Source organism: Pecten maximus, chromosome 4 (genome assembly GCF_902652985.1).
Source record: "Pecten maximus chromosome 4, xPecMax1.1, whole genome shotgun sequence".
Lineage (NCBI taxonomy): Eukaryota > Metazoa > Mollusca > Bivalvia > Pectinida > Pectinidae > Pecten > Pecten maximus.
Window position 1 is genome coordinate 30,128,996 of NC_047018.1, and position 72,089 is coordinate 30,201,084.

Genomic DNA, 72,089 nt, shown 5'->3' on the forward strand with positions numbered 1-72,089 from the left:
GACAAACATTTTTGTACAAGATTAGCAATAACAATTTATTTAAAACAACAAATAACGTCAAATCACTAAGAAGTTTAACGAGTGCAGGGATGTCTATCGTTGAAAGTTCATGTTCGTTGGCGTCTATCACATTTCCAGGCAGAATTCTTTGAGAATATTCCCTGCATATTTTGTAGCCTTTTCAGTGGATAAAGTCAATATGCGTCAAACCATAGTTCCGGCGCTATGGTCAAACAGTACCCCGGTTTTAAACCAATGAAAATGCAAGAACAACTCATGCTGTAAATAAACACCTATATTTAACCTTCGTTTAGAATGTCTACACGGAGCAAAAGAAGGCTGTAAATTATCCCCTGGTTAGGTCAAACCATTGCAGATTTATCTGCTTGGCGTTCGTGAATACACGGCAAGGGTGATCGATTCCGTTATAAGTATAGCATGAATAGATGGGATAGGCATTCCATCGTATCCAGGATACGACGAAGGTCAAACTACAAACATATGAACATAGTCATAACATATTTTTGATTAACATGTTTCATTCCGTTACATATGCAGCCTTTTATCATTCAATGCAAATTTAGTATGGCAAAGCCGGGTGACCGTTCAAAACGTCGACCGTTTAGGAATTGTAAAATATTTTATTATTATCATTATTTTTTTTTACAACGTTGCTTAGACCACTGGTTGGTTGCAAGATGTAAAAATTGAACATTGCAGTGAGGTATATGTTGGACAATGAATTTTGTTTCGTTTTAGATATCAACTTTTGCTATCAAAGGAAAATTTTGTTGAAAGATTTTTTTTTTAAATAATAATTGTAGCTGTGTAAGGAAGATTTAGAATTTGTCGTTATTGAGTTGTTGTTGTTTGTTTGTTTCCTTTTTTTATTTCCCTAAACTTTTACCTGTCTTATCATCCGGAACAATAATATGATATTGCATTATCTTGTGCGGTGTAAAGACTCGTTGATAAGACTTTCGTCATCACCAGACTGGTTCACAATTTGAAAACGTGATATTACCTGATTTGAATTAGATTGACAAGGCGGGTGTCGCCGACGAGGCAGAATACAATTAGGATTCCGAATTTTAAGATTTCCATGAAAATCTGATTGGTATATATTCTGCCCTCGTTTCTTGAGTTGTAATTGCCTCATTAAGCCTATCACACCTCACTAGTCGTTTATTTGTACCATTGACCTTTTATCCATTAGCGGGTTTACATTTGGCATTGAAAGCCCAAGGCCGGCTTTAGTTAATAGGATCATTTTTAATATTTAAAATCTTAAAACCATTCCAAAACAAACAATAGGGTCGGACATATGACGGGTTGTCGGTCACTGCTCACAATACTACTGCAATATGGACGGACAAACAGATGCCGCTAACTGTAACCTTAACAAAAGTGAAAGTTCTGTAAAACTGAAAGAAGCTATGGACACGCTACGGGGACACATGGTTCGTTTTTATATATTTTTCAAATGTCTCATTATATGTAGAAATTATTGGCCATTTCAAGAGCTCGCCCAATCACTTTATTCTTGAGAATTATTCGTCGGCGTTGACTTCATCCTTGTATTGTCCGTGCGGTTCGGATAATCGTTGTAAGTTTAAGTATACTAGTTACGTTAGATTCATTGCTCCAGGTAGTGCTCTCTTTGTCTATTGCTGCCGTCAACATGGTCAAATAAGACTTTATCAGAGTTTTTTTTCTGTGCACGTATTAGTCTTAGCTAGTGTTGATTTATATTTACGGATTCAATGGTTTTGTTGAAAACATTTTAATAATATTCATAAATATCATTCATTCTACATCCATGTTAAACTATGATAGGTAATATTTGGTAAAGTGGTTCCCTGTCAGATACAAAATTGTAATGCTATTTCCCCATTGATATCATATTCTTCTATTGATCGCTTCTGATGGATGTCATTAAAGAGTGAATTATTTTGTTTGGTATACCTATTGATGAAGATATACGACACACAGAGTCTAGCTTCCGATCATTTTTATTGTGTCATTAGTAGCATCATATGCTTTTTTTAGGGATGATGAGATTTTGATGTGTTGTCATTGATACTATATATAGCTTCATATCGATCTGATAAAATATTCTATCGTTAATACATTCTCATATTGATTCAGATTAATCAGGTATACCTAAATCTATTTTTATCAAACCGCAGTGGCTCATAACATATTGTTTCGTTTTTGTTTTCTATAAAGATATTACGATTCTATTTTAGGCCGGCATGATGGATCAAAATGTATGGCTTCTCATGCAGTTCGAAAAGGTCAATAATACCATCAACGAAATCAAACTAGAAAGACAAAATCCAGAAACAAGTAGATCATCGATGAAAGATATATCTTGTAGTAAACCTCAACAAAGGTTTAATTGCAGAAAGCAATTCATTTCAGGACAGGTACTGCCCAGCACAGACTCAAACATAGAATCAAAAATACCAACCAAGACAGCGTTGGATCATACTGCACAATTATATACTATTGTTGAGTGAGGAAGACAGACTGGATTCTAAACAGGGATCTACAAAGCAAATAGGCGGACAATACGATACAGCGGTAAAAACATGACGCTACCAACCATAACAGTAGATGTAATTCGAGATACACCAGTACTAGTCTCAGACTAACGGTATTGATATTGGTGAGTTATCGTCGAGGTATGACTAGTGTGTGTATCTACAAGCTTTGTGGCAACGACAGTGTCGCTGATGAATTGGTGACTCTCTAGGCAGCAAAAGTCTGATCTCGTCTTCAATAGACAACCTAAAATAAGTGAAGAAAGTTTCAAATAGAAATAAAAAAAGAATCAACAATCTGTGATACAGACGGACATTTTTGAATGATTCTTTCTCCTTCTAAATGCGAAAGTCCTTTTATCGACATCCGATTCGACATGGAGGGGTTTGGGGTCAGCTATCAGCTAACATGGGTTTTCATCGGTTGTCTTCTCATGAAGAGCCCTTGTGCCACTTTCCGGCCAACAGGAATGACTAATGCATTATATCATTTGTTTCAAATTGTAAAGAAGAAAACGTTTGAAGTACATATTAATACTATTATGGAACAACTTGATCCTGACATAAATGTAATTTGTCATATTGCAACTAGTATCAGAGAACTGACAAAGGCACTATGTTTTGACGGTCCATCTGATACGCCATCGCTGTTGGTGTGGTATCCATGTTTGTGATTTAACCTCACAGTTACCTCAAAGTTGAGTTATTACATCGTTCATTGGACCTCCTGGTCCATTTGTTATAATATCGTTCATTGGCCCTTCTGGTCCTTTGTTAGCATGTTCTTCATTGGACCCTCTGGTCAATTTGTTATCATGTTCTTCATTGTACCCTCTGGTCAATTTGTTATCATGTTCTTCATTGTACCCTCTGGTCAATTTGTTATCATGTTCTTCATTGTACCCTCTGGTCAATTTGTTATCATGTTCTTCATTGTACCCTCTGGTCAATTTGTTATCATGTCTCCATTGCACCCTCTGGTCAATTTGTTAGCATGTGTTGCGTTTGACCTTGTCTGTTCATTTGTATAAAATGTTATATTAAAGTAAAATATTAAAATTGATAAAGTAAAAAGGCCGGAATGTTGTTAATTATCATGTAAAATCGCATCAGTTACTAGTTAGTTCTGTAATAATGATAATGATGTTACAATACAACACTTAGTATGATAAAAATGAATCGCTTAGTGATGTTAAAATAATATCACTTATTTGTTAATATTTTCATTTCAGGTGTGTATTTTCTATTTGGCCTTACCAACAAAGTTGGCATTTAAACTTCGGTAAACGTTAGAATGTCCCGTATGAATACATTGTTGACAGTGAGTGAGGTCGAAATGGTCAGGTCCGGCCCCGATTCGGCACACATACGTTATTTTTTTTTAATTTTTACATTTTGTGAAATTATATTTTATAAACTATGCAAAGCAAGACAATATGTGAATTGAAGATTTGTTTTTTTTTAATTTCTCACGGAAATGGAATAAAAAGATGATGTAATAATGGAACTATATTCTATATTGTTCATGTAGTTGACAATCTTTCCTGCCAAATTGGAACAGCTGTTTTGCCATTCAATCAAATGTCGCGCTGTTCTGTCAGTGCGTATAGCGTCCAATGAATGACTATTATTACTATTTTGAAGTTGCGTAATCAAACAACTAGCAAAATGTAAATATAACATATATGTATATATATATTTGTTGTTTACTGGTGTCTAAACTGAACATTTTACAGGCAGTGGGTCAGGTAATCTATTGTTAAATACATACATGGCTTCGTAGTTAATGATACGGCAATAATACCGTATACCACTAATTGTTTGATGAAATTGAATAATATGCCGATGATCAAATACACCACTGAGACGTTAATTATAATGTTATAATACACCACTGAGACGTGAATTATAATGTTATAATACACATTGATACGTGAATTATAATGTTATAATACACCACTGAGACGTAAATTATAATGTTATAATACACCATTGAGACGTAAATTATAATGTTATAATACAGCACTGAGACGTTAATTATAATGTTATAATACACCACTGAGACGTTAATTATAATGTTATAATACAGCACTGAGACGTTAATTATAATGTTATAATACACCACTGATACGTTAATTATAATGTTATAATACACCACTGATACGTTAATTATAATGTTATAATACACTACTGATACGTTAATTATAATGATATAATACACCACTGATACGTTAATTATAATGTTATAATACACCACTGAGACGTTAATTATAATGTTATAATACACCACTGATACGTTAATTATAATGTTATAATACACCACTGAGACGTTAATTATAATGTTATAATACACCACTGAGACATTAATTATAATGTTATAATACACCACTGAGACGTTAATTATAATGGTATAATAAACCGCTGAGACGTAAATTATAATGTTATAATACACCACTGAGACGTAAATTATAATGTTATAATACGACACTGAGACGTTAATTATAATGTTATAACACACAACTGAGACGTTTATTATAATGTTATAATACACCACTGAGACGTAAATTATAATGTTATAATACACCACTGAGACGTTAATTATAATGTTATAATACACCACTGAGACGTTAATTATAATGTTATAATACACCACTGAGACGTTAATGATAATGTTATAATACACCACTGAGACGTTAATTATAATGTTATAATACACCACTGAGACGTAAATTATAATGTTATAATACACCACTGAGATGTTAATTATAATGTTATAATACAACACTGAGATGTTAATTATAATGTTATAATACACCACTGAGATGTTAATTATAATGTTATAATACACCACTGATACTGAATTATAATGTTATAATACACCACTGATACTGAATTATAATGTTATAATACACCACTGAGATGTTAATTATAATGTTATAACACACAACTGAGACGTAAATTATAATGTTATAATACACCACTGAGACGTTAATTATAATGTTATAATACACCACTGAGACGTAAATTATAATGTTATAATACACCACTGAGACGTTAATTATAATGTTATAATACACCACTGAGACGTTAATTATAATGTTATAATACACCACTGAGACGTAAATTATAATGTTATAATACACCATTGAGACGTTAATTATAATGTTATAATACAGCACTGAGACGTTAATTATAATGTTATAATACATCACTGAGACGTTAATTATAATGTTATAATACACCACTGAGACGTTAATTATAATGTTATAATACAGCACTGAGACGTTAATTATAATGTTATAATACACCACTGAGAGGTTAATTATAATGTTATAATACACCACTGATACGTTAATTATAATGTTATAATACACCACTGAGACGTTAATTATAATGTTATAATACACCACTGAGAGGTTAATTATAATGTTATAATAAACCGCTGAATCTTACATGGGCCTGTTCCAGAGACAAGGGCTATCTCAACTCAAGTGTAAGAGTTTAGCTTGCCAAGACGGACGATTCTATTAATCCCCTCCTTAGCAACCGCGGGATCACACTGTCAAGTATACGAGAAAACAAAGCTTTAAAGACCCTATGTGTTCAGTTGTTAATGCTGAATACTACAACGAAATACAGGGGTCATACGTTGCTAGTATTATGAGAAACTCGAAGTGGAATGTGCACCTGTTGTTTATATGCTCCCTAATACGGCTCAGGAACCATAGGTTATACACTCGGGTCACTAGGTCTATATTACTTAATATATGTGTGTTTTATTCAGCTACTTGCCTTGAACTTTCTCAAAGTAAACACTGGCCACTCATGATTTTATAGATGATCAAACTTGTTCGTAACTTTTAAATGAACTTCCAACCTCTGTTTTGTCTAAAAGAAATTAATAGCAGTGATATCTAGGCCTGCTATAGACTATTACCTGTATATCTAATGAAGGATAATATGGTAATAATTATCAATTACTAAATGAATGAAAATAAATAAATACATAAATGAATACATAAAAAATAGATAAAAGAAGTTATATGGCTGATATTTAATCATGCTCTATTTATATAAATTGATTAACTTCAAAGTGCAGAAAGGGTATTTAAAACACATTATCAATAATTATTACTATAATTATAATAAATGTTAAAATGATTTTGTGGCATGTTAATCATAGCTGATAGGTAGCACACAGCAGGTAAGTTATTGGTTTGTTTTCTGAGATGACCCCGACAATGAAAATTTTTTATTCTCATAAACATATAAAGTGTAGAGAATTATATACAAAACTGTACAGGACATATGATGTAATACATGGATACATTTGTTAAGCAAGAGCTTATATTAAACAGTATTGATTCGTATTTGCTTAATTAATTTCACAAGTGATTTCAATTTATCATCTACTACAAAATTAATAAGAGGCGTATTAAACTTGAATGTACTGGGTCTTACATAATAGTATAAAGGTTACATAAAGGTTAATAATTTCGAATATTGGATTTAAAAAACCTGACTGCGTGACCACTATAAATGCATTTCAAGCTTCAACATTATAAGATTACTAATGGCTCAATGTTGTACACGTATGGTCCTAAGCTACACTGACATATCATAGAGCGAAACAGCTGTATGGGGCAGATAAATTTTTTTGGCCCCAATGTATTTAACTCTTAACGTGTGTTTTGTACAAGACGTATAATGTGGTGAGTAAGAAGGGAGAAGAAAACTCCTTAACGAGGTTTCAATGGGTACAGTTGTTTTATACATCTTACCGGTAAGCAAAACTCACAGTTTGCGGTGTTGTTAAGAAGTGTAATGTCGTTGTAGGTACCAAGGAAAACAAATTTCAGAACGAGATAAGGAACAAATATAAAGATGTAATACTGCAAGGCTACCATTACACATTTCTTACATACAGCGAGTAATGACAAATATATTCATTCCTTGTCTTCTTTAATTCTATGTGGATATGACTTCAACTTAAACAAATGGACTGTTACAATAACAACAAATCCGTTACGATAAATACGATGCCTACAGTTTCAACATCACGTGTTAAAAGACGAGTGAGGGGAACACAGTTAGGGTCAGTATTAACACGTATATAAGGATAACTGACCTTGGCGTCGGCCATTATTTTAAGAATGCTTCAATGATTAAAAGAAACATACAAATACATTGTCCCTGTGACCCTGACACTATAGGCGGATAGAACCCGTCATACGTGTGACATGCTGACATGCTTACAAATGGGTGTTCAAAAGATTACCTGCATCTAAGCAATTGAATACTCGGATTTCCATTATATTATCATCGATATCATAGGGTTTACGTCGGCTTTTGGTAGTTGTTCTTCTAGGAACATCCTCGATAGTAAAAGAATAAGATTTACTTACGCTCTCTACACCCATTGAATATGTCATGGCAAAATCGAAGGCTCCGACACTGCCAAGATGTGGATAAAACAAGACGACTAGTATAATCATCTGATGTACATCAAATGAATCTCGAGATTGCCACCAATATGACTTTGAACTTTGTTGTTTTTCCTCTTCAATCTTCATAAAAAACTAAATTTGTTAGCGTCACACGCAGGATTTGAATGGCATGCGCTTGAAATCCCTCTGTGAAATAAAGGTCTCAAATTGTTATCCTTTTTTTTTGCCAAAACTGGAGCAATATTTCATATTGTTCAATTGATACCTCCATATATTATAAAAAAGGTAATTTATGCTTAGCTAAAGATATTAAATATGTAAGCTTTAAAAGTTAGTTATTAGTTTTGTTGCTATGGTAACAGGTTGACTTCTATAGGCTGTAACAATAATATCACTTGCATCGTTCCCCCTTTGAAACTTTGAAATTGACACACCGGAAACTCGCAATGACCAGGAGTAAATATACTGATGATTCATTTGTATATACATGTAGTTATCCTGGTTACAAAGTAAACAAGATTGAAAGTTGTTTATCCTGATTACAACTTAAACAAGGTCGAACGTTAAACCTTGAATAATTGTATGCGAAAAAATGTATCAGGGACATTATCCGTCTGTCAAACCTATAAAGCAATCCGCTTATAGTTTTATCTGGGTCACGGATATTTAAACCGGTAGATTGATATGTATACCTTTAATTATTTAGCATCCGATTATTGCTCATTTAACAGAAATTTGATCATACAGAGTTGAAGACTAACATATAGTTGAAGTTAAAGTCTCTTATTTACACAGACATGTAGGACGTCTTACGTGTAGCAATATCCGCTTTAGGATATGGGTTCTTGTTTACACAGACATGTAGGACGTCTTACGTGTAGCAATATCCGCTTTAGGATATGGGTAAGTTAACTTAATACTGACGACACATCAGTAATGCACATATAATTACAGTCCTGCACAAACTAGAACACAAATGTAAATAATTATCATATGAACTTATATGAACTAATTTATCGCAATTTACACTTATTTATAAATTACTGATGAGTCAATGGTGTACACGTATGGTCCTTAGCTTACACTGACATATCATAGAACGAAACAGCTGTATGGTGCATATTAATTCATTCTGAATCCAATGTGTCTAACACTGAACCTGTGTTTTGTACAAGTCGTATAATGTGGTAAGAAGGGAGAAGAAAACTCCTTAACGAGGTTTCAATGGATGTAAAAGTTTTATACATCTTCCCCGTTAGTAAAACCCAGTTTGTTTTGTTTTTAAAAAGTTTAACGTCGTCACAGGACGGGTACCAAGGAAAACAAATTTCAGAAAGAGATTTGCAACAGGCACAAAAGCAAAGTCGTTATATTACAGTGCTGTCATTACTCGTGTCTTAGAGCATGTACTGAGTAATGACAGATGTATCACTTCCACGTCCCCTGTTAATGTTAGGTGACTTAAAACAAAAGGACTGTTACAATAACACAAACAGATAAGTCAGTATGACGTGTTAAAAGACATGTGAGGGGACACAATGTTGGTCAGTATTAACACGTATATAAGGATAACTGATCTTCGACATCAGCTATTATTATACCTCACTTTTGTTAGAATTCTTTTCATTGGACGAAAACATATCACCTGACATTTTATAAATCGAATATCCCCCGACAAATGCCGTCGCCGGGGTATAACCCGTCGAATAACCATGTAACCATGGCAGCAGAGTATTATACCCCGGTGTAATAACCCCTCCGCCCCATGAATAACCCTTCGTCATCGAACGCGCCTGCATCGGAAGTCGGGCAGTGGAACTCTTTTGCGTTTGTTGTCGTCTGGTTCCAAAAATACAAACAACAACACAGGCTTTTGAAATGGCAGTGTCATCACGATTTGGCCGATCAACAGAAGTAGAAATAACAGCGATATTGGACAGAAAGGATGCTTTAAACACCAAAAAGGCCACAAAATATGCTCTTCAAGCTTTACAAGCATATTGTATCGAAACAAAATCAATAAAATACAATTTATTAAATTCAATTTATTGTGTTTTTTTGGTATAATAAAACTATTATGACCCTCTGTGTCGGGATACGCCCTCGGGAAAATAACCCTTCCCAGGGACATAATTCTGGATATATCCCTCCACAGAGGGCCATAATTGTATATTATTTCATGATCAATAATTAAATAAAACACCCAATGTACATATGACCCTGACATTATAAGCGGATAGGAGCCATTAATACGAGTGGCATGCAGACATGCTCTGTATGACAATACAAATAGGTGTTGGAAATCACCTAGATATCTGCAGCTTAATTATTGATAACTTCATTTGGATATCCATAGTATCGTCGATTTTTGGCCTCGATACTCCATTTACTTAACTCTCTACACCCCTGTGATATGTCCTGTTCCGACACCGCCAAGGTGTGGATAAAACAAAACGACTAGTATGATCATCTAATATACACTAAACGAATCTCGATAAACCATATTCTGGCTTTGAATCAATCCTAATCTATTAGCGCCACACGTTTCTTGTTATAATAAGTGGAGAATACAGGTATCCTTAATAGTTAAGACTGTTTACTTTGAGATCAAAAAGTCGCTAGTTCGAAGCCCGGCACGGAGTTGGTACTTTTGGTCCCGAATATGACGCGACAGGTGGCGTAACTGGTCAAGATGAAGTATGTGATTTGTCAATGTAGCAGTAAATGGAAAAAAAAGTTTGTAACAATAATATCACTTGCATCGTTTCCCCATTGAAACTTTGAAATTGACATACCGGAAACTCGCAATGATCAGGAGTAAATATACTGATGATTTATTTGCATATACATGTATTTATCCTGGTTACAAAGTAAACAAGATTGAAAGTTAGTTATCCTGATTACAACTTAAACAAGGTCGAACGTTAAACCTTGAATAATTGTATGCGACAAAAAATGTACCAGGTATAACATCCGTCTTTCAAACCTATAACGCAATCCGCTTATAGTTTTATCTGGGTCAAGGATATATATATACCGGTAAATTGATATGTATACCTTTAATTAAGGTAAGCTTTATATATAGCAGTAATTTAGCATCCGATTATTGCTCATTTAACAGAAATTTGATCATACAGGGTTGAAGACTAACATATAGTTGTAGTTAAAGTCTCTTGTTTACACAGACATGTAGGACGTCTTACGTGTAGCAATATCCGCTTTAGGATATGGGTTCTTGTTTACACAGAAATGTAGGACGTCTTACGTGTAGCAATATCCGCTTTAGGATATGGGTTCTTGTTTACACAGACATGTAGGACGTCTTACGTGTAGCAATATCCGCTTTAGGATATGGGTAAGTTAACTTAATACTGACGACACATCAGTTATGTACATATAATTACAGTCCTGCACAAACTAGAACATAAATGTAAATAATTATCATATGAACTTATATGAACAAATTATCGCAATCTACACCTATTTATAAATTACTGGTGGGTCAATGTATGGTCCTTAGCTACACTGACATATCATAGAACGAAACAGCTGTGTGGTGCAGATTAATTTATTTTGGATCCAATGTATCTAACTCTGAGAGTGTGTTTTGTACAAGTCGTATAATGTGGTAAGTAAGAAGTGAGAAGAAAAACACCTTAACGAAGTTTAAATGCATGCAGTAGTTTTATACATCTTCCCCGTTAGTAAAACTCACAGTTTGTTGTGTTTTTTAGAAGTTTAACGTCGTCACAGGACGGGTACCAAGGGAAACAAATTTCAGAAAGAGATTTGCAACAGGCACAAAAGCAAAGTCGTTATATTACAGTGCTGTCATTACTCGTGTCTTACAACATGCACTGAGTAATGACAGATGTATCACTCCCTCGTCCCCCGTTAATGTTAGGTGATATGACTTTAAACAGAAGGACTGTTACAATAACACAAACAGATAAGTCAATATGACGTGTTAAAAGACATGAGGGGACATAATGTGGGTCAGTATTAACACGTATATAAGGATAACTAACCTTCGACCTCAGCCATTATTTCATGACTCTTAAACCAAACACGCAATATACATATGACCCTGACATTATAAGCGGATAGGAGCCGTTAATGCGGGTGACATGCAGGCATGTTTTGTATGACAATACAAATAGGTGTTGGAAATCACCTAGATATCTGCAGCTTAATTATTGATAACTTCATACGGATTTCCATGATATCATCGTCGATTTTTGGCCTCGATACTCAATGTACCATATTCTGGCTTTGAACCAATCTTAATCTATTGGCGTCACACGCAGGATTTGAATGACACGCGCTTGAAATCCCTCCACAAGATAAAGGTCTCACATCTATCATTTTTGGACCAAACTGGAGCAATGTTTAATGTATCAAACCATTAAATATGTCAGCTTTAAAAGGTTAGTTTTCAGTTTTGTTACTATGGTAACAGATTAGTATATGTAGGCTTTGAAATCGACACACCTGAAACTCAAAATAACCGAGAATAAACAAGTTATTCTTATTATAACTGTATAAATGGAGACACTAGGTATCCTTAATAGTTTAGACTGTTTACTTTGAGATCGTAATGTCGCTAGTTCGAAACTCAACACGGACAGGGTATTTTTCATTACTCCTTCCTATACAGATTTGGTGTTGTTGACCACTCCAAGTGAAATCTATAGGGGATTGAGAGGATCCCTGGGAGCTATAGAACATGGGATGTGGTGAAATCTATAGGGGATTGAGAGGATTCCTGGGAGCTATAGAACATGGGATGTGGTGAAATCTATAGGGGATTGAGAGGATTCCTGGGAGCTATAGAACATGGGATGTGGTGAAATCTATAGGGGATTGAGAGGATTCCTGGGAGCTATAGAACATGGGATGTGGTTGTGTTTGGGGCGAAGACATTGTGAAGGACGGAGTAGTGTAAAATGTAAGAGTATGAGGTCACCTTACTAGCTTTGACTAGCGCATCTTGGATGTGACTAGCCGGAATTTCTCTTTAGTCTTTATCTCAAAAACGATTTCTGATTACAAATACTTATTGCTTTAAAATCTCAATCGGAAGTACTGTCCGCTTTATATTTGACACATGTTTCTTCACTAAGTTTCAGGGTTTTGTTTCAATATAGCAATTTAAACTCATGCGGTAAGATAAATATAGAGATCTGTGATTTTACTTTCAAAAAATGTCAGTTTAAAATACACGAAAATATGAATGTGACTGATGTAAAAGATTTAACATTTAACTAAATCGGACATATGCAAGATTGTTGTTTATTGTAGTAAGTGTTAATCTTACCTACAACTTCAGTCAATATCTGAAGATAACGTCAGAGGTAACCCGCTGATTATAGAAGCCACACAATGGTCCTTTGGCGGTCCCATTGACGACAATGTTCACTGGTATTATAACTACTTCTGTTCCAATGATAGAAAAAATAATAACATATCAACAAAAGTCACAATGTTGTGAACATATCTATTTGAATGAAAAACACTATAGGTCTCCTATATTCGGTATAGTGTCCGGAGAAGGGGCATTGCTAATACTCTAACCGCAACCAGTATAAAGTATCAGGAGTTGTTCCCCTTTGTCCTAATATTTTGGAGCGGACAAAGTATTGGATTCATGATATGGATTCGATAATGGAGAATAAATGAAAGATGCATACAAAATGTGTATTGAAAAAGACAGATAATTGTATGTGTCTTGAGATTTCCACCGATGAGTTTTATGTTAGTGTAATAAAGTTTTGGGTCTCCGCATGTATCTAATTATAATGAAATGAGTATGAAAAAAAGTATTGCGTTTATTCACAAAAGTATTGCGTTTATTCGCAAACGTATTGCGTTTATTCGCAAAAGTATTGCGTTTATTCGCAAAAGTATTGCGTTTAAACGCAATAATTTTTTTTTTTTTTACATATAACATTTGGCACCAATGGGCTTCCGTAGCTAAACGAAAATTCGCTGTTTTTCATCTTTTAAGATACACACTAGCTAGGGAAGGTACAAATCCTATGACCGAATCCAACAGGAAATGACAATACCAACAATCATTACAATACTGATGACGTCATATGTCCCTACAGGGTTAGCGTTCAAGTGGAAAAAGTCTTCAATGTTTTGTATCTCTGACATAATAGGACTAAGACCACAATTAAGTACTTCCGGGTTCAGGCCCCACGAATGAAGTCCCCTCAAAAATGTATGTATTTCAGGAAAACAAATCAATTGCCTCTTTGAACTTGATTTCTGTTGATGAATTTAATGTGGATTTATAGTAGAGATGTCAATCTAGGTTTTGTGATGTAAAATAATAATATTGATCATTTATTATGTGCTCCAGGACACTGTGTGATGAGTCCTGATTTGACCTCTACCCCTGACCCGGATGTATATAATCCAAGTTGGTGACACATTTTGACAGCTATCTCCAGAAAATGCCCAACATGCTGGGTTGAAACTTTTATATTTTGCTTCTCAGATGTTGGTCTTGGCCAGGTGAGATGGAAAGTTGCATATGAGATTTTGGGAATTTATTATGAATTTTAATGTTACAATGAAACATATAGCGAAGCTAATTGTGGTCTCAGTCCATTGCACAGTGATAAATGCTATATGTGAGAGTTAGCTCCCTTCATGTGTATCACTTCCTTCTTTATCTGTTGAGGGATGCAGACATTAAATATGAGGGTAATTATAGAGAATATATCGTGCTAAGCTAATAGACAGTGATTTAATGACTATTTGAACCTAATCGGTGAAGGTCTTCCTTTGTGTCAACTTCTACAATCCATGTGTAAAGTATAGCGTATAACAGTTAACATTAGTTAATGCGTCAATTGATAGAAAATATTGGCATAATTCATTTTATGTTCTCAGATTTTGCCGGCCACAAGACACAGCAACAATTAATGTAAATAAGACGTGCGTAAATAGCTTGTGCATAACTGCATATTCAAATTGATGTTTGAATTTTTAATTGAAAAGGGAAATTGAGTAAAATAGTTTCGATTCCTAACTTTGATTTATTCAAATTTAATACCAAAGATAATCTAAATCATATCAATTAGATACATGGTTATTGGGTCGGTTCTAACAGTGGCATTCTTGAACTCAAAACATTGTTTTCAAATTGAGATTATTGTTTAAGGATGTTGGATGTATTGTGACAGATATGCCTGTACAAAGACAGATATGTGTCAATGGTGCATTAAAACATGGATTTAGTACAAGGTACACCTTCATTGATGCAAGAGACATAAAACAAGTAATCTCGATGGGGAGTTGGGAGAATACAAAAGAGAATATAGATGAGGGGTTCGTCAACCCTAACATGTGATTTGATATTTGGATACTGCATTCACCAAACCAATCATGTAACCATTTTGATAACTTTAGACACTAGTACCGTGAAACCTGACTACAGCCCATTGACTTTAACGACATACTGTATAATCCGACCTTATCCATCGGAACGGTGACATGTTCAAATGCGATTGCCGACATTGACTTTACCGACACACTGCCATATCTGACGCGATGACTCTGTTCAATAAGTGTCGGTAAAGTCAGGTTTCACTTCGCAAAATCCCGGCGTAGTTAATTTGGTACTTTTATATTTCATTCGTCAGCCCTATCTGGTATTTTGATCATATTGGATATTAATTACAGGTATCAACTGAAGTATTGAATGACGCTCCATAAAAACCCAAGGATCGCTTTAAAGTTACATTTCACTGGCATTGTATGTCACAGGCACATTGAAAATGCAGTTTTATATTGGTGTGAGGATTCTGCCGTATCTATGATAAAGTTAATATCTTGAGGTGAGAGTAACGTATGTCTGTTGAACAGCCCTTACTAGTGATTTAAAGAACATGTAATATGTGTATACAAATATAATACTAAGTATAACATGATGTACCGACTTCTGAATAGCGAGCAGCTCTCCTTCTCACTGGTATCGTTCATAATACAATTTAAAGCACCCCACGAAAAGGGTCAATCAAGGAAAGTGACCCAGTGGACTCGCACACCACTCTGTCACTTTCTCCTGTAGGGGACCTGACTATGATCAACTTAATCCCATTAATTTATCACACAGACTCGGGTATCATATCTATAAATGTTGTTATTACAGATTTCAATACGCTATAAAATTTACTTAAGGCTTATATGATATTTGTACAGTTTGAAATATGATGATATATATTACGATACATGTTTTCTAAGTATTGGACCGGTTCAGAAAATACACACGTCCGATATCCAGATCATACGAAATTTATCAGATTTTTGAGGTTAATGTATGGAGCGCCGTAGCTGAAATGGATGACTAAAGTAATATATTAAGTGATATTTTCGTTTTATTATATTTTACCATTGAAATATAGAAAATTATTCATTCTATAAAAGTTATATTTTTCACCAATGACAAATATCACTTTCTCTGGTCTGATTATTGTTCATTAGTGAAAAATATCACTTTTTTTCTGATTTGACCAATCAGAATAATGCCTGCAAACGACAATGGTATGTTTTGCTAGAAAAATCTAATAAACAGAATATCTAACAATATCTTTAGTAATACCAAATATATTTCACTCGTGTGGCTAATATTTTGATATTTTTCACGAGTGCTCTCACGCGTGAAGAGTGAAAAGTACCAAAATGTTAGACCCACTCGTGTAATATATATTTGGTATAACTGAAGACCCTGTTAGATATCCTCTAGTTTCTATCTATTTATAGATAATTACAGGTATTGTAAATTGTTATTCGCTTATGTGTCTTTCGTTCACTGATTAATTTGTAAAGGTCAGACAAAAGATAAAAACTCTTCAGTACTTGTATGTACCGGAAACTACAGACCTTATATCAATATAGCACACGCTGTGGGGGACCACCTGGACACACCTAATCACTGCTGTTGGCTACTCAAACTCTAATCATCAAATTTGTTTATCGATAAAATTTCGTTAGATCTCCTATATATAGATACATTACAATTTCCTTACAGATTTAAAAACTTGTTTAGATTTGTTTGGGGCTTATTTATGCAACACTTGTAACTCTCTTTAAATGATAACAGGTGTTATGACGTTTGTCAGAAATCTATATCCATTTATAACTGTCGGTCGTACTAAATTTCAATAGACTATCTGATATATAGAGAATTTAAATGTGACCTTTTGTATGCAATATTATGAATTGCAATTCCCAGCATTTGTCAAAATTTATTTCGAATTTCACACACGTATTAAGTCTCTTATTCAAGTCTGATTCACCGGTTCTGTGAACTGTATATTTGAAATGGTCTATTACCAATGATGTTGACTCATCATAGCATTATCATTGAGGTTATGATTGAGCACTTGGATGCTAGAGGGAAGGAAGGACACTCCGTTCTATTTTCGTAAATCAGACATAAGATGAATGATGAATGGGTTAAAAAGTTGACAAGATGTGGTTTAATGAATTGATTATTAATTCAATAAAATTATCGGAAAGTCATCTTCTAATTTGACTTCAACATTATCTGACAGATATATGCAACCATCCAATCCTCTTTTTCTATATTTGGCCATTTGCATTGAGCATATCAGAACAATGTCTGTAGACCCGGATGTATGTGGCTGTACTGTCAAACTCCTGAAAGTTACAGATTTTAGCGATTTAAACCTGAAAACGACAAGCGAGGTACAAGCATTAAAATAGCGAGAATACAGTAAAAACATTGTTATAGTATTCTTTCTGTATATCTCTCTATAAACTATTAATGTAAATAAAACTTGATACAAATCACACTTAAATGTAAATAAACCACAAAAAGAAACGAGACCAATGGATGAAACATTGATATAAGTAGATATATAATCGGTGAAGACCTCCCGGAGTTTAAATCATATCTATCTGCATGCGTCATACGAATATATTAGATTGATATGAAAGTTACACCTGTCCTCTATAAGTAATTCTTATACAAATTTAGAAGGTCAATATTTAAAGCTTCGTGTAAACATATTTACCTTTTAACTTCAGGTATACGTGATAGAAGAAGGTCTGTAAGCACGAGCAGTTACAATCGCAAGTTGTTCTCTAAACTATCATAATGATGATTTAAATAGCTGGCTTTTGGTTCCAGGTTCTCAAAACGGACCCCTGCAGCGTAGATAAGCCCTTGGACCAGTCAAACACTAGCACAAAGAGATGTCCAAGGGGTACTCAACGTGTCCTTGAGTATTGAGGATGTGACAAATTGACAAGTTTTGAGATTATGCCTCCCTGTATTCTGAAATACTATCTGGTAATCATATTTTGTTCAGTTGTCATAAAAGTGGTCATAAAACCTCACATTACGGTAAGACGAGAGAAAAATACATACGGCTTCAATACATCAACCCAAATCAAAGTGACTCCTTGTCATCTACATGTATATTGTTAAATAGCACATCATACATATGTTACTCTTGGTGAAACAAAATGTATGATTAGTAAGAAACATTGACGAATACACTGGTAACTTATTTACTATATGAAAATTAGTAAAGATTCTAATAAAACCGAACATTATGTTATGGCCGGTTATATTTGCGGGTCTAAATTTTTGCGATGTCTAAAATGGAGAAATTAAAGATGAATATGCAGTTTAAAATTCTCTGATCTGGACATACCAGAAAATCAAATTTTCACTAATGTTGAACCGTTACATACATGTACATGTATATATTTATATATTGGTGTTCAGTAAAAAACAAAAAAAAAAAAAAACGACAAAAATTTTACGCTATAAATTTGCTCTTCGTTAAATTGTAAACATTAATGTACTGCCTTACCTGAAATGATTTGATCAAGGATACATAAGTGAATAGCACATTTCATTTGATGAATTTTAGGATGACATATACATTTTTTTTAATTTCATAACTATTGCGAAACAAGTTATACAAACTTATATTAATCACGTTGGTGGGCACGGGTGGAAGCGCGCCTAGGTGAAATAGTTAAATTAATTTACCATCATACAGTTTTTTCGTCCATATGGGATTCGTCAGTGATGCTAAGGGCTAAAATCATGACCATTCAGAAGTGTTTAAGTATATGGTCTGGCCATAAAGGACAATATTTAACACTGATCTGCCGTCAATGTTTATAAGGGGTCATAATTGGTGTTTTACTCGCCACCAACTCAAGAAGTATCCGAATAACGTTTAAAAAAAAAAGCAACAGAATATCCACAAAACAACAAAACATTTAGATGCAACCAGATGAAAACCAGATTAAACAAGGGTAAAGCATCGATTTGTTTGAAAACCCCTGGGAAGGAACAAGAACAAGCATTCAAGGTGTTGCTACAGTAATGCATGTGCCCTACCGGCACAAGGAAATTGAATATTTCTAAATCAAATCATGGTATCGACAATAACTATTTCCCAAAGGTCTTCAGCAACCTGCACCTGTTACTTTCTCCGTCAATTGTTGACATCCGTCACATACATCCCAATAATAGGAACAAACATTTAAATATCGAATTAACTGGGACATGTTAACACCTTAGGTAAGGACAGAAGTGATGTTACACTCCAGAAATGAAAAATTAACTATTCGGAAATGGAAATCATCATGTTGATCAGACAGATTAGTTAAAAGCTGTCCCTGCTGGTTACGATATAAGATGGATGTAACCGGCGGATGTCAAATAGTCTTATGTTGTGTTGATTTTTATAGGGTTCATCTGATCGAAGCTTTTGTTATTCAAAGATAAGGCATCGCCAATACTCCTTCAGGTGAGAATGATTGAATTTACATGGTATCCGTTATTGCCTTTACAAGATATCTGTTATCTGTTCTGATAAGCTCTTCATTTTTATCAGTCTAGTATGAAAAAAAAATTACTACAAAGGGGCGCAGTTTGTTCCCATGGGTATGGCAATATTCAAAATACCAAACAAATAACAAACAGCCCGGTTATACAAAAGTAGCATTACGACAAAAAAGAGACCTGGTTGTTCTTGTTTTATATATTAATAATTAATTATTATAAATATTATGTATAATCAAATGTATATAATTAAATACAAATAATTCATATATATAGTATAATTAAATCTTATTTCAAACGGTATGTAAAGGAGAAAGACAACTGTTGTAAAACATTCACTTGTGACTTTGTGACAACGTCCAGATTATATACTTTGTACTTAAGGTGGTTTTTATAACGAAATATTGGAAATTATTAAATATTGAATTATAGGTCTTATGCACCTTCCTTCCCACATGTTGACATTTCTGTAGACCTACGACCTATGGTTCCTAGATATAACCGATCAGGAAATAGAGCGAAGTTACTTAAATATGAAACTCTGTAAAAGTAAAGGTAAGACTAACCAGCTGTTAAACACGGTATACTATATAAGAGAAATCATTCCTATTTATATAGAGATGTATAAAGTAAAATAATTATTTAAGCATATGACATAATGAAGATCAATCGTAATTAGGACTACTGTTTACTGAAATTCCCAATATAAAGCAGTGATATACAACGTAATTTCCTGGTTCTGTATGGACACGTTTTGTGTTTATTTAAGAAACACAATCTACTTTATTATGTATTGTCGATAATAACGTGTTATTGTTGGCACCGTTGTATCTAAATTTATCGTATAAATCTCATTCCTTACCTCAGCCAATCAAATTACTTCCTTGTTTACTTCCTTACGTGTACATGTATATCTTTAACATCTAAAGGTGTGTTATGTAGAGTTTATAGTGAAATGCATGTCTCCTAGTTTACTTGCAGAATCCACATTCATTGTACTGCAGTAGTCAGCTAGTGGTTGTTCCAGATTTAATAGATCTTTCATTAATGAATTAAATTCTTTTGTTTTCGAGTGGTTTAATGTATGTTTCGATTATTAGTTGAGTTCTTCATGGAGCAGTAATAATTCTGAAATGCAAATCAAACTATAAAAAAAATAATTCCAAATCGATAAAACGATGACAAAAATTGAAAATTTAAAAAAAATTGCATGGAGACACTTAAAATACGAAAGTCAAATTATCAATTATTAAACTGAGAATTAGTGTATTGACAGAGGAAATACTAGGCATACAAACAAACATCGTACACGTTGGACTAGATGTTGTATATTTAGTCCTATCTTCCCCAATGAGACCATAATGTTGACCACAGGCTTTCCTATCAGTATGCATCTCGAAACCTTGTGTTTTTAGGTTTTCTTTCAGCAGACGACAACTGTCACGGAAATCGTGATAATGGGAGCATTTCCTTGAACTTTGAATCAAATTGGGCATATAAATAACTGTTAGGAAACAGGTATGCTACTGTCTAGAAATGGGCAAGTAACGATTAGGAAATTGAAATTATCACGCTTAGCACACGACTTAGTAGAGCGTTGTCTATGGATAGAGAAAGAATACCACATCAGAAACATTGTGTTGATCTTATATTTACTTACGTATCAGAAACATTGTGTTGATCTTATATTTACTTACGTATCAGAAACATTGTGTTGATCTTATATTTACTTACGTATCAGAAACATTGTGTTGATCTTATATTTACTTACGTATCAGAAACATTGTGTTAATCTTATATTTACTTACGTACCATTTGTAAGTGTGATGTAACTTATTACCTTACAGTATATCGATGAAGAAGTAGCAGAGACCTTGTAAAGTCCTTCAATATCACCTATTGGTATACTGACTATCTGGTATCTTTAAATAACAAAAACAGGTACTTGATCGAATATACCCTGTACAACTTGAAATCAAAAACACTACAGATTCATTAACATCAGCCGCTTACTTCCATCTCTACTTATAACGTAGTCACCAGGGACAGCTCACAACGAAGCTGATTGATAACCGTTATGATTTATAATTGTTAATTATCCATGCATCTCTGTTTCCCCTATCTACGGTGTTTACATGTCCCTGTTGATTCGATACTCAAGGACTTGTTCCGATCACAACGATTTCCGTGACAGATGTCAACTACTTACGGAAAAATAGCAACACAAGGTTTCGAGAGATGGAGGTTGATGAAGACAATGGGAAATGTTATGGTCGACGTACATCATGATCTCATTTGGAATATTCTATGTCCTTGTATGATATGAAGTTCGACGTGTCCTATGCCTGTTGATATGCCTAACGGTTCCGTTGTCACCAACCCAGTTCTCATTTTGAGAAAGTGATCCCCGGAAGACCTAGTCATATTCTCCTTAAACCTTTTTAAAGAGGAAAACTTGGTTTAAGAACTTTTGTTTGATTATGAATGCCTTACCTACTGACAATTTTAAACTAGTGGATTTCCTTAAGCTAAATAAATTGATGAAACTGGGGCTGAGCTATCATCTTTAAAACATTGGGAATGGTTTTAGACAGTGCTTTATTATCATGGCGTGTATACAACTATATAATGTGTATGCAATACAATACTTTTAGACGTTACGTTTCCTTCTTATATCACGCAGATACATATTCCTTTTATGTAATTCTTTTTTTTTCTTTTGTGTTTTTTTTTCTTTTGTTTTTTTCTTTCATCACATGTTATTAATTAAAGGGACTATATGGTTAGAAAACACTATGAGAAATGGATATAAAACGTTATATTTTCTATATGTATGTTACAAAACTAACACTTTCTCTTAATTACAAAAATTAAAAGTCACTGCAACCATTTACGATATATATCTAAAAAATAAAAAAGGTAAACATTTCGGTCTCGAACTAATTCATAAATTACCGCTCGTAGCCTGAAAATGCGCATGCGCATAAACCGAGAAAAAAACAAAATGGCGGACGCAAACCAGAAAAAACGACGAGGTCCTAAAAGTTACTTGACGGAAAGTGCAAGAAAACGAAGGAAAAAAGAATCAGAACAGAGAAGAGGAGAGGCGAGAATCTACATAAGCAAAGAGATAGATAGATGGCGAAAGGTAAAGGAAGATCTCGCACTGGAGACTGATTCTACTTTAGCGAAGCTGCTTCTTGACAGGTAAGCTTAACGCTACGGTATCATGTTAGATATATAACTACTGTATATATAATAGATAAACGTATCCAATATTGCCATTGATAGTCCGGTATCCACCGTTTAAGCATGATTATGTTATTGAACTTCTCTACTGAAAGTGTCATCTGGTAATGGTTAAATAGTAATTGTATATAAATTTACAATAGTGACACAACGTGTTTGTTGTTGAACGCAAAGTGGGGCCCAATTGGGGGTATTCGTTCTTAGGAAAATTGATGTGGTGAATAAATACAAGGGCTATTCGATATTATATGGCGGTACTGGTGATATGAAAATAAACGACAGTGATTATAAACATCACATTTATAATAAACAGTGCAACGTATGTTTATAAAAAATATAAAATGCATATGAAATTCATTAGACGGCAGATCTAGATTTTCATACATGTATATATCATTTATGTATTGTAGTACATATACATTAATGATTATCATATATGGCAGCAAAAGTCCTTATTATTACCGTTTCATATACAACACAGTAAAGTACAATTAAATGTCATTTTAAAAAAAAAACATCAGTATTGTTTTATATTCAAATAATGAATGGTATTGAAAATGTCAATTTCAGTTATGAATTTAAGAAAATATCAGATAAATCCACCACTTCAACCGGCCACATCCATATGCATTCCACACCTGCAAGAAGATATATACCTCCACGAGAGTATTCAGAAAGTGAAGTCACTATAAGGTATGTTTATATGATTAAGTTTGAGGCAGTTGGAAATGTGGTGTAGCATGGTATGTATAATGACCATTATAATTACCGATCACACATACAGATACATAACTTCTATTCTAAATTTAGGACTGGCATTATCAATCATTTACTGTCAATGAAGCACATTAAGAATAAAATGTATAGTGTTGGTGGGCAAACAATTGCAAGATAAACAACATCAACGATTTATACAGTTTGTGTTGATTTGATTTCTTTTGTTTTGTTTTCCAACTGTTGGTAATTCTATGACTAAAAAGTTTGTTCTGTATGTTTATGTGTGTTATTTATGTTTTTTTAAATGAATATTTTAGGTGGATGACTATCTGTTTGGTCTTTGAAGCTGTATATATATATGCACACATGTATTTATATAATGATTCCAGCATGTTTCTTTTATATATATGTTGCTAGATAATGGATATGTTATCATGTAATTAAGTGAAGATTTATATACATGATGTGTATATAGGTTCTCTTTTTATTTAGTGGTCGAGAAATGTCAGGAGTGTTTGTGCAAGAATGTTGGAAAGACATGTCATTGCCTGGACCATCCGCAAGTGATTTTCAGTAAGTACAGTATGTACATGTACCAGTATGTATTTGCATTGCTCATTTGTAATTCGGAGTACGAGGAAATTCTATAATATTGATCTATAAGTCAAAATGATCTCAATGCATATGTTCAGCTCAACAAACCTCCATCTTTGCATTCAAGAAAAATGATCTGCGTCTTTTCCGAGAATATTTTAGTGTTTCACAAGAGAATTATCTTTTAGATAGTCAAACCTCTGTCGTCTGTGAATAATGAATCTGCTACATGTATGTATGTGTGTGTATGTTTGAGTAATGAATCTGCTACATGTATGTATGTGTGTGTATGTGTGAGTAATGAATCTGCTATGTATGTGTGTGTATGTTTGAGTAATGAATCTACTATGTATTTGTGTGTATGTGTGAATAATGAATCTGCTACATGTATGTGTGTGTATGTGTGAGTAATGAATCTGCTATGTATGTGTGTGTATGTGTGAGTAATGAATCTGCTATGTATGTGTGTGTATGTGTGAATAATGAATCTGCTACATGTATGTATGTGTGTGTATGTGTATGTGTGAGTAATGAATCTGCTATGTATGTGTGTGTATGTTTGAGTACTGAATCTGCTATGTATGTGTGTGTATGTGTGAGTAATGAATCTGCTATGTACATATGTATTTTCTTCTGTGTTATGTATTACATAGATAAACAAATTACATTGGAAAAATGCTTTGAAAAAGTAATCAAACTGAATATAAATATAAATACTACAGTTATATTTCTTCTTCAGACATTTCAAACATGATTGAAATAAATGATTTTTCTGAACTGCAGTGTCCAGAATCGTAGGTAGAAGTAATATTTTTAGAAAGAACGATCAATACTACAATAAACAATTAATGTCATTTATTATATCTATTTTGAAGGAATCAACATATTCAGAAGGCCGATATCACTACCAAAGAGGCGAGCAGCTTCATGAATCCTTTTGAGTAAGTTTCATTGATGTATATTACTGTGGGGTTAAGGGCTGTGGTGGCTGAGTGGTTAAGGTGTCCTGACACTTTATTACTAGCCCTCCATCTCTGGGTTGCGAGTACGAAACCTACGTGGGGCAGCTGCCAGGTACTGACCGTGGGCTAGTGGTTTTTATCCGAGTACTCAGGCTTTTCTACACCTCAAAACGTGGCACGGCCTTAAATGACCCTGGCTGTTCATAGGACATTAAACAAAACAATCCAATCCTGTGGAGTTAGACCATCACATCCCAGAGTTGAACTAAACATTTTTTTGCTTTCTTGTTTTTCTACTTTTTTTTTCATTTTTTGAATGTATCGTAGGTTTTCAGCTACTTATGAATGAAGACTGAGTATCACAAATTAGTTAAGTCAAGTATGCAATATTAGTTTTATTTTTCCAATATTCAAAATTATACCAATTTATGTATTTTAATTATTTATAGACAAACATTTTTGAGACAAGCTATGCTGTTCTACAATAGCTCCTGTTATGATTTGTTTTCTGTTTTTTATATTTTTGTTTTCTCCTTTTATCAGCTTAACAATAGATGTCACTGAAAATGTCGACGAGGATGACCAAACCACTGATGATGAGGATTATGAACCAAGTTTCGACATCACTCTCAGGTACAGAACAATTCAAAATTCAAAATGGTCTGTATCCGAGATATGGATGACCTAGCTCAAAAATTTTATTCCTGGCTGTAATTTGGTGTTTTTTGACTGATTTACCTTAACTTGGCAAAGATGTCCAGTTCACAGAAATCAACACTCCAGTATAAAGTCTAGGTCAAGGTCACAGAGTCCAAAGTCGATGTCAAACTTTGATCCTTTTCACTGATGAATATTTATTAATGACACTTTGAAGCAGTGTTTGTCAAAATTAAGCAATGATTCTACTGACTAAAGGTCAAGGTCACTGGAATTTGGTATGTTTGTAAATGTCAATCATAAAACCTATATGGTCAATTTGGAGGATATATTACCACAAGACATTCCGGATTCTTGATGAAGTGTCACAGTTCCGGTTATATTTTTAAATGTCAGATATTTATTTCTCCCTCAATTGTTTTTAGCTCACCTGCCCGAAGGGCAAGTGAGCTTATGCCGTGGCGCGGCGTCCGTCGTCCGTCCGTCCGGCCGTCCGTCCGGCGTCAACTTTCCATTCAAACAACTTCTTCTCAATAACCAAAAGGCCCAGAGACCTAATATTGGGCCTGTAGCATGCTGGGGTGAAGGGCTACCAAGTTTGTTCAAATGAATAACGTTGACCTTCATTCAAGGTCACAGGGGTCAAAAAGGCTAAAATCTTTAAACAACTTCTTCTCAATAACCAAGAGTCCCAGGGAGGTGATATTGGGTCTGTAGCATGCTGGGGTGAAGGGCTACCAAGTTTGTTCAAATGAATGACCTTTACCTTCATTCAAGGTCACATGGGTCAAGTATGCTTAAATCTTTAAATGACTTTTAGTGAAAAGCCAAAGTGCAGAGAGACATTATTATATTGGTCCTGTAGCATGCTTTCAAATAACTGCAGGATCCATATATGAAAAGATCACTGCATTGCAGGTGAGCGATTTGGGCCCATTGTTATTAGCTCACCTGCCCGAAGGGCTACAAAGTTTGTTCAAATAAATTACCTTGGCCTTCATTCAAGGTCACATGGGTCAAATAGGCTATAATCTTCAAATGACTTCTTCTCAATAACCAAGAGGCCCAGGGACTTGATATTGGGCCTGTAGCATGCTGGGGTGAAGGGCTTCCAATTTTGTTCAAATAAATATTTATCTTTTATTTGTTTAATGCTGTGTAGGAATGTTAGACAAAGGATTGCAGACCATTGAAGCAATGGATTCATGATTGGGCCCAGCCCCTTTGACCCTTCAGGGTCAGACTCACCATTTATGCAAAATCTGTTCCCCTGTTTCTGACCAAATTGGGTTCAAATCCATTCATAACTTGATGACTAGTAGCGATTCAAAGGAATTACCTCTATTTCCCCCACTGGGCCCCGCCCTTTTGGCCCCTTTAGGGTCAGAGTCACCATTTATGCAAAATCTGTTCCCATTCTGCCAAGGATGTTTCTGGCCAAATTTGGTCAAAATCCAATAAGAACTTTTTGACTAGTAGCGATTTGAAGCAAATGTTGACGGACGGACGGACGACGGACGCTGCGCCATTGGCATAAGCTCACCGGACCTTCGGTCCAGGTGAGCTAAAAACAGAGTTGAAATGTACTAGTATTTATCATTTGAAAAGACAATGTTTACGTTCATAATAATCTTCGAACAGAAATTATTTTTTCTTATATTTGTCTTACAGAAGTACAGCAGAACTTGAAAACTATCACCAGTTGATATTAATGTATGCAGCCAAAAGGTTTGCTTACACTCCGCCTGTTTACAAGGCACGCACCATTTTGGCAGCTCTTGACTACAACTTCCACATCGATAGAGAAACGAAGACAAATGCAGATGGCTCAGTAAGGTAAGGATTGCGATATTGCCAGTTCTGGTAGTTCCTGTTATATATTTATTTGTACATGGCATAATGGCTGAAGACACTGATATTTTGAATATCGTACTTGTTATTTTGGTCTGTTACTTCCTTTATACTCAATGTTTACATGGTTTATATATTTGTTTCTGTGTGTTCGGATGAACTGATTGCATGACTTTTAGGATTTTCTTTTGTTTAAAGGTACCACAGAACTTACAACAAGAAAAGTGGAAGGTGGTCCGCTGTGCCCTACAAAGTGAAGAAGAAATACAGCTACATCAGTGACCTGATTTCTGCTGTAGTTGAAAAGAGGCTACTTGATAGAGAAGGAATGCATAAAAGCAAGACGTTATCGCCCTCAGATCCCAGACACATTTCCAGCGTTTTAGCCCCCCCTGCCTCCACCTCCTACTGCCACATTAGTAGAAGAAAAAAGGTCAAGACTTAAGTGATTCTAGTGTCACAAATAGGACTCAACAATCTGCTGGCTACTCCTCCTTAACCACTTAGGAGATTTCAACAAAACTTGCTACAAGGCTACTGTCATTATTCTATGAATAACCTCATTGGGGAAGTGGGGATGTTGTTAGGTGTTGGCCCACAACAGCTACATTTGTAGCTATTATTTGTAGTATATGCCATATAAGATTTGGGTTTCACATGTGTTTTATGTTTCAAAATTCATGTGCAAAACTAATCTACTACTTGTCGGATGGAAAATGTATGTCTATGAAAAGTATTGTGTATGTACCAATTATTGTGTCACAAGTTTGGCTTGTTCACACATTTTGTATGTATGGTGTGATATTCACAGGTATGATGTATATGTGACAAGTTTGTTAAGTATAATGTATGCGTCACAAATTTGCTAAGTAAAGTGTATGTGTCACAACTTTGCTAGGTATGGTGTATGTGACACAACTTTGCTAAGTTTAATGTATGTGTCACAGGCTGGCTAAATATGATGTATGTGTCACAACTTTGCTAAGTATGGTGTATGTGTCACAACTTTGCTAAGTATGGTGTATGTGTCACAGGCTGGCTAAATATGATGTATGTGTCACAAGTTTGGAATGTGTCTTTAGTATGGTCTGTGTATGTGAACATTACAGTGTTCGGGGATGATCATCTGTATTCATAGCCTTTTTTGTAGTGAATTCGTCTACAGATTTTATTTGGTGCTAACAATAAAAATATGACACAAGTTCTTGGATGCTCGTTGTTTTATTTGGCACTGACACAAATTTTCAGTAACCACATTATTTAAATTACAAGATTTCTTACAATCTTCCCATGCATTATAATTCAACATTCCTTATCTACACATACATATGTAAAGTATTTTAAAATCATCATCATCATAACAGTTTTAAAATCATCATCATCATAACAGATACATTAGTGAATATCACCACTTCAAAACATGATTATACAAACTTATCTATGACACATCATCATCATTATACAAACTTATCTATGACACATCATCATCATCATTAAACATCCATGGACATTGGTACATAAGTGAACATATTTCAACAATTCATCATTTACATCATACTTATCATTGGACAAATACCTTATATAACACATATATGATATCAATTAAGCAATCCTGAATGCCTTGAAACCAGTGTACTGTCCAAATTTATCAGGGAACCCGTCTCTAATTTTCCAAACCGCACGGCTTGGGATGACCCGTCTGTCACCAGTACCAAGACGACCAACTTGCCACAATATATATTGTCTGTAGGCAGCATGCCTGTTGGCTTTCTTCCAGTCCTCCTCATTTGGCAAAGCAAACATGTCTTGCCTGTAAAGGCGTGCTAGGGCCAAGACAGCTTCGTCCAAAATAAGAACTTTGAAATCCTGATGGGGAAAAGATGGAAAATGTGTGTAAATTTCTAAAACAAACTTATTAAAAAACTTTACATTTCTGTAATTAAGCTGCAATAATTCAACAACAATGATAACATAAAAAACAGAAGTGTATTTTTATGAGATAATTCTAGCTACACATGTATTGCTTATTATGTTAAACAATTTAAGACAATCTTACCGGAAGCAAAGTTATACAATTTGGTAGATCTTTCTTGCAGCAGAGCTTCTCTGGTTGTGTAGGCATTTCTCTGCAGTTACCACAAACACCAATCTGGACTGTACATGTTTCCATCTGGTCTGGGATGGTAACCTCCACTGTTTCCACTACTGTCTTTGACCAAGTCAAAAATCAAAGAAGGAAACTGCTGTGCTGTCTGATGCAAAATATACTTAGTCTCTTCATGTGACATTTCATCAATTCTTGTCTGGAATAGATACATAAATAATCTTTTTAAATGACACTTCTGTAAGAGATTTGGGTTATATAGTTACATTTGGATACTAAATAATTGGATAATGTAATTGGATATTTTTACAGTACAGTGTACAGGATCCAGAAAATTAAAAAAGAATATATTGAAATTATTACTGAATAATGATATGATCACACAGGACAGATAAAATAAATGAAAAAGTGTTATATATGTATTCAATACCCAGAAATGTAAAATCGCTGTAAAAGCAAAGTTTAGAACAGCTAAATGTTGTTTCTAATAATAATGGTTTGATATGGTTGGTGAATTAAATGATTAGTAAACATTAATTACTTTCAATATTTATCTTCTGGCTTGCAAGCTGGTTGCTGCATTTTCTGCCCTGTCACTTTCCTGGCCCTGACGTCTTCCACAGGCTCCTCTTCCACCAACTCTTCTCCCTCGTGCTGTGCCGGTTCTAGATCTATCAGAGCTACGACCTATGCCTTGTCCCCTAGCACGTGAACGGCCTCGCCCTCTTCCCCTAGCTCTGACAGGACTGTCTAAACTTGAACTTGTTCCTTGCGAAGCTGGTGATGGAGTCTATGACACAACATAATATATAATTAGCCAGCATATATATATATATATATAGTGTTGATGTCCCAAGCGATTGAAATTTTCTATAACTATCAAAGGAAGAAGGAACATAAAAGTAGAAACATAGCGGACCTACTCATTACTTCTGGCATTTATTCTGCACAATTAAACTTTTCACAATGACATACATGTAGCCTAACACTGGTGTGTCGTATGTCACACGTACATGTGTAGTACTCTTTATTACTTGCATGTATTCATACCAAAATGATTAACGCAGACTTTATTGTAAACATTAAATATGATTGTATACAAAGAAAGTATCAATACCTGTGCATTTCTGAAAAGAAAACAGTCACAAACAAGCTAAAATCTTATTGAATTACTGAATACATCTAGTTTCTGTTCCGATTGTAATTACCCTTTTTGGGGCCCCACTAGTTGAACGGCAGTGATAGATATATATATTTATCGCACGACAAAGCCCAAATAACACAAATTACCCAGCTCAATTTTTGAAACTTATATATTATAACAATATAGAATCATTATTTGCGAACATAAATTAGCAGAAAGGCGCAAAGTATGTGTTATACCGAAGACATGTGCGTTTGTTTACACTTACCTCGTAATCCATTTTTTCTTTGCGACGGATGTAAATAACTGCGTCACGTGACAAGCCATGTGACCTTTTCGGCTTTCTCCGTAAGCAACCGAGCGTGATATTGTTTACAATGTAAACAATGTTCCGACCCCGAAAATATGTACAAAAACACCCAACTTGACGGTGTAGCCGCTTGTATCGCTTAATTATGGGTATATCTTATTATTCAAAGGCCGAATTCTTCAATTCCTGAGGTTGATATCTAAGGTAATAGTCCCTTTAACACTGGCCCTGCTTGGCGGGTCTACCTGCGAATCCAAGTGTTCCCAGAATTTACATCCATATCCACTACCGAACTAACCGTTAGTAAAAAGAAACCCAAATTATATATGGCGCGGACTCTTATTTTGTCCTAATCTATATTTTCATTATTCTTACACTTGTAATTTTCTTTCACTGATGAAATTTCGATAATTACTTAATTTCTGAAATCCCATCCCTAAGTCTACCTAGTGTCCTATCTTTATCTATGGGACAACATTTCCTCGTTCTCAACGTGTGTTTGTGTATGAATTACGATTGTATTGTACATGTATACATTTATGAGATTTAAAAAAAAAACACAATTTTACTAATTAAAATCGATCAGATTGCTGTGCGCCGTTTTAGGACCATATCATGTGTAAATGGCTGTGTCTACATCCCTTAGTTTCGATTTCTTTGTGTTCACGAGAAATACAGACCTACTTCCTCGTACCAAATACATACATGTGTATTTATATTGATATTAATTACTCTTAGTCCTTATTTGGCGTAAATTAATTTTCGTTTCATTATATTTTTTTGAAGTATAACTTAATATTCGTACTATTCAGATTAATCATAATTGTCATTTAGGGACAAACTGATGTCGCCAATAGATTCAACCACATTACACAGCGGAAATAGCAAGTATACTGAGGTTAGTACAGGGTATTTTTAGACTCAAGTCTAAAAATAAAAAGCTCTGTATAGCCAAAAATATCATAACTTAATTTATATTTGGACTGATATTAAAGATCTGATATAAAATATACACATAACTTCCTTATATATGATACAGCGTTTTTATAACACACGTGCTGATTACCTAGCATGTATAATGTATGTATATGTTAATTAGCTTGGCGATGACGGACAGGTCTACGATCGATTTATTATGTAACCAATAACTTCACGGAACTTTTGAACTGGGTCCTAGTTTCCGGTATGATGACACAACACACTGTACAGTAAACACTACAATTTAACTAAAATTTGTAACCCTTTGAAAACTCTCTGCATCGTATTTCAGGAAATTCGTTTATTCTGATTTCAAGATTTCCTTTTATTTTTTTTCAGTAGCTCGATTCTGAAATAAATTAATATTTTTATTATCATTTCATAATATTCAGTTTGAAACTGTATTATATAAAATTAATGCACATGTAATTCTAATATCCAATATTCCTTCAAGAAGGAAAACACAGAATCTTAAAAAGAGACGTTTCGGCCTGGTGTTTTCTGTGTTTATCGTGGTGAGGGCAATCCATTTGAAACAGGTGTTATTTTTAACCATATGACATCAATCTTTTTCTGCCATTAAAGTACATGTATGAATTTGAATTTTACTAAAAATATGCCACTGCTACTGTGCATAATTTTATCGTGATCAATTTACTTTCAAATATAATACCGATACACGAGTCACGTGTACTCTACAGGATGTAAAACAAAACTTTACAAAGTCGTGTCTTGATTCCCCAGACATATAGCTCTAATCTTTCATTAAAACATGTTCAGTTTATGTTTATGGACAATAGAGCTTTACCTGATAAATACAATATTTCCCTTTCTATTTATGATGTGTATCTGGGTCATGACTGCAGGGGTCGTCCAGTACAATGTACGCTGATACCTTATATTAGACTATTGATCTCAAGTAGTATCATAATTATGTATGTTAAATCATTTTAGTTTATTTATGTATCTATTTATTTTATTTATATATTTATTCATTTATGTAAATGAATGAATGAATTTATTTATTTAATAACATTTATTTATCTCTCAAATCGTTAATTCCTTCATAACTAGATTCCCAATACTGTACCATGAACTCTCACTTTTGTACTTCTATCCCAGTAATCACGTCTATTGGCTTGGTAAGCCTGCCCATAGCAGATCTAGATACCTACCATCAGTCCCACTCTCGATGTAATGGTCGGGTATCTATACTAAAATCTAGATTTATCACCGACACGACTGACACCATCGATATCCCCCACGAACACACGGGTTATCACCTATGAAATATTACATAAACAAATAAAGACCATAAGCCCAAACTAAATAGCTCCTGTTGAGATAGGTGGTCATAAATCCAGGTTTGATACAAAATGTTCACTGTTATTTCTTCATTGGAACTCATAGTATTGTCATGGACGCCATGAACTTAAAATTCACACTAGGAAACTTCCGGTTGATCGATTCCGAATTCACGACCTTGACATGTTATTTCCGGTTCATCGCTGTGTACGGCTTATTTTTGTTTTTTGTTTTTTTGTTTACATGAGATTGATATAATCGAAAAATTGTTTTGAAACAATAGATGTCGATAAAATGCTGTAAACTGTCATGCATGTGTTTGTCTCGCTGTTCAAGTACATTTTTTATGACATCTCTGTCTTGTACACGAGCTAGGTGACCACAGCTAGTTTGCTGTTAAGAAACACTAGAAATTGATAATGAAGACATAATATGTGTTGAAAAGGTCATTTATTAATGACAAATCAATTTCAGATATAAAGATATACCCCCAAGTTATAAATTAGAGAAATTATGACTATAACAGCAAAGATGGGGTAAAAAATAGGCATGACATAATACCCAAACAGTACATCCATAATATATTTAAATCAATATAAAGATTATATAACCTCAAGATACCATTTTCAACATGATGAAAAGTTGGTATATGCATATTAGCAAGTATAAGGAGTCTAAAATTGACAGTTCAATACATGTTACACTGGGAGGGCATAAGGGTGGGAAATCAAAAGTGTTAAAAAACTTCCATCAGTGGAGATAAACTTTTACACTTGATTTTCCCAATGGAGGTGACGCTACTGAGGGTCAATCTCCTCTGTGATAGGTCCGGTGGCTGGGCTACGTGGCTGCTGATTGGCTGACCAATCACACGCTTCTATCCCTTAAGCCAAAATGACCAGAGGTCAGTCAAGTCCTGGGAATTTTCCATCACGTGGCCCAGACATGGACCTCCTTCTTGACCCCTCAATGTTAGCCCATTTACATAAAAACCAGAACAATGGGAGATGCGAGTGGTGCCAATGCCCCTCTCAACATATAATAAACAAACAATTACAGACTGACATAAATGTATTTATTTATACAGATATAAATAAATGTTATTTATGACATCTCTGTCTTGTACACGAGCTAGGTGACCACAGCTAGTTTGCTGTTAAGAAACACTAGAAATTGATAATGAAGACATAATATGTGTTGAAAAGGTCATTTATTAATGACAAATCAATTTCAGATATAAAGATATACCCCCAAGTTATAAATTAGAGAAATTATGACTATAACAGCAAAGATGGGGTAAAAAATAGGCACTGATGACCTAGTCCAGATATTGTATAGAATGAATATATCTAGGGCAAGGTCATCGCCCCATCCAAGGTCACCAAGCTCGAGTAAGTGAGATAGTTGATATTTTCCTGATACCGATGATAGGAAATAGGTTATCAAATGACCAGAAGAATTAATGGATATATTTTTGATAAGCTCAAATGATTTGAACCCCATGATATAATATGACCGAATGTACACAGGCAGAAACAGTTCGTGCACTGTGACATGATCACATGAGTTACATAAAACAACATGATACAGGTCGCTCTGTCAGATAACATAAAGCTTTCGTAAATAACACAAACTGATGTGGACTGAACTGACCTTCCTCAAACTAATATAAGTAACCGCGGAGCTTGCCAAGTTAATAATAAATTTAAACAACAATGTTATAACTAGAGGAAGCAGGCAGTACTGACCTTCCAATTATAACAAAATATTAAAATAATGTATACAAGATATTGAAAATTTCAATAACAAGAACCGTTACAACTCTAGGAAGCAGGCAGTACTGACCTTCCAAAAACCAAGTGGCAAATAATAGACATAAAAACTGCAAATATAAATTGACCAACAATGTTACAACTTAAGGAAGCAGGCAGTACTGACCTTCCCATCATAACAAAGTAACAATATATACACATAATAATGAAAACACAAAATTCTCAAAACAATGTTACAACTTGAGAATAACACAGTACCAATATATACACATAATAATGAAAACATAAAATTCTCAAAACAATGTTACAACTAGAGGAAGCAGGCAGTACTGACCTTCCCACCATAACAAAGTATCAATATATACACATAATAATGAAACATAAAATTCTCAAAACAATGTTACAACTAGAGGAAGCAGGCAGTTCTGACCTTCCCATCATAACAGAGTATCAATATATACACCTAATAATGAAAACATAAAATTCTCAAAAAAAAAAATGTTACAACTAGAGGAAGCAGGCAGTTCTGACCTTCCCATCATAACAAAGTATCAATATATACACATAATAATGAAAACAGAATTCTCAAAAAAAATGTTACAACTTGAGGAAGCAGGCAGTACTGACCTTCCAACTCGTTCAATTCTAATGACAAGATGCAGACCAATGGACAGATGAATTCATGTTCAGAAAAATAACTATAACCTGATCTTTTATCCGTATTACTTGAATATACTGATACGAATATACGAGCGAACTGCATCAGACTTCCAACGACCATACTTCTGCAAAATAGATTGCGGAACACCTAGCTGTGTAGCCGTAGTGGCAGCTCCGATTCTGAAGGAATGACCTTTATATACTTTTGTGTCAAGTTTTAAAAATTTCAAAACTGATTGAAGAGATTTGCAAAAGAAGGAATATGTAACAGGGGCACCATCAGCAAATTGAAATAATGGACCTGTGCTATGTTTGGTTGATTCAAGGTATTTGCGTAATGCTGATACTGGGCAGTAAGTCTTGTCTGCTTTAACAGGGATTTCCAGCGTTACAGGGTGATTGTCACAATGTTTGAAATTTGTGATTTTGACAGTCATACCTTTAAGTAGGGAAGTATGGTTGTCATACAAAAACGTTATATCACTTGTCTGTAAAATAGTAGACACCGAGTTATTATGGTTCAGGGTAATTTCGCCAATGCGCAAAAATGCGTGAAAAGCCAAAAGAAACATAGCTCTGCAAAGACAAGCCTTAAAGTGCGGGAAAATTGTTTTACCAGTAGCATTGATTATATTTTCCAAAATATCTAAAGTGATTGGAAGTCGACAATCTGAAGAGCACCTACTGTTTTGGACACCTTTTAGCAATTTTTTTATATAAAATAGGTCAGTGGGATCTTCCATGTTTTCCATCTTGTGTATGAAACTGATAGCTGACATGTATGAATAAATAGTGGCCGAACTTAGATTCTTTGCGAACAGGTGTACAATAAATTTTGCCAACACATTCTGTGGAATAGGAAAAACAACCGGTGTTGAAAAGTTTGACCTATGAAAATCCATGAATGAAGATAACACGCGCTTATAACCAGATCTGGTGGATGGTGCTAGGGAGGCTGCCAAAAGCTGAGATGTTAAAGAGTCGTAAGAAGAGGAGGTATCGAGACCGGGTGCGGATCGAGCCACGGTGCGATTTTGTGCGCCTCCTGAAATTGGAAACGAGACAATTTGTCAGCCACCACATTAGTGTAACCCGGGATATGTTTAGCACGAAAATGTATGTTAAACTTTAATGTGGATAACACCAGTCGCCGGACCAGTTTCATCAAAATGGCATCCTTAGATGATAATTTGTTGATGATATCTACTACTGCTTGGTTATCACAAAGAAACAGAATCCTATGATTTGCTAACTTTTGACCAAACATCTCCAAAGCAATCACAATTGGAAAGAGTTCTTTCACTGTTATGTGTGTAACCCTCAATTCATCTGTCCATTGCCCTGTAAACCAACTGGCACCAAGAACAGCCGCATAACCACCATGTACCCCAGCTGCATCAGAATACATTTTGATTGTATCTGACGATATCCATTTGTCAAATAAGAAAAAAGCCTTCCCATTGAAATATTCCAAAAACAAAGACCAAGCCTGTAGGTCAGCTCGAGCCTCCTTATTAAGCCTAATAAAATGATGAGCGAGTTTAACGCCCTTAGTTAGGTCAATAAGACGTCTTAAAAAGGCTCGACCGGGGACGATAATCACACAGCAGAAATTCAGGAAACCAATAATTTGTTGTAAATGCTTTAGTTGTATACGCCTTTTGTTTTTAAAGGAGTCTATCAGACTATGGGCCTTAAGGAGTTTTTCCTCTGGGAGACTAGCTGTCATAGATTTAGAATCTAACTGTATGCCATAAATGACTATTACTGTAGAAGGCCAGTGGGTTTTATCCTGTTTTATCGGAATACCCAGGAATTCTGTGGTTTTCAGAAATATCTCTAAGTCAGACCTGCATTTTGAGGAAGAGGGAGGACCTGCAAAGAAGAAGTCGTCTAACAGGTGTGACATGAAGGCTTTGTGCTTGTTAGTCATGTACCATTGGAGAGCGCAACTCAGTTTTTCAAAGAGTTGGCATGATGATGAACACCCCATGGGTAGGCACTTATCAAAATAATACTTGTTATCCCACATAAAACCCACATATTTGTATTGTGACGGATGGATGGGAAGAAGCCTAAATGCATCCTCAATGTCAGCTTTTGCCATTAGGCAGCCTTTGCCAAACCTCTGTACTAAGGCAATAGCATGCTCAACAGTTTCATATTGAACAGCAGAAAATTCTGTGGGAATTAAATTATTGACTGAATTACCATCTGGATATGACAGATTATGTATTAATCTAAATTTTCCCAGTTCTTTCTTAGGAATTAAACCTAAAGGAGAAATAATCATGTTATCGAAGGGTAAAGATTCATACGGACCTGCTATTCGACCTTTTAGGCGTTCCTTTTCTATTTTTTCCAAAACTCTTACAGGGTTATCGACAGCTGATTTATGATTGGTTGGGATAGTTTTTGAAGGAACGACATCCCCTGATATGCCTAAATGAAAACCTATCGAGAAACCCTCGTATAAGAAATCTGTGAGCACTTGATCGTAGTTAAGAAGAAGACTTCTCATGCGCTTTGCGTGAATTGGGGTTGGTAGAGTTAACATTATTGTGTCTAAGCTGGGACTGGTTGATAGGCCAGTGGCAGTTCTTGGTGGCAATTTTTTTGCCGCACACACAACACTCGTGTTTGAATCTACAGGAAGATCCATGCTTACAGGTCCCTTCAAGTGCGAATCCCCAACAATAGCCATAGGGAAGTTTAGGCTTTTGCTGGAACTTCCCTCGAAAGGGCTGAGAGTTCTGGGAAAAGGGCTTGGCTTGATTGGGTTTTCCATATGGTGTTTGTACATGATTTATGCGCATGGCGGCCATACGCCATAATTCGTCATGTACTATGTTCCAGTTGACTGGTTGAGTACGACGCAATTTTCTAAAATTTTCATCATAAAATTTGACAGCTTGAAATCCATAATTTTGATTTAACAATCTCATAGTGTTTCCATACTTCAACAGATGAGATATCTTTTCTGGAAACTTTTCCGTATAAATTGACACGAAAATGTCAAAGGCCTGATTCCATTGACTGATGTTTGCAACTGATTTTGCTTTGGAACTAGCTGTCAAGCCAAGCCCATTACCCTCATAGGTCAACTTTAGTTTTGTTTGTTCAGATTCATAGGACGGAAAAACTAGCTCACCAAATTCAATAAATTCGTTTTCCATAATTTTCGCTCTGATTTTGTCAGAGACATTGTACCCTAAAGGGAGAGATGAGGTACATGTTAAAAAAGCCTCATTTGCAGGTCTATTAGCAATGTCTTCACCTTCAAACATTCTTTGAATGGCAGGTAAACCATTAATGTCCTCCTGATTATGTGCAGTTGATTGGTGTGGGACAGCCAGCTGGTCAATGTCACGAGCACTATGCGTTTGTTCTTCACTAGATTCATTTTGAGCCGTGGATGGCCCACTAAGTCCCTTTGCACTCAGGACCTGGTTCACAACATCAGCCACTATGGTTGCTGTTTCCTGTCGTACTTGTTGGACCACCTGACTTACAATATCTGCGATGTTGACCCCTGACAGGGGAGATTGGACAGGTCCCTGTAGCTGGTCAGCTGGTGGAACAGAGTTTTCTTCATTGTACATCGCCTCAGGAACTGGTGGTGTGGTAATTCTTGTCGCTTTGCGTGGTGTGGAGGACTTTTTGGACTTTGATGTTGTCATCGCTACACGTTGACGCTTTTTGGGAGGTGGTTTGCCAGACATCTTGACTTTAGTCTGTCCCACAGTGACTACCCTGTAAAATTTAGATTGTGACAATAACAGTGTTTGTGAATAAAAACCCAGTGCAAATGTAAATATTTGCCCTGTGCGAAGCCTAAAAGACAGCCCAAGTTATACATATATACTATCCCGTGTTTAAATAATTGATTGATCTGTGGAATTGGCCATGATAGCCTGTTTACAGTAATGGTATTATTAAATGGATACGCACATTGATGCAAACAATCAATATAAATTTATATGGGATTTAAAACCTAAATTGAGAAACCACTAGAAAAATTCCATAATGATCTCCATTTTTAACATTATATTGTAGTTTGATGAACTAAATCACCTTAATAAATAATGTTACCCTGTTATATATAGCAGCACATGTATAAATCATGGCTTAAATATAATATACAGGCATATTGTAGTCCAAGTTGGAATCTCTGAAACATACTCGTACCGAATACAGACCTATATGACAAGCGCATTAATACATTATTATAATTAAAGCAAACAATAATGGCCAGCAAACAGACCCATGAATATTGATTATATCCAAACAGACAATAATGGACTATGAATAGCCCCATGCATGCTGAATATATTCAAACAGACAATAATGGCCTAGGCCCATGAATGCTAAATAAACAGAATAATAAACAAGCAAACAATAATGGCTATATTAATTGACCCATGAATGTTGAATAAAACCAAGCAAACAATAATGGCCTATCACAGACCCATGAATGCTTATAACTATATTCAAAACAGACAATAATGGCCTAGCCCATGAATGCAGTAAGAAACATAGCAAACAATAATGGTCTATTACTATATAAAGACCCATGAATGCTGACAACATCAATCAATATGTATTGCGTAAATTAAATAGGCTGTATCCTAACCTGGCAGAGCCAACAATTATGTTCGAACAATAATGGTCCATATTCAGACCAGTTTACCAAAATGCAGTACCTAATATCATGTCCCACGTACAATGTAAATCCACACAGATCTATTTCCAAGATCTATACCCAATTTCAATAATAATCTGTTAAAGTTAAATAATGACAAAAGGTATTCGTCGGAATGGTTAGAATTACAAGGCTAATATATATAGATCCTAACACTGTACTGCTATCATAAACATTAGGTATTTTGTACACAATAATAAATCGCGATTATCTCCCTTAGACCATGAAGATCGCCACATCGCAAGATCTGTGCTAATTATACGCAGTTAATGAAGATGGAGCATAGAAAGCCAACTATAGGACAAAATTTCCACTGTTAGTGACCACTTAACTCGATTAACTTGCTACGGGACTTACAATTTACTCATGTTGGCACTGTTTCACTGTAGCATTATCGTCTTCGCTTGAGAGCCTATCGCCGATCTGACGCTCCTCGCATATTTTTTCATGCCCATCGAATTTAAGTGAACGTTATCTCTCGCGTAGAGTGCCCTAGAGTCTTGCCAGAAACCTCGATGTTTCCAAAACACAATAGTGATCCCATCTACCGAAGATGCTAGCGAATTGTTGACTACAGGAAGTTTTGTGTTGTACTCGCCATTGTCGTTAAAACGAGGCAGTAACTGTCCGATTACAACTCTCCGAACCGAGGGCGCGTTCGAAACACGGTACGCCAAGTTCAGTATGGCATTTGCTAGATCAACTGGATGACAGCTAGGCTTTGATAAATCGTTGCCTCCAGCTTGTATGAACACAATATCGGGAGGATAGGACGTATATATATCCGAAGGAAGTTGTAAACACTTTGGGCCTGGGTATACAGTACCTCCACCGACACCAGTACACGAAACTTGAATCACGTTTCCGTCAAAGTTGAAATTATTAAAATCATTGTCAGGAGTAGACGCAAAACAGCCTAATCGACGTACAAAAGAATGTCCTAGCACTAAGGCAAGCAAAACCATTCTTAAAATCTATATGAGGCGGGATATTCCGATCGCCGTATATAAATACCTCCGTAGGCTAGCTAGGCCTAACAGGCATATAAAAACCGGATTGAATTTACCTTGTAGCAGCGAGATATCCTCCTTATGTAACCACCAGGGTCTGTCTTACAGATGGACGTAAAACACAAATCGAAAAGTTCGATTTCCACTTCAAATAAAAGAAAATCAAAAGTCAAATCAAAAGTGTTAAAAAACTTCCATCAGTGGAGATAAACTTTTACACTTGATTTTCCCAATGGAGGTGACGCTACTGAGGGTCAATCTCCTCTGTGATAGGTCCGGTGGCTGGGCTACGTGGCTGCTGATTGGCTGACCAATCACACGCTTCTATCCCTTAAGCCAAAATGACCAGAGGTCAGTCAAGTCCTGGGAATTTTCCATCACGTGGCCCAGACATGGACCTCCTTCTTGACCCCTCAATGTTAGCCCATTTACATAAAAACCAGAACAATGGGAGATGCGAGTGGTGCCAATGCCCCTCTCAACATATAATAAACAAACAATTACAGACTGACATAAATGTATTTATTTATACAGATATAAATAAATGTTATTTATATGTGAGATTTCAAGTGACACCGTGTAGGAACTGGTCGGGGCCACTACATCAAGATATTCAGAGTACTATGTTGAGTCCACGGGGTACGGTGTAACGATTGTCACTTCAAAAGCAATGACATAAAAATGATATAATTCAATTAAGTAAGTCAAAACTTCCACACAGTTTAATGGTTTTATTTAAAAGTTGTTTTTTTTTTTTTTTTATTTTTTTTTTTTTTTATTTTTAATTTTTGAAGACATTTTTAATACATGAATAGATAATAACCTCATGCACACATACATACCCTCAAACATACACACATCAGTTCCAGAATGTATGGTTTGCCATTATATATCATCATGATCAGAATAACCTCAAGATCTTTCATTGTCTTAAAAGCAACCTCATCCGCATCATCATACTCATCATCACCATCGTAATCACATCATCATACAAGTCAACATACTCTCATCATCATAGTATCATCACCATAATCTCATCATACTCATCATAATAATTAATCATCATTCTAATCATCTTCATAATATCATCATCATTAACTACAAAGGTAAATGCATGTACATAGGAGACCATACAAACTCCTATAAATGTGAATGTACTCTGATAGACATACATGTACATACACATATTCAGTTTCCTGGTAGCCTGATCAATCCTATTGAGGGCTCAGTTTCTGTGTTGGTCATATCAACTCTATCCACGTCTACCGAGTCATCAGCAGGATTGACCACGCTCCACACTGATAAGTACCTCTTACACACACACACACACACACACACAATTGGAAAACAGGGGGGGGGGGGGGGGGGGGGGGGGGGGGATAGACAAAGAAGATAGACAAAGGATGGGACCATTTAATACATAAAATTAAAATAATATACCTTGAAAGGAGATGGAAAGTAATTATTATCTGCTTATTTAATGAGTATCAGCAACACAGCACTGGAGAAAAAAAAAGAGATATGGTAATTATAAGTCGGAGATTTTCCCCCAGTTTTTCCACTCTTTTTCAAACTTTTCCCTACAGGCTTCTCCTTTACTATATGCAATAAATTTTTGCGTCTCATGATATTGTTTAAGAGCACTTATCAGACCATTGATGTTTAAAGACTTGTGAAAACATCGCATTTTATAAATATATTGTTTGATAACAAGGAGAATTTCATTGTCAACTTTACAGTTATTAGGATTTTGAGATAGTAGTCCAAAAATAAAAGATTGCTTATTGAAATTAAATGGGATAAAAAGAGCATCTAATAAAATTCTAAGACTTTCTAATAAGTTCTGAACTTCACAACATTCCCACAAGATATGTATGATAGTTTCAATTTCAGAATTGCATAAAGTACAAAGAGGAGAAATTACTAGCTGTGATTTGAAAAGAAAAGAGTTTGTGGTTAAGATGTGATGATTAACTCTGTACTGAAACCACTGAAGTTTGGTATTTTTTGTAGCAATAAAGGGAATCTTGAATATCCTAGTCCAAGTTGTATCATTCAAGTTAAAAACTTCATTCCACTTCTTTTTACCTGTAGGAACATTGTTATTTTTAATAAAAATATTATAGAAATCCTTTGAGCCTTTTCTGTGTTTCATGAATAATTCTATGTTCATTGGCAAACAAGGATATGGGATTTTTAATACAGGAATTTCTTTTGAAGACAAAAACTTTCTTACTGCTGACAAAAGGCTATGATACTGAAGAAAATTAGTTTTTACTTGATATGTGCGAGTTACTTCTTGGAAAGTGTGAAAACATCCAGTATTATGATCTGATATCAAGTCATTTATCATAATTATGTTTTTGTTATAGAAATTCTTAAAAAATACTGATTTCTGGCCAACAGTTATATCTTTATTAAACCATAGTGGTGTTTTTAGGATAGAATCTTTCATAATGCTATTTTTTTCGATTGATAGATTTAAATTGTACCAGGCTTTAAACACATCAGCCCAGAATATATTACTGCAACTTTTTGCACATTTCTGCACATAATCATTGCCACAATTGGCTAGCAAATCAATGTTAATGTAACTTTTCAAAATAGCTTGCCACTTGGCTGTAGTTTGAAAAAGCCTTCTCACCCAAGATAATTTTAATGAATCTATAAAAGCTTTTATATTTATCATTTTTAAACCACCATTTAGATAATCTTGAACAATAAATTCTCTTTTTACTTTATCTGTTTTGCTATTCCACAAAAATTCAAAAAGAATGGAATTTAGTGTTGAAGTAAACTGTTCATTAGGACTAGGGAGTGAAATAAAGAGATGGTTAAATGTGAAATGAGGAGCGATTTAATAATATGGATTCTACCGATAGGGGTCAAAACTCTTCTTTTCCAGGTTTTAAGAAAAGACTTTAATTTAATTAGTTTTTTATCGAAATTCAGTTTTGGTATCTCATGTAGGTTGACATGAAATTCAATCCCCAATAGCGTAAATTTGTGTTTGCCCCATTGCAAATTAAGATCTGGTAGGAAAGTATCGTCACTGAACTTTTTACTACCTATCCAAATTACCTGTGTTTTAGAAACATTAATTTTAAGACCAGAAATTTTAGCGTATAAATTAAGTTCATTAACTGATTCTTTAAGAGATATCTCTGAGCCGTTCAATGCCAAAGATGTATCATCTGCATATTGTGAGAGTAGGATCGGACTTCTATTGACTTCAATGCCTGTTATATTTTTATTATGTCGTAATTTGATAGCTAATATTTCTGCACATAGGATAAAGATATACGGGGCTATCGGGTCACCCTGTCGGCATCCCCTTTTAACATTGAAGAATGAAGACAAGTTTCCTCCCTGAATGATTGCGGCACTGACATTTTTGTGAAATACATTTATCCAATTTCGTATGTTTTCCCCAAAACCAAAAAATTTTAATACTTTTTCAATAAACTCCCATGAGACTGAATCAAAGGCTTTTTGGAAATCTATCATAAGCAGCATCCCTGGAATATTATTATCCTCTGTATATTTCATTAAATCATAAACTAACCGTGTATTTTCCCCAATATATCGTCCAGCGAGAAAACCTGTCTGATCCTTATCTATAATTTTGTCTAAAACTGTTTTTATTCTATGTGTAATTGTTCCAGATGCTATTTTATATATCACAGTGAGTAATGTAATTGGTCTCCAGTTTTTTATAAAATGCCTTGGTTTGTCTCCCTTTGGTATGCAAGTCACAATTCCACGACGTTGAGAAATAGATAATTCACCTTTTTTGTACCCTGAATTTATAGATCTTACCACAAAATTACCCAAATATTTCCAAAAACATTTAAAGAACTCAGCTGTAAAACCATCTATGCCAGGACTCTTGTTGTTTTTCATGCTTTTTAATGTTTTTCCTGCTTCTTCTAGAGTTATAGGACCTTCTAACTTTTCAGCATCTTGTCTATTTAGTTTACAAACATTACAATCTTTTAACAAATCTTGCAAGTGAACATCTTCTATTTCATTTTCATCATTATAAAGATTTTCATAAAAACTGCGAACTTCATCTAAGATTTCATCTTGCTTTGTAATAACTTTTCCATCATCTAATTGCAATTTAGGAATTATTTTCGAGGTAAAATTTCTATTTTCCAAATTAAAAAAGTAGTTAGTTGGTTTCTCACCCTCTTCAATCCATTTAGCTCTTGATCTTACTATACTGCCTTTAATTCTATGTTGTCTTATTTTTTCTAATTCTTTCTTTTTAGATTCTAATTGTGCAAAATTAATATCATCTTCTTCAAGTTTTTGAATAGCTGTTTTTAAATTATTCTCATTAAGATTTCGTTGTTTCTTGAGATAGGTTGAATAAGAAATTGTTTTGCCTCTGATGTGTGTCAATAAGGTTTCTAGAAAGAGACAATCATCAATAGTAAACTGAAGGTCTGCATCTGGTATGCTTGATATATTGAAAAGATTATATAAAGGCAGACAGTTTATTCTTTTAGATTCCAAAATACATTCCTTAACAAGTTTTAGATAGTTTTGATCATGTAGTAAACTGTTATTAAATTTCCAAATACCTTTACCTGTTTTGAATTCAGTAAGTTTAAGAGATATTGATGGGAAAGAGTGGTCTGATCTGTATCCTGTTTCTATGTTTGATTTTACTGTATTTGAAAGTAGGTTTTCAGTCAGAAGAAAAAAGTCTAGACGGGCCTGTTTTTTGGGGTTACTTCTCCTCCAGGAGTACCTTTTTAAATTCTCGTGATGTTCCCTAAAAATATCAATAAGAGAGAAATTATCAATAATTTCCAAAACTTTGTCCCTAGCTTTAGGATTATTGATATGCTTATAACTATTATCATAGTCTAAACTGGGGTCTAAGACTAGGTTAAAGTCGCCACAGATGATAACATATTTATTGTTAAAGTCTTCAACTGTCTCAGATATAAGATTATAAAATGCAGGGTTATCTTCATTTGGACCATACAAGTTAATGAGTGTTATGTTAAAATTTTCAATGCCAATTGCTAGTGCAATAAAATTACCATTAGGTCCTCTTCTCTCTTTAAATATTTTAAATTCAAAATTATTTTTAAATAAAATGGCAACACCCCTCGAGTTGGATTTGTAAGAACTGAAAAAACACTGGTAACCCCACTGATTTCTAATGATACCTTCGTTTTCTTCAGTAAAGTGTGTATCTTGTAAACATATAATATTGCATTGCATTGATCGAAAGTAAGAAAAAATATCAGTTCGTTTAGTTTTTTCTCCAATGCCGCGACAATTTGCTGATATAATCGAAATGCTATCTACGGTATAAACACAAAGCTATCAAATTAACTGTCCCCATCCCGAGAACAAAGAAAGAAAGAGAAAGAGACAGCGAGTAGATAGAAAGAAATAGACTGTATAAAGACATAAAATACATACGTGAGGTCAACGACCTAAAGACCACTGCCAACCTAACATACTACACACGTTTTCTTTCTGAAACAGCATCTACACCACCATATTGTTGTCAGACAAGAGTTATCTTACCGGAAGTTGTATAATACATTTCCGGACTTGGTGTAATCCGGAAAAGAGATATCGTATGCATTTTATATAAAGTACCAATATTTAATGTGTTAACGTTGTAGGTAACCCTACAGCTGTCACTGATTATTTAACACCGTTGTACATTGTAACTTTGACAGGATTTTGCACAAGAACAATAAATACAACCCATACTGATTTTTTTCCCTTGAAAATTAGATAAAACATATACAATATAGACCTAGATGAATATAAACCAGAAAAATATATACATTGTAGCTACTCTTATGCCACAAACAACCAGTATAATGTATGTACATGTACGTAGTCAAACAGACTGGCAAGAAATTCGAGCATGTACTGAATAAATCTTATATCTAAAAACAGTGGATAAATAAAAGAGAAACATTGGTATTTGAAAGAAGTGTACAAAAAAAACAACAACAAAAAAACAAACAAAAAAACAGGGCAAGTATGTTCTGCCAGATGTTACTGATTATATAATGGACAGACTCCAAAGAGATTAATGCACTTTTAGATGTATATTTCCACATATTGGAATGTGCGTAGAATTTTGAGTAAATAAAGGGGGAAAAAATCACAGGCTACATATACAAAAAAGCTACATCTTACCTGGTGTTACAGAAATGTATGTCCCGTAATCACATGGAAAACACGCCACACACTAAGAAAAGACACACATACACACGCGTACACATTATATTACCAATTAAATTCCAAACACTGTCAAAAGTTATCGGTATTAACCAGGAGGAATGAATTCCTGGCGGCACCGTGGTGCCAAAGTTCCATACCGATATATTATCCATTAAAATTAAGTCTACTGGAAGTTGGAATCATTCTTCAAAAAACTTTCGGTGAGCCGAGTACCCAGTGAAAGTCTCCTCTTTTTTCCATTTGATAGTATGGCAAAAAGCTTTCCGTCGATACTGAAAGAGTTTTTGACACAGGGAAGTTTGTAAGCATCCGCCAGTATCCTTTGATTGGTCCTTGTGAGATCCTCGAAAATAGTAATACCAGATTTTTTCAACTTGTACCGGGATTTTATCACTTCGTTTCGTTTGAAACGGCGCACAAATTTCACAATGATATTTCTGGGTCTGTCTTTGTTAAATTTTCCTAGTCTGTGAGCAATGTCAATGTCAGAACTGGTAAGCTGCACATCAAGTTTTTCATTCACAAACTTTACAATTTTCTTAGCACAGTCTTCAGCAGTTTCCGAGTCTGATGAGTCTTCCAGGCCATTTATTCTGAGTGAGTTTTTCCTCCCATGCTGCTCTAAATCATTACTCCTCGCCTCCATGATTTCATTCGAATTTTGCAGTTCAGCAACTTTTCCCTCAAGACTGCTAACATTCTGGCGTAAATTTTCATTTTCTGTCTCAAGATCAAAGACCCTTCCTTTCAGCTCCTCTACCAGTTGTTTGTTCTCTGCTCTGATAGCTTCCTTTAGCTTGTTGTATCTTTCCTCCATGTACTGCTTAGTAACTACATTGGACAGCATTTCAGTTATTTCCTCTAGTCTGTCATCAATGGTTTTTTCCGATCCTGACTTTGTACTTCCATTTCTATGACGATTGCCGGTAGGCATATTTACTCCTTTGTATAGTAGATAATACAGTTCATAAAGTGAATATAGTCAGTGTAGTCCAGGTAAATCTAGGTAAGTGTAGTGTTGGTTAACAGTGTTCACCAGCTGGGTGTCAATCCATTGTTCAAATTTCACATGTCCAAAATCAACATTTTTAGAAAAAAAGATCCAGAGATATTTTTACGAGGATGGTGACGGTTCACTCGCACATTATTATGCCAAAAAAGATCATACGCAGTTTCCAATAAATCGATGAAAATAGGTTTTTTGTCAGAGCTCCAAAAAAGGTGAACTACCCAGATCTGTGTGACCTTGACCTTCTCTTAAAAGTTGTTAACGTTTAAACATATTTTATTTGTTTCAAAAGCATTTAAGGATTAGTTATTACAACATTACTAAGGCCTTCTCCACATACATAATATATAGATTGAGATATAGCATAATGTGATCACAATGAATACCATTTTATTACGAAAATAATTCAAACAGATATATGTCTTATCATATTACCGAAACCTTTGACAGGATTTTATATAATTTTGCACATTTCTAAAAATGTTTGTGTTAACATTTATTGTCAGATTTTCATTTCCTTTGAGTAGTAAGCCTAAATCAGTGACAACCTCCAGATTTAAATTTTCTAAATTAGAGAAAAGGGTACGTCTTTGTGTATTATAATGAGGAGATGTGAAAAGGAAATGATAGGCATTCTCACAGAGATTTCCACAAGAACGGTTAGATTTACTCTAAAAGGATCACATTTTGAAACAACTACATTTGAACCTCAACTTAATATGCAAAACAAAATCCTTTCCCAAAACTGTACAAAGAAGGTGCATTTTAGCGATTTACTGGATGAGAAATAGCGGATTTAAAAACAGATAGAGAAGGAGACGATCTTATTTCCAAGTTCAAACTGTTCCAAGAAAGTAAAGTTGATGGTAAAAAAGAAGGTCGAGTACTGATCAGTCTATAGCTTGGAACCGCGAGATCATTCCTGTATCTTGATAGATAGGGATTGTTTAACACAACACTAGGTGACAATAGGTCATTACGAAGACGAGGAGTGATACTATTTATGTTTGGTAGTTTGACAGTTAAGGACTAATCCTGATCAATTGAAAACAAGCATTAGTTGTTGTATATATTTATACAATACCAAACGTTACATGCTTTATCAAAATGAATGGAAACTTGAAGTGATTAAAAAATAAATTTGAAATTCTATCAATCCCCAACTCCATATTTAGAGTGTAACTATCGGTCTAACAGCCGTCATTATTAGGACACTGCTATCATGTTTCCATCCCCTTGGTTTACTTGGTGCCATTTTAACCATTCTTTGTGACTAACAGTGTGTACACTGTCGGCGATGTAACATTACATCCAATCTAATCACAAACATGATAACCAACATTATCTGCTCCAGTTATAAAACACATCTACTTTTACTGTATACATTAAGGTGAGTTTTTTCTCTCACAAAAACAGAAACATTGCGTACGTCATCAGTTATAAGATTTTGAGGTAAGTTTGGTGCGTAAAGCCTCCACAACGATTGTCGGGACGGCTGGAAACTGATTGACACAGTCTGAAAATTCGATCTGTTTAAAAGATCTCAAGATAAATCTGAACAATATAGTGTGTTACTCTTTATCACTGACCAGAACTTGACGGATCAAATAAAGGGCCCCAAACAACGCCCGTTATTGTGCATACCGACCTTGTGTACTTGTCGTGCTGGATTATACAAAAAAAAAACATCTTTATTTCCAAGTGTTTTTTTTATAAACGAATGTATCAATCTTCCTAATTTATTTAACAACTCCAAAGCATGTTTTCATGGTGTAATTTATAATCCATTTTGGATTATGCTAAGTCTTTTAGTGTTTTCTACAATATAATGCAAGTTTATGATCTTCTGGAAGCTTTAATTCTTTCTTGACATGACGTCCTTTTAATAATAAAATAATACGTTATTAGTGTTTAAGAAAAAATATGTTTCCTATTATCAGTACCAGTATATCATTTCTAACATACAATCAATAAGTAGTATCATTTCCGGTTCACCGGTACATGTGTCATGACCTTTTGAACTGCACTCTTATTTCCGGTTCACCGAGGTTGTAAAACTGGAATATTTGTTTTGTTGTATTGACAAATATTTAAACATTTTACCGGATGACACTTTAGAACACATAGTTATTTGAAACAAACAACATTGTTGTGAATGAAAACCGCAGCCGATAACACTTATGATTGACAGTTAAAAACACATCCAGTATTATCCAGTACGTACACATTTCTACATTGTTTCCGCCGTCCGTAAGTTTAAATAACAAGCCTTGCTCCTTTCATTATTGACTGACAGTACATCATGGGACACTATCGTAGTACGGATGAGGAGATATCCATTAAATATTGTTATTCTAGTCTATCATATCGTCTTCCATTATGTATCGTTTATTTTACAAAATAGGAATATTTGACTGCTTTTTTCACAGATTAAATGATTAAATAATGTTTTGTATCGAGTATGTCTTCCGTCTCCCTCCAACCTCGCACCCTCCCAAACCCCAACCATGACATCCTCGCACCCTCCCAAACCCCAACCATGACATCCACGCACCCTCCCAAACCCCAACCATGACATCCACGCACCCTCCCAAACCCCAACCATGACATCCACGCACCCTCCCAAACCCCAACCATGACATCCACGCACCCTCCCAAACCCCAACCACGATATCCTCGCACCCTCTCAAACCCCAACCATGACATCCTCGCACCCGCCCAAACCCAAACCATGACATCCACGCACCCTCCCAAACCCCAACCATGACATCATCGCACCCTCCCAAACCCCAACCACGATATCCTCGCACCCTCCCAAACGCCAACCACGACAGCATCGTACCCACCCAAACCCCAACCACGACATCAATGCACCCTCCCAAACCCCTACCACAACATCATCGCACCCTCTCAAACCCCAACCATGACATCCTCGCACCCTCCTTAACCCAAACCAATCATTCTAGATAATATATTCTCTAAGAGGAGACGACATAGCTCCCGAATGGTCGGTTCCTCTGACAGTTTCGTGTCCCAGTGAACATGACGCATGTCTCATTAACCAAGTTGTCCGAGACAAAAATAACAGACGGAAATGCTACACGTAAACACTGCATAGTTAATATTCTTATTACCTATTACATAAATGATCATACAGGGACGTACAGGGACATACAGGGACATACAGGGACGTACAGGGACATACAGGGACATACAGGGTCATACATGGACATATAAGGACATACAGGGACATACAGAGACGTACAGGGACGAACAGAATCATACAGAGACATACAGGGACATACAGAGACGTCAGGGACATACAGAGACATACAGGGACGTACAGGGTCATGCAGGGACATACATGGACATACAGAGACATACAGGGTCACACATGATCATACAGGGACGTACAGGGACATACAGGGACATATAGGGTCATACAGAGACATACAGAGACATACAGGGTCATACAGAGACATGCAGGGTCATAAAGGGACGTACAGGGTCATACAGGGACGTACATGGACATACAGGGTCATACAGAGACATACAGGGTCATACAGAGACATACAGGGACGTACATGGACATACAGGTCATACAGAGACATACAGGGTCATACAGGAACGTACAGGGTCATACAGGGACATACAGTGTCATACAGAGACATACAGGGTCATACAGGGACATACAGGGTAATACAGGGACAAACAGAGACATACAGGGACATACAGGGTCATACAGGAACGTACAGGGTCATACAGAGACATACACAAGGTCATACAGAGACATACAGGGTCATACAGGAACGTACATGGTCATACAGGGACGTACATGGTCATACAGAGACATAGAGGGTCATACAGGGACGTACAGGGTCATACAGGAACGTACATGGTCATACAGGGACGTACATGGTCGTACAGAGACATAGAGGGTCATACAGGGATGTACAGGGTCATACAGGAACGTACATGGTCATACAGGGACGTACAGGGTCATACAGAGACATAGAGGGTCATACAGGGACGTACAGGGTCATACAGGAACGTACAGGGTAATGCATGGGCATACAGGGTCATACAGGGTCATACAGGAACGTACAGGGTCGTACATTAGCCGTAATTGGTAAGCAACCTTGTTGTCTATAACTGTTCCTGTATGTTTATATATGTTTATGCTGAACCAGATGTTTGTCAAACGTGTTTAGTTTTGTTAAATAGTCACGGTGTCCCTCTCTATTGAGTGCTGGGTAGACTTTGAACATCAGTGTACTGACTTACATGTATCCATGCAGTTATAATATTCATTATGTAACTCTATAGTAGACCTAATATAGCATTTGGTTGTCATACATAGAGATTGTATAGCATGTATGACCTATTGTTAACACTTACATTGGTGTCTGAGTAAAATGAAAATATCGACATCTTGTATCGTTTTAACGTACCATTTAGAAATATTTCAATTTCTACTCAAGTTGGACTCAATGACACTACCAAACTTAATCTGTTTCATTTGCTCATGAATTTGACCAGATTAACACTGATCAGTGCGTATGAATACATGGTTAAAATCCTTCCGCGGAACTATTTCACTTTTTCTACATTGTCATTATAAACATGGAATAATTATTAACATTATCAAATTTATAATGCATTCTTGTATTTTATGAAAGACCAGATATGCTAGATACTTCTATTTTGACAAAATAATGCTGTTTTTAATACAAAAATTGCGTACTATTTTACTTAACCGACAAGACATGCACAATTCGGAACTCCTCGGGCTTTTCCGCATTTGGACTTGCACAAGCTTCGAGACATTAACATCTAGACCGACTTTTTTATTCGAAAAAAAAAAACAATTGAAATATAAGGATTTAATCATCTTGATTTGGTCGATTTCATGGGGTCATGAATTGAGTTGCTCTTGAGACAAATTTGATGAACTGCTTTTATTTGGTCGATTTCATGGGGGTCATGGATTGAGTTGCTCTTGAGACAAATTCAACATCAAATTTGTCTCAAGAGCAACTCAATTCATGACCCCATGAAATCGACCAGATCAAGATTCAATCCCTAAATCGTTGCTTAATTAACATCTGACCGTCAACGAAGGAAATCATTGTGACCATGCAAATACAAATCACGGTTATCTCCCCTTGAATGCTAGGCAGCATCTAGGATATTCGGAAAGTACTAACCGTCATATTTTTCTTCAGTTTGCTCAGCTCAGTCTCAACCAATTATCACAGGAAATTAAAATTGGGTTTTAAACATTAGATTTACGTCTGTTACAAACGTCTCTCTGACGTCATTGTCACTGTACAATAATACACTACGATTTATATTGGAACGTGTGGCTAATCAGACAGATTGGCTGTTCAATTTGAAAGAATTGTAGAAACATTTTGTAGGTAGATTGAAAAAAAATATATGAGATTATACCTAAAAGCAGGTAATCTCGAGTAATTTCAGATATGTCAAAGAAACGCAGTGCATCTCATAGACGTGCCTCTTATATTATAGATAGTCAAATGTCCGATTCCCAATATAACAACTTCTGTGATAGATGTTGACTACCGAAAAAAAACATTATATGGTTTCGAGAGGTGCAGATTTGTGTAGACTACGGACATCTTTGACAGGCAATATCATGATTATATTGGGTACTCATACTGATTCATACTGACTTTAACACAGTACTGGTGTTTGGTACCTCGAACAGAAATTGAGAATTGACTGGTATTAGATATAACCTATCACTGAATAATGTTAAATTTTACAATGCAAATTATATTGTACAATAAAAGCACGATGATGAAATCCTCGGTACCCGTCAGTTTTTCTTAACAATATATGCATCATGAACCTCCTTTTCCGTGTTATAGTCCGTTCCACAAAAAGTGGCTGTACTAAAAGTTCTGTACTTTCATATATACATTGTATATAAATTTGACATGCTATCAGTTGTATAGTGATCGATCGTATTCTTTGTGAATAAATGTCTAAGAAAACCTCATGTCCCTCGTGGTTATTTTCTGAAGCAGTGTTAATGATGGAAACTTCCCATGGTTCCACAGTACCATATCAGTTATTGATGTGGCGGGAACTCCTACGATATATCTAATTAATTAGTATATTGTTGTCATAAGTATGAATACACTTCTGATTTAATATCTAACTTGTAAACAGAACTTTGACAGGATTGATATTATAAAGATTCACTTATTAGTTTGGTTGTTTGTATCTTTGTAGAAATATGTTTGTATAAGTTTTATAATACTGATGCTAACTTACGTTATAACAGACAAATATTGATGATATATGGGGACACACTACCGAGATGGAGAAAAAAAATCCGGAAAACGTATTAACTATGCTTTTAGGTGTTACGTGGACATCTTTCTGATTTCCAATATCCCAGTAAATTAGTGAATGCATCACGTGACAGTTTCCAGTAAACTTAATATGATGATGATTAATAAGACTGCATTTGAATCAGGAATATATTTTTTATTAATGTGTCATTTGAAAAGATACATCCACGTATTCAGCTTGCATTCAATCTTAACTTTGTTTCGTTTTTAACTGCATATCTGCATTTTGCATTGACCGCTACATTGACCAATCACATACTTCATCTTGACCAGTAACGCCGCCTGTCGCGTCATATCCGGGCCAAAAAAAATTATTATACGGCTATGCCGAAAAATAATTAACATTTTATATGAAATTGCCTGTGTAGTATACATGTAACCCTGGTAAATACATGTACTTGCCGCAATATACCGCTCTGCTAAAGAGATCTACTTAGCTCGATCTGTTGAGCGTAAGACTAGTAAGCCAGAGGTCCCGGGTTCGATCCCTAGCGGAGGCAGTGATTTGAATTTAATTAACCATGCGCTTTGTTACATACGTGTAATATCATCAGTTTTAATCTATCGAGAACAAAATCAGTTGTCATCTTCTTGAATATCGTAAACCGTATTGAGAGTTATCTCCCTTGCAATTGTGTAGTAAATATATGTAATTTTAAGAAGCAAAACAACAAGAAGTAATCAAGTTTATATTAAAATTTAATATTTAATAAAATAGACTAGATTGTATATAACATTGTATACCAATATCACATTGTATATAAATAAGCAAAATGAAGTTGATTATGTTGAATATTTTGGCAGGGTCAGTCTAACCATTATCTCGTAAACTTTTATGATAATCCGATTCAACGAGAAAAGTCACAGTTCTGATTTGTCCATTTATCAGATTCGTATTTTGAAGAGTCCACTTGAATTCATGACACAGTTATAAATCCGGTGACAAAAGTTAATTCAGCCAATCAGCGCACGACAGTATCTCCAGACCGGTATGGATTGATTATTCCAAACCCTTTCCGTATTATGTCTGGTTCTGTTCGGCATCCTGTCGTCACGTGATCACTTTCTGCTTTCTAGTTTCCTGTAAAATACAAAAGGTGAGCTAATTAGTGACAGATCTGATATGTACATGTATAAACAATTCTAAACTGGAAAGCGTTTGTAACCACATGTGTACCGTATTAATTAAACCGTTACACGAAGGCAATTGTATGGACAGTTTGTTACATTATTCCGCCAATCATATCAAACATACTCCAAGACATGGTAATCCGATTATCAGTCACTGACGCGACACATTTTTAGTTTGTTTACTATTTTAATCCCAATTGTTCATTTTTGAAGAATCTACTTACCATTAAGTATCGGAGTAATTCACTCAACAGCGTCGACGCTGTCGTCTGCTCGTCACTCTCGTCTGACACGTCTCCGTTCACTAATCACCATGAGTTGTTATATCCGGATTTATCTGCTGCTACTAGAGGGTATTAAGCCACTCTCTCCAAAACATTCCCAAACTGATCAAAATGTTCTGTTGAATCTCGTATTTGGTTTTGGCAGTCCTATTTGGTTCTGGTACTGCCTTCCCTAGTACAGCACTATTACAAGGATGATGCTGGTTTGAGAAATATCCAATGTGTTATCCTTACAAGAAGACATTACATGATATATCAGTTTTCCATATGACATGAAATGATATGATGTTCTCTGTCTATGCGCTCACACTGTAGTTTCCTCATCTGAACCAGACTCCTCCGTAGAGTAGATTTCATCGTATCCAGAGTCACTCGCGAAAACCTGGCCATACTGGGAACTGAGATCGCATGACTTCCAGTTGGCGTGTAAAAGACTAGAATTAACTGGGTGCTGTGGCTTAGGCGCGGAAAAGTCTGTGGTGGTGTTCGAATCACATTTGGAAATGACGATACCCGGTAAAGACATGGAGGATGACAAGTTTGTGGTAGAAATGTCATTGATTTCACACGAGCTGGCACCCAAGTCCTTGGCACCCCCGTGACGTCGTTTGAATTTGATTTCCTCTATTGTCTCGTTTAGAGTCAGTAACTGTTTCATCAGGGACAGATCCTGGTCCATAAGTCCAGCCTGGAAATCAAAATAGAAATAATGTCAACACCAAGAGAATACAAAATAAATATTACCTCAACCAATAGCGTTATTAACATTTACATGACATAAAACTTTTCCACTGTCATTACTTAAGGGTAATATTGTGTTGTAAAATAAAAAGTTGCAAATTGAAACTCAAAATTATTTTTGAAGAAAAAAATATTTTTGCTGTATTTTATCCATTACAAAAACTTACCATCTCTTGTCTTAATTTATCCATTGCTGAGTCCATGAAACACTTTGGTTTTTCACTTCTTCCTTCTGTCTTTTTATTTTCCTCCTGTTTTCCCATTTCTTCCTTAAAGTTTTCTGTCACTCGTTGTCTGTCCATGTAAAATTCACGACATGCATTTGAAAAGTCTATAGAAGCATAATAATGGTCCTGTTCCTCCATCGCTTGTCCAGACGTCTTGACCATTGTCATAGATGACCACTTGACCAGAACTAGTTATATATATTGAAGTAGAATATCCTCGGTGCTGTCTCGGATACTACAGTAGGAAGTATACCCGTTAATACAGGATTTTAACAGTTAAGCTTTATCCAACCTTACTATTGCGTATACAGGTGCAATTCTAAATCTCTACTACAACCCACCTGCCTTATATACCACACCTGGATAAAGCCTACCTGTAGTACGTACCAGACGTCCCTGTTCGTAATTGGTCGTTATTATTACGGGGTAAGCTTACGGTTCCAGGTAAGTTAACGTAAAGATACCGTGTACATACACAATGATTGACGTTCGAAATAATCACAGTTTAACTTGCCCACGCTCCGCCCTCTCACCTGGATCACTAAAGCGTAAAATGTGTGTGATCATGTTTACAAGTTATACAGAAGTCCCTGTCTGATATAAATCGGCAAGGTTCTGATCATAGTGGTACATAGATCTAGACAGTCTCCATTACATCTCCCTATACAATACATGGGTGTTCAGAACCATTCGTGTTAAGAATTAACAATAAAACACATACAAAATTACAGAAATCTTAACCTACAGGTCTATTTACGGAAAATCTTAACTTTATTTTCAATTATTTATTTTGAAGATTTTGATTTTTGTTTATGATACGCTAGTGATAGTTTTGATTCCCAGGACGTAGATAATTTAGCTTTTTTTCTTCTAAATAACGAAAATGTTACCGATTAATTAATTCCTATTATACGTTGTATGTAAGCTGCCTAGGCTTGGTATTATACAGTGTACATCTTGTAGAACTCGATACTCATTAAATACATCCAACATTATACCCTGTATTAGTGACGGGTACAAACTCTACTGGCATACGGCCACAAGTCTGATTGTCTATCACCAGACAAGGTACACATTTACAAGGTGTTTGGTTCGTTAAGACACAAGTTATTAATCTTAATTAAACTTTGAGATGTTCAATTTCAATTTGTCTTATTCTCTTAATATCCACATTTAGTATAGTAAAAACATATTTACGTAGTCATATATAATGCTGTTGTTCAATAGATATGTATAACAATATAAACACGAGTCTGTAATTAATGGTTATATGGAGTGTAACATCGTCATAACAATATATTACTGATGAAACCATTATAACAAAAGTACATTACACATCAATAGTGCGTAGACAGACACCCAAAACTCCACAAGAATATTGTCTTCTCAGCAAGAAATTCTCTTTTCAGGAGCAATAGTTTCTTTCGTTAGGAGCAATAGTTTCTTTTTTCAAGAGCAATAGTTTCTTTTCTCATGAGCAATGGTTTCTTTTGTCAGGAGCAATAGTTTCTTTGTCGAGGAAAATGCTGTCTTTGGTGCAGGTAATTTCTCTACCAGAGCTGGCGTTGTCCTTTCCTTTAGGTTAAAACCAAGTATAGTCAGTATAGCAGTTACAATTGATATAAGTTTGTTTTCACAATTATTGAGTAACACACATACAAACCTAATTGTACCTATATCTAACAATGAGTATGTTTTAAACGAACCGTTTCCTTGGATCTATTTCAATTGAAATACTATACCCACGGAGAACACATGTTAGACGGAGTATAATATAGTATATCTGAAGCAATTTCGTCTTTGAAATAGTCCGTTATGTTCGCGTGTATATAGGAATATTAAGTGTTTTAATTTCAGCTTTCGTTATAGCGTGATCAAGATTACAGATGAGAACAACACTTTAGACGTCAATCAAAGCCCATTAAAGTACAATATTGACCAACGTGAGAGGGCAAATGACTTCATACTGAACAAACGATTTCTATTTATAGACTTCTAATGTTCTTGTACATGTACTTTGCCTGTACTTTCAGATTTAATCACTCAAATATCGTATTCACCCCTGTCCCTGTATATTGTATACCACATCTGAAGGTTATGACTTCAACTTTCTGCCCAAGGTGAAGGTTGATTATATATATATATGTACTACACTTTGTGTAATCGTTTAACAGTACAACAATACATTCATTTCATATCTACGACACCCCTTCGTGTAATACACTTAGCTATGACACCCCTTCGTGTAGTACACTTAGCTACGACACCCCTTCGTGTAGAACACTTAGCTACGACACCCCTTCGTGTAGTACACTTAACTACGACTCCCCTTCGTGCAGTACACTTAGCTACGATACCCCTTCGTGTAGAACACTTAGCTACGACACCCCTTCGTGTAGTACACTTAGCTATATGACTCCCCTTCGTGTAGTACACTTAGCTACGACTCCCCTTCGTGTAGTACACTTAGCTACGACACCCCTTCGTGTAGAACACTTAGCTACGACACCCCTTCGTGTGGTACACTTAGCTACGACACCCCTTCGTTGAATACACTTAGCTACGACACCCCTTCGTGTAATACACTTAGCTACGTCTCCCCTCCGTGTAGTAAACTTAGCTACGACACCCCTTCGTGTAGTACACTTAGCTATATGACTCCCCTTCGTGTAGTACACTTAGCTATATGACTCCCCTTCGTGTAGTACACTTAGCTATATGACTCCCCTTCGTGTAGTACACTTAGCTATATGACTCCCCTTCGTGTAGCACACTTAGCTACGACACCCCTTCGTGTAGCACAATTAGCTACGACACCCCTTCGTGTAATACACTTAGCTACGACTCCCCTTCGTGTAGTACACCTAGCTACGACACCCCTTCGTGTAGTACACTTAGCTATATGACTCCCCTTCGTGTAGTACACTTAGCTATATGACTCCCCTTCGTGTAGCACACTTAGCTACGACACCCCTTCGTGTAGTACACTTAGCTATATGACTCCCCTTCGTGTAGCACAATTAGCTACGACACCCCTTCGTGTAATACACTTAGCTACGACTCCCCTTCGTGTAGCACACCTAGCTACGACACCCCTTCGTGTAGTACACTTAGCTACGACTCCCCTTCGTGTAGTACACCTAGCTACGACTCCCCTTCGTGTAGCACACCTAGCTACGACACCTCTACGTGTAGTACACCTAGCTACGACTCCCCTTCGTGTAGTACACTTAGCTACGACACCCCTTCGTGTAGCACACTTAGCTATGACACCCCTTCGTGTAGTACACTTAGCTACGATACCCCTTCGTGTAGTACACTTAGCTACGACACCCCTTCGTGTAGTACACTTAGCTACGACACCCCTTCGTGTAGTACACTTAGCTACGACACCCCTTCGTGTAGTACACTTAGCTACGACACCCCTTCGTGTAGTACACTTAGCTACGACATCCCTTTCGTGTAGTACACTTAGCTACGACACCCCATCGTGTAGTACACTTAGCTACGACACCCCTTCGTGTAGTACACTTAGCTACGACACCCCTTCGTGTAGTACACTTAGCTACGACACCCCTTCGTGTAGAACACTTAGCTACGACACCCCTTCGTGTAGAACACTTAGCTACGACACCCCTTCGTGTAGTACACTTAGCTACGACACCCCTTCGTGTAGTACACTTAGCTACGACACCCCTTTGTGTGGTACACTTAGCTACGACACCCCTTCGTGTAGTACACTTAGCTACGACACCCCTTCGTGTAGAACACTTAGCTACGACACCCCTTCGTGTAGTACACTTAGCTACGACACCCCTTCGTGTAGTACACTTAGCTACAACACCCCTTTGTGTGGTACACTTAGCTACGACACCCCTTCGTGTAGAACACTTAGCTACGACTCCCCTTCGTGTAGCACACCTAGCTACGACACCCCTTCGTGTAGTACACTTAGCTACGACTCCCCTTCGTGTAGTACACCTAGCTACGACTCCCCTTCGTGTAGCACACCTAGCTACGACACCTCTACGTGTAGTACACCTAGCTACGACTCCCCTTCGTGTAGTACACTTAGCTACGACACCCCTTCGTGTAGCACACTTAGCTATGACACCCCTTCGTGTAGTACACTTAGCTACGACACCCCTTCGTGTAGTACACTTAGCTACGACACCCCTTCGTGTAGTACACTTAGCTACGACACCCCTTCGTGTAGTACACTAAGCTACGACACCCCTTCGTGTAGTACACTTAGCTACGACACCCCTTCGTGTAGTACACTTAGCTACGACATCCCTTTCGTGTAGTACACTTAGCTACGACACCCCATCGTGTAGTACACTTAGCTACGACACCCCTTCGTGTAGTACACTTAGCTACGACACCCCTTCGTGTAGTACACTTAGCTACGACACCCCTTCGTGTAGTACACTTAGCTACGACACCCCTTCGTGTAGAACACTTAGCTACGACACCCCTTCGTGTAGTACACTTAGCTACGACACCCCTTCGTGTAGTACACTTAGCTACGACACCCCTTCGTGTAGTACACTTAGCTACGACACCCCTTTGTGTGGTACACTTAGCTACGACACCCCTTCGTGTAGTACACTTAGCTACGACACCCCTTCGTGTAGAACACTTAGCTACGACACCCCTTCGTGTAGTACACTTAGCTACGACACCCCTTCGTGTAGTACACTTAGCTACAACACCCCTTTGTGTGGTACACTTAGCTACGACACCCCTTCGTGTAGAACACTTAGCTACGACACCCCTTCGTTGAATACACTTAGCTACGACACCCCTTCGTGTAATACACTTAGCTACGTCTCCCCTCCGTGTAGTACACTTAGCTACGACACCCCTTCGTGTAGAACACTTAGCTACGACTCCCCTTCGTGTAATACACTTAGCTACGACACCCCATCGTGTAGTACACTTAGCTACGACACCCCTTCGTGCAGTACACTTAGCTATATGACTCCCCTTCGTGTAGTACACTTAGCTACGACTCCCCTTCGTGTAGAACACTTAGCTACGACACCCCTTCGTGTAGTACACTTAGCTACGACACCCCTTCGTGTAGAACACTTAGCTACGACACCCCTTCGTGTAGAACACTTAGCTACGACTTCCCTTCGTGTAGAACACTTAGCTACGACACCCCTTCGTGTGGTACACTTAGCTACGACTTCCCTTCGTGTAGTACACTTGGCTACGACTCCCCTTCGTGTAGAACACTTAGCTACGACACCCCTTCGTGTAGAACACTTAGCTACGACTTCCCTTCGTGTAGAACACTTAGCTACGACACCCCTTCGTGTGGTACACTTAGCTACGACTTCCCTTCGTGTAGTACACTTGGCTACGACTCCCCTTCGTGTAGAACACTTAGCTACGACACCCCTTCGTGTAGAACACTTAGCTACGATACCCCTTCGTGTAGTACACTTAGCTACGACACCCCTTCGTGTAGTACACTTAGCTACGACTCCCCTTCGTGTAGTACACTTAGCTACGACTCCCCTTCATGTAGTACACTTAGCTACGACACCCCTTCGTGTAGTACACTTAGCTACGACTTTACTTCGTGTAGTACACTTAGCTACGACACCCCTTCGTGTAGTACACTTAGCTACGACTCCCCTTCGTGCAGTACACTTAGCTACGACTTCCATTCGTGTAGTACACTTAGCTACGACACCCCTTCGTGTAGTACACTTAGCTACGACTCCCCTTCGTGTAGTACACTTAGCTACGACTTCCATTCGTGTAGTACACTTAGCTACGACTCCCCTTCGTGTAGTACACTTAACTACGACTCCCCTTCGTGCAGTACACTTAGCTACGATACCCCTTCGTGTAGTACACTTAGCTACGACACCCCTTCGTGTAGTACACTTAGCTACGACACCCCTTCGTGTAGATACTTACAGAAACAATACAACAGCGGATCTAACGAAACACAATTACATGTATCACAATTGCTAAAAGTATGATCGATTGTTATTCGCTTTAAGCTATAAAACGGGAGGTACAAAGGTGGCCGAGTGTTTCAAATGATGATTAATGGAGATAGCCTCAGACCTCGAGATTTGTAGGAACATATTAGGGTTATTTACCAAACAGATAGGGTATGTAAATCAGGGTCATCATACAATAGATAATTGATCGATTATTGTTTATACCTACAAAGTGGTAAAGAGATGAGACAAATGTAATTAGTGATTATTAACTGAAATTACTTGTTGATCACCAAAAGCGTCAGAAGATTTATAAACACAGGACGATCGATCACTTAATTAACCAATTTATGATTATTGAATACATATAAAATGAAAAATAGCATCAAAACAAATCTGTTGATATCGCGAGCTTTTTCACAACTGTATAAATATACATATATACATATTAATCGATAACCGTTACATAAACAGAAACAGCTACATATCAACAAGGTATCAATTACCATATAAAAACAATACTTAATTAGTAATTAATTATGGTATATACATTAAATTACAAACAGGTGCCAGCTGTACAATTAGCATGTACAATCAATATAACAATCAATAATACATGTACATAATTTATTTTTATTGTCGCGCGATCCGTCAATGAGAAAAATAATCTCTTTATTTATCTGAATTAGGGTCCATTGTGTGGTCCTTTGATCTGTACTGTTTTCTATTGTACTTACCTCTTTGTCATTTTTATTTATTTCATTTGTTATGCAGTATGCTGATAGTTCTCTATTGCATTGGCTTGTCAGGTCCGTTCATTTTAATACGTATATTTGAATTCCTCTCCAATTATACCATCAAAAGATGCAATGATTTCACATTTCTATTATTAAAGTTCATATTAAAATTGATCAAAATATAGTTCATAACTAATTCGATAGGTATTTACCCAAATTCGGCGATAACCAATGATATTCTGTCAGCTGATAGCAGGTGGGTGGACAGACAGCCAACTCATAATTACCGAGGACACTTCTAACTTCGGAGATATCAACCTCGGGGGGATGAAAATTGTATAATTATCAAAGTGTTGGTCGCAAACTTTGACGAGATTTGAGAACGATACTTTCATTTCACCCAGTCACACTTTGTGTGCAACAAGAGATCGCATTTTTATACAATGCAGTGATTCAAATATTTCTAAACATTATCTTTGTACAATGGTAAATGCAGTAATTCATATATATTTCTAAACATTATCTTTGTACATTTATGGTAAATACTTTGAAATTGCACAAAATTCACTCCGATTAGCATTGACAAAAAAAAAAAAAAAAAAAAAAACATGTCGTGCACACAGGGTAAAAATTATAATGCGCATTATGTCGTAATATACATAATGATACCTAATATTCATTATCAAAGACACCACCATTGTACACATGTCTATAAAACGGCGTCCTATTCTACATTCTACGTGATCTTGACAAATCACCTCCATGTTCGAACCGGATTTCTACATCAGTGTAGGGTATAACTTATACTTCAAAGGCAAACGTATGTATTATGTATGTCAAAATACAAAATTATCATCTATTTGAATTGATATTTTTATTCGAACATGTGATATCATTAACCACAGCTTTACAAATACCAATGAATGCTCTCATCCTGAGGTGTTAATAAATAAAACTATTCATTGAGAGGAAACGGAAGTTTTTTTAGTTACCTGTACCTTCACTGGCGATACTTACACCAATACGATTATATAAATAAAATATTACATATTCAGTTTCTTTTGTTTAATATGCAGCATTAGCTTTATGTTAAATGATATCAGACACCAAATCAGGTTAAATACAGCACACCATTGGATTGTTGATCAGGGAAATACCAAAGGCCAAACCAGTTTGTGTCTGCTGAATTTGAATAACAAATGCAAGTATTGTTTTAATGTGCATCAGATGACCTTGAGATCCGACCTTTAGACTGCCGTGACATAGGTAAGGTTGTTACCGCAGTGTATTTACCTGTCAGGTATGCCGTTAACGATCCTTTGATGTGACTTTCCTGAGAGACAACACCTTCTAGGACAGGTAAACGGCCAAAGGTTGTGTTTACTATCTGTCAAAACCACCAGAGCTGCTGGACATTCTAAATAATTAGCGACACATAAATATGTCCGGACCTACTGGGCACACTGTGGTTGATGTCATCATCTCCCGCCTTTTTGTGCTTACTTTCGTCCACCCAAAGTCAAAAGGTCAGTGTACAAAAACAAAAGTCGAGGCAGCACACATCTACTAGTTTTCAATACCAGATGCCGGTGTCGGATTTCTCTTAAGAATGCATATATTTTCGAGAAACTTGAGGGAGAAGACCCACACCGAGGGATTGAACCGATATATACATGTAGACACAACAAGAAAAACGTACCTTGTAGATATCTACATGTATAGACGTAAGATATATCAGTATTCGTTTGTAGAATTATTGAAATCAAATGCACATGCTCCCAAATTTGAAAATGCTTGATCTTCAGGAATATTTCACAAATGTTATTCATAAAAAGGTACATTGATATGCATTTCAGAACCAATTTTGTTTCATGAACAAAATATTGAGTCAAAGATTTGATATGTGAATTTGAATAATGGCGCAAACAGATTTGGGCAACTGATGTTTTCCTAAATGTTTGTTAATTATTTGTATCTACACCGGCTGAACTTGCTTCCCGACATGTTGCTTTTGCAATTGTACCCAGAAATGAACGTATAAATCCTTGACTCGGGCCCTTGTCCTTGTTACTGGAGGGCGTTGTAGTGTGTGATGTGTTCGTATATTGTAACTGTAAACAGTACAATGACAGTGTTTATAATGTATGAATGCACCGATGACACGTGTATTTATCATCACCCCGGCAATGTGCGGCATACACCCCATTTGCACGCTCAGATAATTAGTCTTGTCAGCTTAAAAATAATCATTATTTATACATTTTCTTTGTCATTCATGCAAGTTCAAAATAATTTCATTTTCCATTTTCATTTCAATTATATAAACATATAATAATACGGTGTAATTTGTCAGGAGATGGAATCAGGTACAAGAAAAACATGCTACCTTGTAGAATGCCTAAATATGTTCTAAACTCAGTACCAGACCTATACATTCTGTAGTCGGTATTAACAGGGGCCTTATATACAGGTCTCTCGTATCGGTGATATAGCAGGTGGGCGATCTTATCTGTAAACATTGTGCATGTGTCAAAGGCAGTGTGCTTTAAAGAAGGGTGTTGTAAAAAAGTTCAAAGTGGTGCAAAATTTTGAGTTCGCACAATGAAATGGTTGAGTGCGGGTGCATTCACGGGTACGCGACGAGTGTGTCCTGGGTGGACAGTGCTACACTGTACATAGTATGCTGGGTTGTTGTTCCTAACAATCTCTGCCTGTCTTAATCTCGCCATCAAACTCATAACCGTACTATATACAGCCTCGTTAAATAAAATCAGCCAGTTTGTATACAGCCAAAAAGCTACTATATCTGTAGCCCCTTTGTTTCACGGCGAAAATTTAATAAGATTTTTTGGAAGAAAATTTAATGATTTAAACTTAAGAACCTATTTATTTAAAAAAGAGTTACATATTTTTAAATTATACATTAAACGTGAATGTATTTTGACATGTACTTTTGATGACAAGTCGTGACGTTTTAACGATAAGATCTGGCTGTGTAATGATAACCTATACAAGGTGAAAAGTTATATTAACGCCACACAATGTTGAAGTGTTTGAAATTACATGAAACGAAAACTGCAGTTGAGATGCAACACTTGCATAATCGAAATTGCCAAAAAATCATATGAATTCAACTGGAATGATAAAAGATATTGATAAGAAATATATTGGTGAAAACAGAGAAATATGAACCTACACCAGCAAAATGATGCCTGGTGTTCATTGGTCAAAATATATTGTACATATACGTATTTACATAGACTGTAATAGGAAGGAGTAATAAACAATACCTGTCCGTGTCGGGCTTCGATCTAACGACTTTGTTCTCAAGGCAAACATCCTTTTTTTAATTTTGTAACAAATATTTAAACATACAACATTCACGCTAGTCAAGACACACATCCTACCACTAGGCTAAAGGGAAATTTCCGCTAATCTGAGCTACAGTAGTGAGGAGCCTATACTCTTTACTTTTACACTCTGCTCCCTCCTTCACAAAGTCTTCGTCTCCCGAAGATAACCACAACCCAGGCTCTTTATCTGAAAGGAAGCCTCTCAACCTCCTATAACTTCCATTTGGAGAGGTCAACAGCACCAAATCTGTAATAGGAAGGAGTAATTAAAAATACACCCTGCTCGTGCCGGGCTTCGAACTAGCGACTTCGTTCTCAAGGCAAACATCCTACCACAAGGCTAAAGGGAAATTCCCTCTAGTCTGAGCTAATAATATGACCTTTTACTCTCTACTTTTACAGACGCATTGGCTGATGGATAAAATGTTGAGAAAAACTGGCTAATGTATCTCGACTCGGTTTTGTAATACATACATAGAAAGTTTCTAAATGGAATAATTTTAGAAAAGTACATGTAATAGAAAAAAATACCGTTATTTACCTGTGTTACTGCACGTGGTCGCCTTATACATTTTACAAAAAAAAAATCTTTTGATTTCTCAAATGTACCTTAAGCGCTTGTTTATTTCAAATAACGTAAATCCCGATATTTTTTGTGGTTAATAATTTAATACACTAGATATAACGATAAGCATAATGCACTATTTGTCCGTGGTCCCAGATGTAAGAAAACTAACTTACTTCCCCGCCATTTAATTCGTTTTATTAACAACTTTTGTAAGCACGGGATATCGATATTTGTAATGAATACTTATTTATTTCTCTTTAGAAGTTAAATTGTATAATTTTACGCTTTTGATTGAAGGGTATCAAATCGTTTTATTACTATATCCCTTCTTTGACTCAAATAACTTTTCTTTCTGATTTCAACATTGAACTTTTGCCATCCGATTTTCTTCAAACTCATTCTCAGTAATTACCTTTCGATAAGGGCTGGACATAAGACTTCGTAAATAGAGCAATGCTTCACTGGAGTGGGGTTATATAATAAAAAATGGTGTGGTAGAGGATCCGACTCTAATCCGGGTATTCAATATAGATATTACATCGCCATGAAGCACACCGCTATAAGATGATGACTAGGTAAAATTGATCGGCTTTTGTATATTGGTGGGTTAGAAGATTCCGCCAATGGACTGGTCAGCCGGTCAACATCAAATACTGACGCAACATAGCGGAGGTTTGTCCTGTAATCGCCACGTAATGTCCGTGGATTTAGACAGGTATATCGATATGTATCCCGGGTCATTAGGTACACATACAGGTGTAACAGGTAACACAATAGACGGGTGTTACCTAACCCTGTCTGACACCTGAGAGATGGAGATTTCTCGCCCTAATCATTGGGGTGCACGTGTTGACAGGACCGGGTACCGGGTGTCAGATTGATGTGTCGAGTCTGTGTTTGGTACGACTGTGTCCACCCCGTGCTAGGAGTACCCAGGCCATAGACCACGAGCTGGGAATTGCAGATTCCGTCCGAAAACACTAGCCAAACTTTAAATGTCTTAGGCTCCTAATGCAAGCAATTCTCCTTTTTAAACCAACAAATGTTTGTTTAAAATAAAACAATAAAACTGTTAACCCGAAGAAAATCTACCACACTGTTGAATATTTGGACTTCAACTCGTAATAGTTTGTTTTCATTTATTAATTATAATACGGCAAAAATAAATGAATACGACGTAACATGTATTGAAGCAGAAATGAAACCGCAGGCCTAAATCGTCCCGTTCTATTTGCATGTCATTAAGATTATATTGACTTATCAATGTTTTTGAAACGCTCTCTTACATACAATTTAAACGTCCTGCTACCTCTTCGCCATTAACATAATCACTTAACGGACCGGAGTTCGGGCAGATGAGTGTATGTCTTTAATTTGCGTTCGGTGGCGCTGCGCCGGTATCAGTTGGGGCGCGAATCGAGAGAAGTGAGAGTACGTTTTTTCAGGCTTTTTTCCCGACCCGGTATTATAATAGTGATAATAGTGGTTATAAATTGTTGCTGAAACTTTATCCTAAAGAATGTCTACAATTAGTTTCTCTAATGTTGCGACACCGGATCTACAGTATCAAACACCTGTATTTCAAACTCTCTAAAGATGGCACCGGTTGGTACCCGTTATATGTAAATAGCAGAAGAGTGAATTGACCATGTCATTTAGCTAAATAACATTTGGTAAAGTTATGGTGACCACACGGCATATAAATATATTAGTACAGGGGTCATTAGGCTAAATCACCCGCACACCTGTTGTTTAGCTTTGACAAACCAAACGGTGACATTACACGGGCCGTTAGCTGGCTATACAAGGCTAAGGCGGTCATATGCTTGGTTAGCTTCTCCATATATTCACAGTGAATTAAGTGAAACTTTCATCAACGAAATTTCAGGAAGTAAAACAATCGATATAAAGAAAAGTCTTACCGGGGTCATTAAAATGGGTTTGTAATCATAAATAAAATGTGACACCACAAAAAAGTTTAAAGTCCCTTGAAAAACTCAATAAATTCTAATCAAATGTTACTGTTGCTTGACTTTCTTATTGTTGTTGATCAAGCGTTACAAGCGTTAAAAACACCTGGAAGTATTTCATCCTTTGACCCTCGGTTAGGGATCATTAGGCAGTCATTACACAATGTCGTCTGCTACCTGATATTTTTCGCGCCCCGGGTGTCAGACACTAACCACCAATCGTCCTAACAAATCGATATATTACGTAACGGTTACGTCACAGCGTCTGAAGTCCCGAGACTTATCCTCAATTGAGACTCATCTCATGCGGTAAATATATGTAACTGATGAAAGGATAAAACGCGCTTCTCCTAACAAGGAACTACCTACATATATATATATATATATATATATAACTTGTAGTCAGATGAAACTCAAACATGGTAGAAAATTACGCAAAATTTCGTTTATTTTTACCATTCAGATGTTATTTACTGTCACATAACGAAATGTCGTAAAGGTTCTTATATATCTTTACAAATACAGCTGACAACACCATTGTTTGGTCCACCATGCTGTTTAACCAGGGTTCATGCTCTTTAACAAGGGTTCATGAACTGTTAGGCTATTGTTCGTTCTGTGTCTAACAGAAATGGCTGTGTTTCAGATGTTCCTCACGTACATGTTTAAGTACATACACAAGGAGAATATCACCAGTTAAATTAGAGTGATGCACACATTAATATCATTGGCAGAAGTAGATGAGTTAGCACTCAACACAACTGGTCCTTTGTTTTTTTTCATTAAACAAGTACATAGAGGATATCTAACAGTGTCTTCAGTAATACCAAATATATTTTACGAGTGGGGCTAATATTTTGATATTTTTCACGAGTGCGCAGCACGAGTGAAAAATATCAAAATATTAGCCACACGAGTGAAATATATTTGGTTTTACTGAAGACACTGTTAGATATTCTGTTTATTACATTTTTTATCAACGAAAACCCTACCCCGTATGCTAACTAGGACTATAGCGATAATTTGTAAACAAAAAAAGTAGTTTCCCCTGTCCAGGTGCTGACATATATGTCGGGCTTTCTGATTGGTCAATTATTTTGGTATTTTCTAATCATTAATTTGATTGGTCAAATCAGCAAAAGTGATATTTTTCACTAGTGAAAAATATGATATTCTTCACTAGTGAAAAATATCACTTTTATAGAATGAATAATTTTTGATATTTCACTGGTAAAAATGTAATAAACAATGCTATCCTTCAAACTTTATCAACTTATTTTTCTAGATGACATTATTATCCTTACCGTTTGTTTCCACCCGGAGTTCTCGGTGTTCTAGAACAAGTACCTCAACACGACAATGTTTAAAATGAAATTTCAATCATAAAAAGCAATGTCTTCAATTGGTGTAGTTATATAAAAGTGGTTGGTCCTTCTTATGACGGCCAATACCGGATTGTACAGAACTTTATATAATATATATACTAAAAGGTTCAGATGGATATACCCTTATCAATTAGTTTAGTAAACTCATTATCCTCAACAATTATATAGCTGTTGTTAATATCACTATATACAATGTATATAGAGGATATCTAACAGTGTTTTCAGTAATACCAAATATATTTCACGAGTGGGGC

The 72,089-nt window shown here is 35.9% G+C and overlaps 5 protein-coding genes across 5 annotated transcripts; 1 reads left to right on the plus strand and 4 right to left on the minus strand.

Annotated features, from left to right (window-relative positions):
* The first annotated feature begins 22,617 nt into the window (after positions 1-22,617).
* LOC117325791 lies at positions 22,618-29,070 on the plus strand. Its single transcript, XM_033882250.1, has 7 exons — positions 22,618-23,045; positions 23,658-23,780; positions 24,297-24,377; positions 25,274-25,339; positions 25,904-25,993; positions 27,689-27,853; positions 28,067-29,070. The coding sequence occupies exons 1-7, from the start codon at positions 22,810-22,812 to the stop codon at positions 28,311-28,313; spliced, it is 1,008 nt and encodes a 335-aa protein (XP_033738141.1). The 5' UTR covers positions 22,618-22,809; the 3' UTR covers positions 28,314-29,070.
* Positions 29,071-29,088: 18 nt separating this feature from the next.
* LOC117326492 lies at positions 29,089-31,396 on the minus strand. The gene is given in 5 exon segments (XM_033883243.1): positions 29,089-29,734; positions 29,925-30,009; positions 30,011-30,171; positions 30,535-30,762; positions 31,385-31,396. Coding segments are annotated over 5 exon segments (750 nt in total). The 3' UTR covers positions 29,089-29,470.
* A 5,718-nt stretch (positions 31,397-37,114) lies between these two features.
* On the minus strand, positions 37,115-38,248 carry LOC117326493. Its single transcript, XM_033883244.1, has one exon. It carries the CDS (start codon positions 38,246-38,248, stop codon positions 37,115-37,117), a length of 1,134 nt encoding a protein of 377 aa, XP_033739135.1.
* A 394-nt stretch (positions 38,249-38,642) lies between these two features.
* Positions 38,643-42,402, minus strand: LOC117326494. The gene is made up of 2 exons (XM_033883245.1): positions 41,201-42,402; positions 38,643-39,894 (listed from the first exon to the last, which is right to left on the minus strand). Exons 1-2 carry the CDS (start codon positions 41,209-41,211, stop codon positions 38,643-38,645), a joined length of 1,263 nt encoding a protein of 420 aa, XP_033739136.1. The 5' UTR covers positions 41,212-42,402.
* Positions 42,403-56,273: 13,871 nt separating this feature from the next.
* On the minus strand, positions 56,274-58,325 carry LOC117325792. Its single transcript, XM_033882251.1, has 3 exons — positions 57,797-58,325; positions 56,829-57,576; positions 56,274-56,554 (listed from the first exon to the last, which is right to left on the minus strand). Exons 1-2 carry the CDS (start codon positions 58,022-58,024, stop codon positions 57,193-57,195), a joined length of 612 nt encoding a protein of 203 aa, XP_033738142.1. The 5' UTR covers positions 58,025-58,325; the 3' UTR covers positions 56,274-56,554; positions 56,829-57,192.
* Between the last annotated feature and the right edge of the window lie 13,764 nt (positions 58,326-72,089).

What these genes read in the sequence shown, in the direction of transcription:
- LOC117325791 (XM_033882250.1), top strand. Translation starts at nt 22,810, where the DNA reads ATGCGCATGCGCATAAACCGAGAAAAAAACAAAATGGCGGACGCAAAC. An exon ending in GCGAAGCTGCTTCTTGACAG is followed by an intron (nt 23,046 to 23,657) that starts GTAAGCTTAACG and finishes TGTCAATTTCAG; the next exon opens with TTATGAATTTAAGAAAATAT. An exon ending in GAAAGTGAAGTCACTATAAG is followed by an intron (nt 23,781 to 24,296) that starts GTATGTTTATAT and finishes CTTTTTATTTAG; the next exon opens with TGGTCGAGAAATGTCAGGAG.
- LOC117326493 (XM_033883244.1), bottom strand. Translation starts at nt 38,248, where the DNA reads ATGGCAAAAGCTGACATTGAGGATGCATTTAGGCTTCTTCCCATCCAT.
- LOC117325792 (XM_033882251.1), bottom strand. Translation starts at nt 58,024, where the DNA reads ATGACAATGGTCAAGACGTCTGGACAAGCGATGGAGGAACAGGACCAT. An exon ending in ATAAATTAAGACAAGAGATG is followed by an intron (nt 57,577 to 57,796) that starts GTAAGTTTTTGT and finishes TTTGATTTCCAG; the next exon opens with GCTGGACTTATGGACCAGGA.